The 69,177-nt window shown below is 34.0% G+C and overlaps 9 protein-coding genes across 16 annotated transcripts in view; 5 read left to right on the top strand and 4 right to left on the bottom strand.

Annotated features, from left to right (window-relative positions):
• The window catches only part of LOC18045382 (alpha-galactosidase 3), a 5,268-nt gene extending 2,986 nt beyond the window's left edge, over positions 1-2,282 (bottom strand). The window contains exons 1-6 of the mRNA XM_024186649.1: positions 1,993-2,282; positions 1,629-1,687; positions 904-960; positions 789-823; positions 332-435; positions 124-196 (exon numbers count right to left, since the gene is read on the bottom strand). Coding sequence (XP_024042417.1) covers positions 124-196; positions 332-435; positions 789-823; positions 904-960; positions 1,629-1,687; positions 1,993-2,273 — 609 coding nt within the window. The 5' untranslated portion in view covers positions 2,274-2,282. The remainder of the gene's footprint in view (positions 1-123; positions 197-331; positions 436-788; positions 824-903; positions 961-1,628; positions 1,688-1,992) is intronic.
• Positions 2,283-21,987: 19,705 nt separating this feature from the next.
• Positions 21,988-27,236, top strand: LOC18045605 (potassium transporter 2). 3 transcript variants are annotated; one of them, XM_024185975.1, is made up of 10 exons: positions 21,988-22,240; positions 22,434-22,536; positions 22,633-22,867; positions 22,948-23,190; positions 23,273-23,326; positions 24,399-24,659; positions 24,810-24,862; positions 24,993-25,110; positions 25,280-25,534; positions 25,901-27,236. In XM_024185975.1, the coding sequence occupies exons 2-10, from the start codon at positions 22,498-22,500 to the stop codon at positions 27,022-27,024; spliced, it is 2,382 nt and encodes a 793-aa protein (XP_024041743.1). In that variant the 5' UTR covers positions 21,988-22,240; positions 22,434-22,497; the 3' UTR covers positions 27,025-27,236. The 3 variants fall into 3 exon arrangements, with proteins under 3 accessions (XP_024041743.1, XP_006435885.1, XP_006435884.1); XM_006435822.2 differs by having other exon boundaries at positions 22,429-22,536; XM_006435821.2 differs by having other exon boundaries at positions 21,988-22,320; positions 22,429-22,536.
• Positions 27,237-27,593: 357 nt separating this feature from the next.
• Positions 27,594-28,658, top strand: LOC18045604. The gene is made up of 3 exons (XM_006435820.2): positions 27,594-28,118; positions 28,232-28,295; positions 28,395-28,658. The coding sequence occupies exons 1-3, from the start codon at positions 27,840-27,842 to the stop codon at positions 28,562-28,564; spliced, it is 513 nt and encodes a 170-aa protein (XP_006435883.1). The 5' UTR covers positions 27,594-27,839; the 3' UTR covers positions 28,565-28,658.
• A 981-nt stretch (positions 28,659-29,639) lies between these two features.
• On the top strand, positions 29,640-34,114 carry LOC18045603 (mini-chromosome maintenance complex-binding protein). Its single transcript, XM_006435819.2, has 14 exons — positions 29,640-29,849; positions 30,114-30,227; positions 30,316-30,423; positions 30,538-30,654; positions 31,022-31,066; positions 31,442-31,558; positions 31,687-31,845; positions 32,173-32,247; positions 32,401-32,514; positions 32,694-32,896; positions 32,998-33,133; positions 33,231-33,458; positions 33,553-33,620; positions 33,710-34,114. The coding sequence occupies exons 1-14, from the start codon at positions 29,682-29,684 to the stop codon at positions 33,822-33,824; spliced, it is 1,767 nt and encodes a 588-aa protein (XP_006435882.2). The 5' UTR covers positions 29,640-29,681; the 3' UTR covers positions 33,825-34,114.
• Positions 34,115-34,338: 224 nt separating this feature from the next.
• On the top strand, positions 34,339-38,582 carry LOC18045602. Of its 3 annotated transcripts, none has more exons than XM_024186415.1 (13): positions 34,339-34,676; positions 34,754-34,918; positions 35,181-35,276; positions 35,380-35,514; positions 35,625-35,693; positions 35,762-35,858; positions 35,950-36,052; positions 36,208-36,418; positions 36,524-36,637; positions 37,407-37,538; positions 37,724-37,804; positions 38,069-38,185; positions 38,359-38,582. In XM_024186415.1, the coding sequence occupies exons 1-13, from the start codon at positions 34,560-34,562 to the stop codon at positions 38,443-38,445; spliced, it is 1,524 nt and encodes a 507-aa protein (XP_024042183.1). In that variant the 5' UTR covers positions 34,339-34,559; the 3' UTR covers positions 38,446-38,582. The 3 variants fall into 3 exon arrangements, with proteins under 3 accessions (XP_024042183.1, XP_006435881.1, XP_024042184.1); XM_006435818.2 differs by having other exon boundaries at positions 35,362-35,514; XM_024186416.1 differs by lacking the exon at positions 35,181-35,276 and having other exon boundaries at positions 34,340-34,676; positions 35,362-35,514.
• A 1,020-nt stretch (positions 38,583-39,602) lies between these two features.
• LOC18043256 lies at positions 39,603-43,379 on the top strand. Of its 3 annotated transcripts, none has more exons than XM_024186650.1 (10): positions 39,609-39,815; positions 39,932-40,015; positions 40,128-40,202; positions 40,302-40,397; positions 40,514-40,624; positions 40,736-40,810; positions 40,910-41,005; positions 41,218-41,463; positions 42,099-42,266; positions 42,668-43,303. In XM_024186650.1, exons 1-10 carry the CDS (start codon positions 39,726-39,728, stop codon positions 43,100-43,102), a joined length of 1,476 nt encoding a protein of 491 aa, XP_024042418.1. In that variant the 5' UTR covers positions 39,609-39,725; the 3' UTR covers positions 43,103-43,303. The 3 variants fall into 3 exon arrangements, with proteins under 3 accessions (XP_024042419.1, XP_024042418.1, XP_006435879.1); XM_006435816.2 differs by having other exon boundaries at positions 39,611-39,815; positions 41,239-41,463; XM_024186651.1 differs by lacking the exons at positions 39,932-40,015; positions 40,128-40,202; positions 40,302-40,397 and having other exon boundaries at positions 39,603-39,815; positions 42,668-43,379.
• Positions 43,380-44,971: 1,592 nt separating this feature from the next.
• LOC18043255 lies at positions 44,972-46,369 on the bottom strand. The gene is made up of 5 exons (XM_024185570.1): positions 46,321-46,369; positions 46,083-46,209; positions 45,420-45,534; positions 45,148-45,330; positions 44,972-45,067 (listed from the first exon to the last, which is right to left on the bottom strand). Exons 1-5 carry the CDS (start codon positions 46,367-46,369, stop codon positions 44,972-44,974), a joined length of 570 nt encoding a protein of 189 aa, XP_024041338.1.
• A 6,992-nt stretch (positions 46,370-53,361) lies between these two features.
• Positions 53,362-55,787, bottom strand: LOC18043254 (phosphoglucan phosphatase LSF2, chloroplastic). 2 transcript variants are annotated; one of them, XM_024186414.1, is made up of 5 exons: positions 55,456-55,787; positions 54,463-54,668; positions 54,129-54,299; positions 53,754-53,965; positions 53,362-53,465 (listed from the first exon to the last, which is right to left on the bottom strand). In XM_024186414.1, exons 1-4 carry the CDS (start codon positions 55,745-55,747, stop codon positions 53,762-53,764), a joined length of 873 nt encoding a protein of 290 aa, XP_024042182.1. In that variant the 5' UTR covers positions 55,748-55,787; the 3' UTR covers positions 53,362-53,465; positions 53,754-53,761. The 2 variants fall into 2 exon arrangements, with proteins under 2 accessions (XP_024042182.1, XP_006435877.1); XM_006435814.2 differs by having other exon boundaries at positions 53,362-53,965.
• Positions 55,788-59,953: 4,166 nt separating this feature from the next.
• Positions 59,954-62,177, bottom strand: LOC18043253 (adenine/guanine permease AZG1). The gene has a single exon (XM_006435813.2). It carries the CDS (start codon positions 61,759-61,761, stop codon positions 60,016-60,018), a length of 1,746 nt encoding a protein of 581 aa, XP_006435876.1. The 5' UTR covers positions 61,762-62,177; the 3' UTR covers positions 59,954-60,015.
• Between the last annotated feature and the right edge of the window lie 7,000 nt (positions 62,178-69,177).

Raw genomic sequence — 69,177 nt, 5'->3', positions numbered from 1 at the left:
TATATTCCAAATCTTGGCTTGAAACGAATTCCATTCTCAATTTTTGGATAAAATGATATGAAGCACAAATAAAAGTAATTTCAACATTTTCAACAATAAACAGCATGAGATACAGAAACTAACCCAAGAAGCAAACAATGGTGCATCATCTTTTTCGTGGAAAAGAGATCCTGGTCGAACTTGACATGTAAACACCCTAAAAGATCCAATTGTGTGTGTCAATAAGAGTGAGGAGGAGATTGAAAAGCTAGGGATTGTTAAATGAGAAATGGTAGTCTCATCATTTTACAACGTGAAAGGCTTTGACTAGCAGTGCAAAATCTTGTCCTACCCAGCATCTGAATAGATACCAAGCTTGAGGCCCTTCCCATGAACATAATCAGCAAGAGCTTTAATTCCTGATGGGAAAGTTTTAGTATCGGGGACCAACTGACCCTGCACCAGCAAAGAACCAATGATTTAGAAATGGTTTCCACTTTTTTCCACAAACAATTTCATAAAGAAAGCATAGTGTGTGTATAAATGTGTTTATGTCTCAGAATGCTTTGCTAGCAAAATGAAGTCGTTTGAAACTGAAACAACTATTGTATCCACGGACACACCCACACACAAACACACAAAAAGGTCCTAGGAAATAATTAGATAGTACAACACAAGAGATTACAGGCATTGAACATAGAATAAACTTAGATGTCCCAGTGATAGAAACAACAAGATCTACTATTGCTAATACAAATCATAAAGGTTGCGATAACTGTTACGCGGTAAAGTTGTAAGAACCAACTTACCTTAAAATCTCGTAGTGGAGAAGACCAGCAGTCATCTACATTCAATTTTCATAAATAAGTAGAAAGCATAACCAAAATAGAAGTACAACACACTTGAAACATGCTAGAAGTATACCTATATTCACATGGTCATAGCCTAATTCAGCCAAGCCAGTTGAAACAAGTGCATCGGCTGTCAACAATGAGATCAAAAGTCAGTACTGATGGACGTCGTCCAAGGAAGAAAAGAAATATTAGTAGTTATACAACAGTCACAAAAATGTCAACTACTAACTCTGTCATGACAAAACCCGAGCTTGGGGAAAAATTGAAAAATCAGAACTTTTTTCACGTCATTTAAAACTGGGATTGAATATGGTAAACGCAATCCCGGTCTCTCAATGTGCACAGATAAATGATCATGCTGTGGACAAAAATGCAGTTAAATAGAGTATGCACATGCAAGCATCGTCTGAAATGGGAAGGCATATTTGTGAAGTATTGAAAATATTTAATGAAGTATTCATCATCCCCAAATCATGTATAAAATTCACATATATTTCAATGCACTAGTAGGACCAAGCTGTTTGGTCAAGCCTATTTGACAGAAGCCAATCTTTCTATCCCCTGCCGACTCGATTTCAACTTTCAGCTATTTATCGGCCACTGCACTATTTTTCAGAATCATCATCCCTCATTCACCCAAATTCTCTACAACCCAAGTGAATTAATCTGCTTATCTTTTATTCTTGATAACTAGATTTTCCAAATTGTCATTGCCAACATGTTAACAAAGTTCATAACTACTCCCTAGCATGGTATAATAAAACAAAGGAATCATATGAGTTAGCAAACAGATACCAGTTTCTTTGATGATGGTTTCACTGATATTGCAGGCAAAAAAATTCCAGCTATTCCACCTGCAAGACACAAACAGAAAACCAAAAAGAAAAAAAAAAAATCAAACAAGTCAACATTTTCTCCTAGACATGCACAAAAATGGAAATTTTGTGACACACGGTACGCGTGCGTTAGCAAAAGTGCCTCCCAAAAAGTACACCAAAACTCCAGAATAAACCAAAATCGCAGTAATACCAAAATCATTATACCACCAAGGTCACATGATATTCAAGTTTATCCTTTTGTAGCTATTAAGTAAAATCCTTGAAAATTGGAGCATGACAATTTTTTTTTTAAAAAAAAAAAAAAGTGGAAGAACCCATACCCCATTTGAGGAGTAGAAGCCAAGCCGTTATTGAGTTGAAGAATCCCATAATTAGAAGTATCAAAAATCTTGCCAAAGTTTCTGCTGAAACCACGACTGTAACTTGCTTTCTCATAACTCTGCAACAAAGGCACCACCACTCTCCCCGCAAACCCCACATCGATAATAAGAGACAGAACCAAAGCAAAAACGAAACGTTTCTTCTTCATTGACGACATTGCCACTCCCACTCTCATTTTCTCTCTTACACCACTTTTCTTTTCTTGTTCCTTGAAACCCATAGACAACCGAAGCTCGGAAATATAATCTTGCTGTGTTGTTGACTTTCTGTCTCGATTTTAATGTGACAGGTCAGCATTAATTTTTTTTTTTTTTAACTGGCTTGATTAATGGGTTGGTTAGGATTTTGTAAATCCAATTACGACCGTGGATAGGATAATGTTTTATTAATTAATTCCGCGAGTTCTTATATGTATCCGTTAAGACAGTATCATTATTATTTTAGTTTTATTTTGTCAAAATGATTTTTTTCGAAATCTTTCCAATTTTCTAAATTTGTGCTGATTATTGTTTTTCTTTTAATTTCTTTTTTTTTAGTAACATGTAACTTTTGGTGGAGAATAATGGACAAAACATTGATCACAATCTATAATTTTTGTTACAGAATATCATTAATTTAGATTATCGCGAGAAATTCAGCGTTTATTTTTTTTGTTAGATTATTTAAAAGAAAACACAAAATAGAAAAAAAAATTAATTATAAGTGAACATAAATGATAATTAAAAGCAAATGCTTGAATTTCGGTTTTACCTTTTGCTTGTGATAGTGTCCCAATCCAACCTTTAAAGTTGTAATAGTGAGATTTGTTATCAATAACATCAACCAGTTTTGACAGGTAAAGGCAACATGAACTGAAATCATGTTGCCCCATCCACTTGTGTCATTAGCAGATCAGCAATGTCGACTTTTGAAACGGCTGAAAGTGACGGCCGTCCAAACACAAGCCCGGTTGTGTGACCCATATTAATAAATATTATTACCACTCGTACCGCGTGATCATAATATTTGAGTTATAATTTTAGATTTAATTATTGTGGATTATTTCTTTATTAAATAGTAAATTTTATAATTTATGAATTTATTTATTTATCATCTAATTAATGAGTTACTCTATTTTAATAGTAAACATAATAACAATTCTAGTTACAACATCAATTGTTAATTACAATTAAGAATGTAATTATTATTATTATTAGTATTATAGTAGTAAAATAACAAGATAAGAAACTTCAACCATATAAATATATTACCATAAGATTGCAGACTTGAAATTCACGAGCTTCATTATTATTATTATTATTATTATTATTATTTTCCAGATTTGTTGTATATGAAATTCTTCAAGAATACTCAAGATTTAAGAGGAAACTAAGTCATATGATATATTCTTTCTAAAAAATATTATAAAAAATAGGATTATCAATAAACTGGGGTAAGTTTTGGGCACGAAATGAAAAAAATATATATCAAGTCTCTTTTAGAACCAAATACTAATATGTATATAGCATTAGGGCTGCCAGAAAATACTCCCAATGGTATGTTTACTGTTATCTATGAATAGTATGAACTATTACAAGTTATTAAAAGTCCACAGTATCAGCATCATCATCATTATTATCATCTATTCTAATAGCAACAATTACAATGACAATAATAACAACAATAAGAGTAATGTTAGTTATAAAAATAATAATAACCTCAATTACAATAATTATAATAATAATAAAATATTAAAAATATTTTAATCGGCACACAGGGAGGTGTACATGATCCGTCGTTTATTGTTGTGTCAATACACGACATGTCATCCACGGGGCAGGTGACGAAACAACACGTCAGTTATGTTATACACGCAACTGACATAGTGAATAGTATGTGTCGGCGCATACTACATGCGAGTCGTCGTTTTTTTAGGGAAGGGATCGGATGCATTGTTATTTTTATTAATGAATATCAACGACGGGGTGTCTTGTCTTTTTTTTTTTTTTTTGGACAAATGACAAATCATCTATATGTCGAATTTCAAATGATTTTAGTAAAAGTAAATAATGGTTGTTTTTTAATAGTTAAGTTAAACACTAACTGTTACAATGGTAATTGTAAGAAATAAAACACAAAAATATGAGTGATCACAACATTTAAGTTCTAATTTTAATCCCAACTACTGTGGGTCACTCAATTTTAATAATAATCATAATAACAATTCTAATTACAATTACAACTATTAATTATAATTAAAACTATAAATCTTATCACAGTAAAATAAAAAGATAATAAACTTCGGCTTTATAAATAAACCATTGTACCATTATATTGTGGACATGAAATGCACAAGCTTTGTTATTATTATTATATTTTTTCTCACATTTGTTGCATCTGAAATTCTTCAAGAATAATCAAGATCTAAGAGAAACCTGAGTCATGTCAAGTACTCTTTCTGAAATTTATTACAAAAAACATGCTTATCAATTAATTGGGTATAGTGTTGGTCGCGAAATAAAAAGAGAGAGAAAAAAAGAAGTGTGAAATCCCTTTGGGAGCCAAATACTTAAAAAAAAAAAAAGGATACGATTAACATCAGGACTGGGCATAAAAATATTCCTAATGGTGTGTTACTTTGTCTATAAATCACAATGGATTATTACAAGTTTCCGAAATGTCGTCAATTAATTATTATCCTTATTATTATTATTATTATTACTACTACTACTACCATTATTATTATTATTATGATCTATTGTAATAGTAACAATAATAATGACAATTATAACAATAATAAGAGTAACGTTGTACTAAAACTAATAATAATGACAATTACAATAGTTATCATAATAATAATAATAAAATAAGATAAATATTTTAATCAGCACATGGGTTATAGATGATACGCCATTTATTACTGTGTTAATAAACGACTTGTCATCAATGGGGAAGGCATAGAAATGACAAGTCGTTTATTTTCATACAACTAGTCGTTTCTTTTTTAAATAATCCAATGCGTCATGATCTTATTATTATAGGAGTTCTGATATTTGCCCCGGGTCAAACACCGAAACTAAACAAAACGACGTTGTTTTGTTTAGTTTTTTTTTTCTCTTTTGCTTCTCCAAAACGTTGCCGTTTCTAAACTAGTTTAAGATTTTTTGATACAAAACAAAATTTGTCTCCTGGTCGAACTTTTGATTGGCGATTTGGGTACAATGCAATGACATGAAGATATGAAGATCTCCTGAGTGTCGAAGTGGCTGATCCTTGTCGGGTAGCAAGGTGTGCACTTCAAAATGCAGTCTCCATTGCTGCGGTAGTCTTGACAACTGAAGCTGTATTGGCAAATAAAATAAAGCAGCCGAAGCCAGCTGTTCCTCAAGTTCCAGGGATAAATACTTGAGGAAAGAAGAATATAAAATGAATTAGAAAATCTGTCAATAGCCAGAACAGACACAATGAAGTCGAGTGGGCTGTGGTTTTTTTTCCAGTAAGTGAGCTTCTGAACTCAATTTGCTTTTGCCTGGAACTACGATGAAGTGGAAGAAGCTTTACAAGTTCAAAGTCGTGGAGAAGCTAATCACTAATTCAGTTTCCTCTTCGATTCTTCGAGTATGAAACGTCATATTGGATGGAGTTTGCCTTGTTTCTCTTCCCCATGTCTTTAACTTGGTGAAAAAATTTACCTTATAGTTTTGCGAATGGCTGTTCTATCTGTCTCAGGTGAAACGAAGAAACGAAGAGGAAGAGTGAGTGAAATAGTCCATCAGAAACGGCAACGTTTTGGAGAAGAAAAAAAAAACTAAACAAAACGACGCCGTTTTGTTTAGTTTTGGGGTTTAACCCGGGGCAAACATCATTTTCCTTATTATAGTATAGATGACGAGGCATCTTTTATTTTTCTTGACAAATGACGAGTCATATGAATGGTTGAATTCCAAATTATTTTAACAAAAGTAAGAGATTAGTTGTTTTTTAACTGCTACATGAAATACTAATCATTACAGTGGTAATTATAAGAAAGAAAATACACATAACTAAAAAATGATTACAACATATAAGTTTCAATATTAGTCATGAAAACACACATAACTATTATGAGCAACTCATCTATTAGATGATAAATTTGATAATTTATAAAATTACTTATTTACCATCTAACAATGGCGACTTGAAAGAACTATATTTTTATTTTTCTGATAAAATTTTTATAGGAGGAATACGGTTAATTAATACGTGGATTCGTATTTTATCATTTAAACTGAGGGTGTGTTAGGAAGTGACGTCCAAGAGGGGTGTTATAACGATTTTGGAGGAGTGTTAAAAGATGTAATGCAGTAAGAAAAGAGAAAAGCCCAACTCATTGCCACTCTCAAGGGCCCAATTTATTTTCTTGCTCTTTCCGGCCGAACCGGGCCTTGACTAAAGAAATAGTGATTTTCACATTTGTAAGAAGGAATTCGAAATCCTAGTTTGGGAAAAGAAATGGAGGACTTTTTTTCTTTCCCCATATTATATTAGATTAGGCCCTTACTCAGGAGAAATTCTAGAATACATATAATGTATCATATCAATCATACAATAAATAAATAATGTCATGACATGTATGTATTTATTTTATAAATCATCATGTAAGTGGTGGTTGTATTAAATTCAACTATACATGTCATGCATGCATCAATTGGTTATAACACATCTGAGGTATGCTAAAATTTCTCCTTATCCAGCTGCTTTATACGAGGGTGTGAAGTCTTGATTGATTAATTTTTACCGCAAAATCAGCATACCCGTAAAATCTTATATTCAAAAAAATTGACAATCTTAACATATGTCAGCTCAATCCAAAAGCAATGATACACGTCAAAGCTCTTTATTAAATGATTACGAAAAATACGGGACTAAAAAAAAAAATCGATTCATAAGCGCAAAGCTGTGTTCTCTAGAACTTAATTTAATTAGGACTTATTTACAAAAGTAATGGAGAACATACAAAAACTCTTAAACTTCGAGGATGTATCCTTTAATTAAATTAAGCTCCATTAATTTTTGCATCAAAACTTTCTGGGAGCCATAAAATTTTTCAAGCCGTAAGAGGCTCGAGTTCACGAGCAATTCATGCTGCCTTTTGAAAAGGCTAATTAATTGGGTTCAATAATATTGACCGCTTCACCAAGGATCTCTCTCTCTCTCTCTCTCTCTCCGTTTACTAGCTTTGTAATTTTTTGAACCCGGTCTTCTACAAAGTCCAAAAATCAACTGCCTTTGAATAGACCAAAAATTGGTCTAAACTTGTAGATACATGGTCTAAATAAAACACCTATAAAGGTTGTTAATTAAGTTATGCATTTATTTCGCTGGTTTCATTTCACACTCTTGCCCTTTTCCCCTTTGTCAATATCATTTTGTGGAAATATTTGTAATTAAGATTTTAACGTTTCACTTAAGCAATGTACATTATGTTCGCATATATAGTCTCAAGTTGACTTTCAAATGGGGTTTATTTTATTTTATTCCAAATTCCCAAAAAAAAATAAAAATTAAAAAAGGTTATATTACAAGTTTAATATGTTTTACGTTACGATTCAACATTCTTTTAACACCAATTTTAATAATTCTCTCATGATTCCAACTTAATTAATTACTCTTCATGAGGTAGCTTCTGTGAAAAATTCAGCATCATTTCTTTCTCTTTTTCTTTTTCATAGCGAGTATGAAGCTTAGCATTAAAATAGAATAAAATAGGAAGTTTGAAAACTGTATAATTAATATATATATATATATATATGTTAATTACTAACTTCACGGAAATTAATGACAAGCACTTAAAAAGATTGTGGATTGTGATAGCTATTACTATCATAATAATGTTACACTCGCAAGCATACAAAAGAAAATAGAGATCGATAATATGAGATGCAGTCATGTGCCAATCACAAATAGAATTTATTACGTCAGTTTTGGACAAATAAAATTTATAGAAATTTAAGCACCGAATAAAATCAAAGAAAAACCTTTGTAACTACATATAATTGTGTAATGATTATTTACACGTCATGACCACCGACCAAATATTGAAACTAAATTACCAATAGAAAATTGGAAAAAGAATAACAAATTGATAGAATCATATAGACAGACACAAGTTGTGGGAAATTAATGATATATATGATATGATCCAAGCTAGCCTGAAGCTTCTAGTTGTTGACATCATTGATTCCCTTGCTCGGCCCCGACGGCGGCGTCGTCCCTTTGGGAAGCACATTCAGAACCAACGGCCGGTGTAATTTTGCGGCAAGTTTCGGTGGCGACGACGTGTCGTGACATGGATGGTGCTCATTACCATCTTCAGCTGTATTCTTCAAGGCCTCAACGTTGTCACTAGGAAGTGCTATGCTGAAGGCTGCTTCGGGTTCGGTTATTGCTAACCTTTGCGGGATATAGTCATCACGTAAAACCCTAGCTGATGATAGAGAAGAGAGGGATGATATTATCAAAAAGAAGAGGATTATTGATGCTCCGAGCTGATGGGGTTTCTGTGTCTTTGCCATTGGAAGATTTGATGAAATTTGTGAAAGAAGAAACTTGTGTCTTGTGTGTTGGGGGTGACGGGGCGAGCTTTTCCTTTATATGGGAAGTTACTAGATAGAGAAGGAAGAAATGAAACTAAGGGGTTTCGAGTTTGACAAAGTCGTGGGTTTGATTGTCAAAGGGGGCATGATGGGGATGACCCACGCGCAGGCCTCACCATGGAACTGGAAGCAATGAAATCTTGTAGAAAATTTATGAGATTTCAATTATTAACCACTTTTTAGATGGATTTGGGAGTTGATGCTAAGATAAGGCAATTTGGTTACTGCATTAATTGTAGGTATTAATTTAATGGAATTTAAAGAAAAACGTTAGACATTAGATTAGCTTAAGAGTTAGGTCCACCGTCCACTGCAATATGAATAATTGAGCCTAGAATAACTGTAAATTATTTCTAGACTATTATGTACGCAGAGATTCAACTTTAATATCGGTGAAAACGGAAGTATATTACCACCCAATTAACAAAAATTCTCTAATTTATTTGAGATTCAATGAAAAATATAGCGAGAAAATATTTTGGATTACAGACACAGCAATAATTTTAGTACTATTCATATTGAATAGCTAAGATTTTAATATTTACTTAAAATAAACGAGGGACAATAACATCTGAATCCTTAAGTTTATATATTTTCACAAAAAAGGACTTGTTTAACATCTTGTATCAAAACAGCCAACAATACTATTTAGTATTAATTTTTGTATACTTTTATATTCGTTGTGACGTGAAAATATGAAGCCACCATTTCCATTTGTATTTTGTATATTAAATATTAGAATAAGAGAAATTATTTTTAGATTTTCAAGTGCCAAATTCTAAATAGTCCTTACATGTTATAAATAGCACAATAATTATATTTTCACAAAAAGGACGTGCGTAACATTTTGTATCAAAACGGCCAACAATATTATTTAGTATTAATTTTCGTATGCTTTTATATTTGTTGTGACGTGGAAATATGAAGCCACCATTTCCATTTGTATTTTGTATATTAAATATTAGAATACGAGAAATTATTTTTAGATTTTCAAGTGCCAAATTCTAAACAGTCCTTACATATTATAAATAGCACAATAATTATAATTTTGAGATACACAAAAAAGAAAAAAAAAAGAATCTAAAGTTCCTTGATGATATCATTGATATAATTTCCCTATCCACATGTGCTTTACTTAATTATTATTATTATTATTATTAGTTTAGTTTCTAGATAATATCGTTAGGGGGCCTATTTGAATCAAACGCGAAAAATATGTTCCAAATGGAAATATATTTAGAAATACAGGGATCTGGAATCTGGACAGTATTTAATTAAGAAAATATAACGGTTAGTCGGAGAAGTGGGAAGTACGCGGAGAAATGGAGCGTGGGGAATAAGGGTCCACAATAAACGTCAGCGTTTTGACTGCTGTGTATTCCAGTGGAAACAACTTCGCAAATGCAATGCCAGGCGGTAGCCAAACACGCGGTGCGCGATCGTGTCTTTGTAATAAACGAATTACACATGGAAATGAAGAAGAAGAAGAAGGCGTACGCGATACACAAGCTGGCCACTTGCATGCCAATCGGCTGATTCTTGGAACCCACCGACAAAAATTAAATCAAAATTATTCAGTAATTACAACAAGGGGATTGTAACTAATTAAGGGCATTTAATTAGTTTCTCTATGTTTACAATTTTTTTAATCTTTCAAAATTACTATTGTCTATTTCTCCTTTCACTCTTCTTTTTCTAGCTAAAGTTAGATGGTTGTTGGGCCTCCAACATGCAGATATAATTCTAATGGTATTACATAACATCTGCTGGAATCTGTGTTAGGGTGCGTTTGGGATTGAAGTGCTGTAGCTTTTAAGCTACAGCTGCTGTGAAAAAAAGCTGTAATTATGAAACAAAAGTTAATAATATATAGTAAATATAAATTTTAAATAATAATTTTGATAAAATTATTAAAGATATAATAAATTTTATATTATACAAGTGAAAAATCATATCAACATAGCTTAAAAGCTACAGCAGTTAGTGTTTACCAAATACTTTAGTACTGTAGCTTTTAAGCTACAGCTGCCCAACCTCAATCCCAAACGCACCCTTAATAAGGTTCATCTGAAAGTTTAGTCTAAGAACTTACTTGCAGGAGTACTAGGCTTACTTTACAATCACCTAAGAAGATCTAATTTTTAGGCAGCGTTTTTTTTTTTTGAAATTTAAATAAATTTGAACTAGTATGAATTCTGAATAGAGATGAATGTATGAATTTAAATGATTTTTTTTTGTTTGAATCGCTAAAAATAAATATTAAGTTTTTTTTAATTTAAGAATTTGAAAACTAAAATTTTTACATTTATACCCTTACGAATTATAAATGTTAAACAAATAATAATTAAAATCTTAAAGAATATAAATAAGATAATATATTATCATAACATAAATCATATTAAGTTGAATACAAATATTTAATATTCTATAATATATATGTTAATCAATTTTATTATAGTTTATGACGTTATTGTATGAAAAGTATTCATAAAAGATTATGAAGATAAATAATGCTAATTTGAAGAGAATAAAAAGATAAAAATAATAATAGTCTATCACTATATATTATCACAAGTTATATAGAGATGAGTAATAATGCTAATTATTAAATTTTATTTAGGTAAGGATGAAAATTAATTAATTAGATAGAGATATTTTGGAGAATATTTTTTTTATTGATATCATTCAAATTTTTTAGATTAAAGAAAAAAATTTTAAAAATAGTTTAATAATTTAATGACTTAATTGATTAAAATTAAGTCAATTAAGACATTAAGTTAAAAATAAAAAATAAAAAATGGCCCCTTAATATGAAGAGTGAAGCGAGAAAATATTAATCTCTAGATCAGTGAGTAATTGAAGTCCATATCAGTATATTAAATATTTCATCTATAGGTGTCGAAGTAATTTTCTCCGGCCTCCAGAGTGGAGGTGTCAAAGTAGAAAAATATTTTCTTCTTTTTCCTCTCCCAACCCCTCAACCCCCCCTTCTTCTATGATCAGTTATTAAAGCATTATCTTCTACCCCCTATGGACGTGATAGGGCCGGCAGGACTTTTTCATTTTCTAAGGTAAACTTCTCACTTGGTGATTTTATTTTTATTATTTATCTATAATTAGTTTAATTAATTATAAATAAATTGTCCCCTCGTGTTTACTGTTTGTTTGATTGCCCTCGTAAATTCCCGCCAAGAAAGTGGAAACCAGCAACGCCCACCGCGTCATCTGATATTTTTTGCCCTGTTAAAAAAATTAAGTGTATCTTAAAAAATAAGTAAATCTTGATGCACAAGAATATACGTCACTGATCAAATCACTAATAATAATAATAATAAAGGATGAATTGAAGAAGAGGTGAGCTCGCTGGTCACCAACCACAATAAATGGTGCATTGGACCATTTGTTGACACGACCGAAGACAGAAACCAAAACGCGTTGATCGATGATACCAACTCAATAGCTTCTTGTTCGTCAAGTAAATTGACAAATAGTTTATATCGCTATTTATGCTTCTTCTTTTTTTTTTAATTTTTATAAATATCCAATAACATGTTTGTTCGGGGGGGGGGGGGGGGGGGGGAAACCTTCTTTCTAACATCACATGTAACGTTGGTGGAATCTAAAGAGCAGGAAAAGGAAAAAGAAAAGAAAAGAAAAATCAAATCCATCATCAAGCCGGTCCAATTAATTGCAGAAGAATTGGATTTGCTTTATTTTATCTTATTATTATTATTATATTTTTATGTATATTTGATTTGATATATGCATGGTGTTGCTGCAAAAAGTGCCATATTCTAAATGTCATAATGTAGCCACAGATGTGACAAACGAGCTACGTGTAGTATGTACTAATTAATCCTCGAAATTATGATAATATTTTGTGCGACCAGTTAATAGTTTTATCTGTATAGAAAATTTGGTGCTATTAATTTTGAGGTCGTTTCATAACATCTTAATTAATTAATCGAGACGATATTGATAATACGGTGACATCGTTCGTTTTGATTCATTATATTTTAAATATTCATAAAAAGTCTATGTATAAATTAACCAACTGTATAACTAATCCTATATGATGTCCTTTGATATTTTTTTTTTTCGTTTGTCTCGATTTTAAATGTTTCTATCTCAGAAGTTTTCATTGCAATATCCGCTCTTAAAATATTGGATTTGAGACCAGACAATATTATTTGACAACAAATATTAAATAATAATTAACAAAACCATTTAATTGTAAACCTTATGTTTTAAAACATGTAAGCATAGTTGAAGACCGTCCATAGCTTAGGACTTTAGGAGAGTTTTAAATATCGGTAGTAAAAAGTTAGTAGTAAAAAGCTACTTTAGATGAGTGGGTGTGTGACCATATTGGTCAAGCACTTGATTTTTTTTTTTCTTTTTCCAATTATTGCTATTAATCAAACCATAAAAATGAATAAAAGCAATTCATTTGCCACTTGTCAGCTGCCTCAAACATTTTTCCGGAAAGTTCTTGACATAACCCTTAAATTTGACTGGAAAATTCGCAAAATGCCAACCGAGTTTCAAATCTTCCTGATGTTAACATGACAAAGCATGACAAAATTAAAAGTTTGTAGCTTTTTCAACATTTTTAATCCCCACTAAACCCTAATTAATTTATCAGCTGAACCTTAATTCTTTCCTTTTTTTTCCATCTTTTTTTCCCCTCTCATTTTTCTGACCGAAAGCGCATTACTGCATTAGCATGGGATTACGAGTATTATTATTATTATGGTGATGAAACTTGAAAAGCTCCTTTTAGACGAGGAAATTAAATATAACTAATTAAAAAGGAGACCAGACATGAACATGGTGACCCAATTCATCAATCCCTTCACTAATTTCCTCGAATGTTTCTCCAGTCTTTATCCATTTTACGGGAAACTAGACATATTTGATTTCTTGTCGGTAGAGACACTACCCATTTTTCTTCTCTCGACTTGCTTGTTATGTGTGAATTGTGATTGCTTGATGCTTTCTTTATATGCACAAAACATTTAAAATTCATTGTTATTGGTTTATTTCGTCTAGCTATTTAAATTTTTTTGATATTATACATACTGATATTCAGAAACCGACCACCATTATTATTATTATCAGCTGTCAAAGAGGGTCCACTTGGCCTAAAGGAACTTGCATCAGTGTTTTAGAATAAACATGTACTTTAGGAGTAGTTATCAACATTGTATAGTATAATTTAGTACTAAATACAGTGACAAATAGTAATGTATAACGTTGGATTAGAATTTAATAACCCATTTCAGTAATTAATTTTATTCTATAGTTGTAAATTTCTCGTCCCTTAATCAACTTGATCCCCATGTACCATGAAATTTATCAAGTGAGAGAACAGTTATACTTCGTTGGGAATAGGTGCCACTAATTGAACACACTAATGAACTACAGCCCCTCTTCACTGGATGCAACATTTTAATAAGGCTAAAGAATTGCACTTTTAATTTCCTTTCATCAATGGTGGATTTGTTTTGGGTTTTCAAGTCTAGTGAGGTCAAAGAAAGTAACTAAAAGTCATAAAAGAGATTTTCTTTCACATTGAATATGAATAAGTAACAGTTTTTATTGCTCATTACCAAACTAAAAAAGCAGATTAGTTTAAGTTCATGCTAATGTTATCATCATATATATTTTGTCAATTCAATATTGTATGGCCCTCCATTTATAAAGCTAATGATACTGTTTTATCTTGTCAAAAAAATGATGCCACCAATGCCACACTTAAAGAGTTATTATGCCCTATAAATAATGCAAAATGGGTGTGCCTTTATCTCCTTCAAAACTTTGTTGTTTCTTTTCATCCCATGAAATGGCTAGAAAGAACTTGAAACAAAACCTTTTGATAATTGCATTTGTTCTTTTCTCTTTGATGTTCCAATGCAAAGCGGCTACCAGATTCCCTGCGGCTTATTACCATTTGGGAGAAGCTGCCAGAACCCAAAAGCTTCTCGACGTGGCCGGAAACGATGACTACAATTTCGGTGATCAAGCTCTGCCTCCTCCAAATGATTATGACTTCTACAGAAGGCAAGGAGATGTTCCAAGCCCTGGAGTCGGGCACTGATCATGAAGTCATCTGAAGGTGGTTGTTTTATATACATATATGTGTAATAACAATGTTAATATATATTGCATATTTCTCTTAATTCCTTCTTATATATGCATAAAGTCCTTCGTTGGTAATCTTCATGCATCTGTTTAATTTCTTTTTCGGCTCGTTAATGCTCATATGTTTTGTTTAGTCTGTATAATGAAATTCCATTTGTAATTAAATAAATAAATGCTTGTATGATGTAAATGACAGAAAGTGATATACACATGTGGTTTTGAAAACATAATGAGGCAGCATCAATAGTGGGCAATTGGGTAATATGGTGTGTGTGTGTGTGTGTGTGTGTGTATATTTATCAAAAAGTGGCATCATATACGAGTATAATTTACGCTCATATCTATTTTTCTTATCGACAAAGAAATTACAGCTACACTTCTTATCTATAGCTCGTCTTTACAGCACACGCTTAATGATATTGGGATGCTTTTAATTTATTCATGCTTGATGTAATTATTATTATATTTTTCCCCCCAAAATTCCAAGTAAAGATCAAGCCATATCGCAGAAGAAACATACATACTATCAGTATTTACATTCGGATTAATTTACGAACTAGAATAATCGTTTGATCTAAGCTTTTAAGTTTATTAAATGCACAAGTTTGATTGCTATATAATAAAATAATTAATAAGTAAAAAGTATTATACATGCAGTAAAAATGCTCATGTGGGAGATTTTTTTAAGGTTAAATTTATTTTCAAATAAAAAAATCAAGTACTTCGTTCAAATCAGGAGATGATTGACATTCTTAAATTACATGTGACTTACATGAGAAAACATATTGTTTGGTGAGATTTGACTCATAAGATAAAAGTTTCCTATAAACTTTATTTTGTGGGTCTAAATTATAAAAACTAATTATTATTTTGATAACTACAACTTTTCGAGATAGTGAATTGTTCTGGTTAATTTATATGGTAGAGAAAATGCATGCAATCTTTAATTCCTCACATAGTTATTTTTATGAGATAGACGATTTAGAAGGGATAATATGCACATAATTTTGAGATATTTACTTTATATCACAATTCACATGGCGTATAATGAGTAATTTCACATGGCTTATGACGCATTACTCATTGATAGAGTTATAAGATTAACACGTTAATAATGAATAATGAAATTATTAATATCTTACATATGAAAATTAGTAACAAGTGACAAATTGCAAGAGGTAAAAATTATATTTTATAGCTATATATATGAATGTGGTATTTTTAAAAAACTAAATATGAGTGCATATTGTGTAATATCCTAATTAATAGAGTGGTGATATTTGACTCCCTCAATTTCTCTCATCAACCCCCACTTTTCAACTAATCTAATTTATTTTTGATATTACCCTTATTAAAAAATATATAATAATAAAAAATAAAATAATTCAAAAAACCATAACCACCTTTCACTGCTATTGTCACCGTGTCAAGGCACCCCACCACCACCACTAGCTCTTCGTGGCTGATTGACCCCAACCAGCAAATTCCCCAGCAGCCGCCAAACCCCCCATTTGCTGCTGTAATCGTCCGCACAAATTAAGCAAATTACTTCTACTGGTTATAATTTTGGTGGGTTTCATTTTCATTTCTTATCGAGACGATGAGCATATATGCTAAAGATGCTTGTTTAGAGAAGGAGGGAGACTGCAATTATCTTCTGTGCTTGCGTTAGCAGCTATTGTGATGCCATAATTTGACAATGTGTAAGTACATAGTAGGTTGATTACATTTTTTCATCATCCTAAAAACATTCTTTACGTCCATTTTCTAGAATTCATGTCTTTTATGTACTGCAATTCCAACAAAATTGCTCGTTTATTTGATTTGATTTGATTTTAATTCGATAGAGTTTTTAGAAGAGGGTTTGCTGGGAAATTCGTGGTCAATTGGCAATGAAGGACTAGTGGCAGTCTGGTAGCTTAAGACAACGAGAATGGTAGTGGAAGATGGCTAGGTTTATGGAATTATTTTTGTTTTAATTATATTTTTATTTTTAATAAGGATAATTTCAAAAATAAATGAGATTAACTGAATAGTGAAAATGGCGAGAGAAATTGAAGCCATCAAATATCACCACTTTTATTAATGTCACATATTATGGTCCACCTCTGATCAATTGAATGAACTTAATAGGCTAATGGTTTGTGCTGTTGGGCTCAGATTTGCAACTCGTAGCTATCCGTTATCAATCTCATAAAGTTGGAGAAGATAGGGTGCTAGTTCGTGTAATGTGTTAGTGTCAAATTTAAATAAATATGAATACGGCTTATTTATTAATCGTGTCGAAACATCAAAATATAGATACGACTCATTTATGAATTATGTTAGTTATGTTGACCTATTTAATATATTTTTAAAAACCAACATGTCAACATTATTCTTAAAATAGTCATAAATAAGTTAACATGATATAAATATGACATGAGCAAGTTTACAATACAATATGAATATGACATGAATAACTAATTTAGTGTTCAGTACATGTATTAGTTAATTTTTTTAAAAAAATATTACCATATATTTCGTGCTATAAATGTGTAATCATATTGAGATGGCTCAACACGATTTGACACAGTTATATATGGTGTCAAGCCATATCAATCAATTTATTAATCGTGTTAATATTTGTGCCATGCAATCAAGTTGTAACTTATTTTGCCACCTCCTCTAGATGTTTTGGGATTGCTTTAGATTGTCAAGTAATTACTTTTTTATAATCTAACACTCAAAACATTTTTGGCAAACACTTTCTAAGATTGTTTAAAATTTGATTCTCATACAATCTATTTTTGTACTAAACATTAAAAGTCATGGTGGGAGCAGCATTTGGAAGTCATTTTTTTTTAGAATCTGAATATCGTACTAAGATACATTTCCAAATATACTCTAACAAAAAAAAAAAAAGTTAGTTTATTTCTATTTAAAATTTTTAACTAAAATCAATAAGCCATCGTCATTGGCTTATGGCGAAATGCTATAAATGTGACAACACTCATATGTTCAGATTCAAAATACTCTTATCCAATGATACCTATTTTTACAAACTTACATCAATAATTACCATCAACGGTCGATGATAACGATGATAATGCCGATGGCAGAAATTTACTTTTTTTAATTATTCAATAATAATACTTATTTAACAAATATATTATTTTTGATTAAACAAGTTCTAAATTTGTAATAAAATTTTTTAGTTATTATTTAAATTTTGAATAAAAACTTGAATTGTTTTTTTAAAAAAGAAAATGTGGACATTTTAGTTATTGTACATAGACACCATATATTCAGGATCAATTTACCAAACATGTATACTAAATTTATTGAAAAGTAATTATTTCATAATCTAGGTTGACTAAACATGTTATGAATTTATTTGGAAAGGCAATTATTATGAAATCTAATTTAGAATTGATTCACTGAGAGGGTAGACAATCACAAACACAATCAGAAGTCATAAATATGGCTTCGTTCCTCTGTGCATTTGGGCCGAGTCTAGGGGCTTTGCTTCGTTCACAAACAAATGGCTAACGTTGGGTTAATTTGATTGAAGAAATCATTTTTGGCTCGCAAAATTTTGACACATAGACTTCATTCATTGAGCCTTCGTATTGGAGCCCATCAGACTTTTTATAGCATAGTGATAAAACATAGAGTGCTGCTATTTACCCCAAATTCTAGTCCTGAATTTGCGCTCTGAAAGTTAAAATGCGCCGTTTGGTTTGGTAAGGGAAAATGGAAAGCAAATGAAACAAAACCAAACGGTGCGTTTTGGCTTTCGGGGCGTAAATTCAGGGCCAGAATTCGAGATAAATAGCTTTTTCCTAAAACATATATGGACTATATACAAGGTAACAAATTTTTACCTACACTTGTTATTTGACATAACAATGTAAGATACATAATTATCTTACAACCGTTTGATAAAAATCTAACGGCTGTAGAAATATAAGATATCAAAATCCTATTTTTTTCACAGTCGTTAGATTTTCATCAAACTGTTGTGAGACAGTTATGTATCTTACGTTATTAATTAAGGTAATAAGAGTCTTTGTTTTACCTACTAAAGTTATCAATCCCTAAACTTACTATTTATTTAAGGATATTGCATTTTTTTTAATTGTTATAATCTACAGATATATTGAAAATAAAACTTCAACAGAATAGATAACTCGAAAATCTACATAACTGGTGGGGAAATCTCTAATCTTACAAAAGTTTTGAGGAGATATCTTCAATTATTCTACATTCTTTGTGGAGAAAAGATAACAAAATGTTGAGAACTCTAACCCACCATTGGGCTACCAGCCAACTGGCTTAATAAGACTATTGTACTACTTGCAGTCACTATTGAGTTTCCTTTATTGCATTATTCAAATACAGACTAGTGAAAATACAAATAATAAGGACAAAGAGGCAGGCGGGGTGGACTTGAGACTTGAGAGCTGTCAATTACGGGCAGGGATGGGCCCTTCTTGCTCATGAAAATATAGCTCCAATTCTCCAGTTGGATTTACACCCTACTTTATTTATGGGATTTTGTTATGTCTCCCACTCAGAAGCAACTCCATCACTAATAATTTGATTGGAAGATCACAGTTCTATTGCCCTTACGCATTAGTAGCCCCCCAATCAAACAGCATATATAGGTTCTCTTTTGATCTAAACTTTTGCTCGAGTGTAGATACAAATTTTGATCGCTTGTTAATTAACTAAAACACGATTGAATAAAAAATTCAGTCGGCAGGACGAAGCCTGCATTAGATACTTCAAAGTGATATCTTTATTTGTTTTATAGGGCATCTTTTGAGAATTCTTATCTCAATGACAATATCAAACAGGTTTATATCAAACAGCTTTATATCTTTATTTGCTGCACGAGAATGCGTACTTTTGATAAACATTTTTTTAATGGTTCGTGTTTATCCATCTATCTATATAATTAATACAGGACAAGTAATCTCCCTCTTCAAGAAAAACATCCTTTTGAAATTGGTAATGGTGTCCAACACTAAAACAATAAAATTAAAGGACTCATACCCATTTGACTTGCCTTTTCAGAAAAAGCAGATGCGTGCAACGAGCACCTAAATCAGTTAATTAACATCTTTAATCACCTTTAATGCAACTCTTCTAGCTAGGAATTGCAGAACATTTTTTTTTTCATTTTTTTTTATTTCTAAAGAAACAAACTTTCTGTGATCTACTTGGACCTACCAACATTGCTATAACCCAACCCTATTGAATTTGAACCACATGGCTGCTGGCGCCGGTAAACTTGGTGAACAAATCGATATTGCTTTGTTTTCTGATACATGTCCCATGCAAATGCAGCATGGCCAATGGCTATGCAACATCAAATAAATAATATATAGATAGGAAGTAGTGATTTAGTTGGCCGGTCAGGTTCACTATAAATAAGCCAAAAAAAAATGGGAAAACAAAACATGTAATTAATTAATTCAAAAAAGCATTACTGGGTGGTGCAGTACAGTTCAGACGGCCTAGTGTAACCCGCCAGAAGCTGCATATTCTCTGCAATTTGCCGAATCTGTTTATTCTTGTTTGTTTGTTTTTTTTTTGTTTTTTTTTGGGGGGATGGGGGGATTATGCATAAAGATTTGGGTGCATGCATTTCTCTACACTTATCAATTTTTATACAAATGAAACCACATAACACATGTTAACATCACATGCAACTTCACTTTCTCAAAGATTTAATCCAACAATAAAATAATGTAGTATAAAAAATAAAAATCATGCAAGCAAGTGCAAAGATGATTGTTGATTGATAATTAGATGATAAATGAATACAATGGTAATAAAACATTCCATATGACGAATAAAAATGTTAATTTGCTAAACATTTTTCTTTGATCTCTTTAGTTTAGTTTTTTTTATTAATTTGTAATTAATAGTTACTGAGCAACATTCGCCACCGTTGTCGGTTGCTGTAATAACCCGAACATCTTGTTCATTTAATTTAACCTTCAAAACCAGACAAAATTTGCCATTCTTCGCTGTCTTTGCAATATCTTTGCACGTGGAGTTAAGTTTCCGATTTCCATTTAACTATTTTTAACTCAAAACTATATCCCAAGTGTTGATTTGCTACTTCATAGCTCACTAAGGCGGTGCGTATATTTAAACGAGGGCACTTACATTACAATAAAGTTAAAAGATTAGATCAAGAAGATAACAGAAGCACAAATCTCAATGCTATGGAAAGTTCCAGTTACTCATTTTTGGTTTCAGCCTTAGTTCTGAGTTTGGTGGATGTTTTTACTTTTTATTTTCATTTTTTCGTTAATGGAGGTCACTATCTGTGAAGCTAAAAAAGCATGATAATTGATGGGTAATGATGTAAACCTGAAGACGAATAAAAAACACAAAGTGGGTCACAAAGAGTAGGCCAGTGGCTTTCAGAAAAATGAAAATTTTGATAATGTGGGGTATTGGGGTTTGAGGGGAAAAGTTGGCTGCTTTGTTCATTTTTAGTTCAAGAGCATGTTAAGCTCTCATGGCGTATTTAGCAAGTGACTAATTGTAATATTTTGATTGGAAGTTTCGATTTTGTTTTGAGTTTCTTGAGTAGTTGAGTTACTCAGCAAAAGTGCAAACCCGATGGAGCCCTTCACCATTTTTTTACTTCCAAAAGCGCTTTCAATGTTTTCCACGATGCAAAAAGAGGGTGAAAGGGTGGCTTCAGGTAGGTGGGAATTTGGAAAACCAAGAAGTGACTAGTTAAAGTGAATGTAATCTTGGCGATGCGTGTGTGAGATAAGAGAGAGAGTGGGTTATTTTATAAAAACGAAAAAAGAGTCCTGAAATTCAGCTTTAAATGAGTGGGCAGCAGTTTTTGAAGATGGTGGGCTGCTGGAGGTGGTGGCGGTGATAATACGTGTGTGTGTGTGTGTGTCATTTATATGGCTTTAAGAAAGGTAACAGTTTTTAAGAAATGTTAACTGTCGTTGAATTCACGTGATTCTGCCTTTTGGCTGCTATCACGCAAAGATTCTCGTTCTCCTATTTCGTTTCGTATTTCCCCTCTGAAAAAGATGTGACCCCTTTTTCATTTTTGGACTTGCATTACATTACGTATGCACAGTGCAGTGCTCTTTTTTTGTAGTATTTGCTTTTGTCTTTTCTAGGTGAATTTTGTGCCCATGAGTTTACTGTTTGTCTGATTCTAGTGTAAGAAAAGGGTGAAAATGAGACTACTGTAGATGAAAAATGAGGGACCCTTTTCATTTATGAGCTTTAACCGGAAGATTCTAGAGTGGTTGAGCCTCAATGCTTGTGGGATTGAATTGAAATTTGAAGTTTTTGAGTGTTCTTCTTTACCTAAATAAATTTCACAAAAGGGATTTTTTTCTTAGATGTTATAATGAGTTTGGTGGGGATGTGATTGGAATTTAGACTTTTAGAGGTATGGATGATGGCATGTGGGTGTCTTGAAAAGTTGGGGAATGTGACTTGCTTTTATGAATGTATCTTCTCTATTTGCGGGTGTAGTGATGGGCTTCGCTTTGAAATTCCTTAATGCTCTTATCAGTTATTTTAAAAAATTCTCGCTTCTTTTTAGTTACTTTATCAACGCTTCTTCTACTTTTTCAGTGCAGATCTGCTCATAAGTGAGTTAAAAACCAGAAACTTATTGTTAGAGATTGAGGAGTACTGGTAACCATGGATCTTGAACATGGCAAGTGTTGGGATTCTTCAAAGGTATGAGCTAACTGCAGTTTTCTTTTTTCTTTCTTTCCCCCTTCTATTTGGTTCAGCATAATTAGTTATGGTCGTTATGTGTAATTGCATTTTCAGAAGGATTCTTGGAAGACAATATTGATTCTAGCTTACCAAAGCCTTGGGGTTGTATATGGTGACCTGGGCATTTCCCCACTGTATGTTTACAAGAGTACATTTGCAGAAGACATTCAACATTCAAACACGAATGAAGAAATTTTTGGAGCTTTATCTTTTGTCTTCTGGACTCTGACTTTAGTTCCCTTGTTCAAGTATGTCTTTATAGTCCTTCGAGCTGATGACAATGGAGAGGGTAAGTACCCAAATTATTGAGCATGGCAGATTTCGGCTAAGCTTGATGCTGAATCGAAACCTTTTGTGCATATTTTTCAGGTGGTACTTTCGCCCTGTACTCATCAATATGCCGGCATGCTAAGGTAAGCCTTTTGCCCAATAGGCAGGCTGCTGATGAAGCGCTCTCTACTTATAAACTGGAGCAGCCCCCGGAGAAGAACAGTTCAAGAGTCAAAATGTATCTTGAGAAGCACAAGTTCTTGCATACTGCTTTGCTTATCTTGGTTCTACTTGGCACTTGTATGGTAATTGGAGATGGACTTCTTACTCCGGCCATTTCCGGTAAAGACCTTCCCAGTAACACTTCAATTGGCAACTGTTTTCTCTCTGTTCGCTAACTAACAAATTTTGTTCTAAAATGTAGTTTTCTCGGCAGTGTCTGGTCTTGAGTTTTTCATGTCTAAGGAGCATCACCAGTGTAAGCTTCTTAGCTTTTAGTCTTTAATATCTTAAAAGTATTAATTAAATCATATTCAAGACAGTAAATGAGATAAAATGCTTTCTCTATTGAGCTCTAAGAATTGGGCATAAGCACAACAGGAAAGCTGAAGCTTAGAATTAGTTACCTGACTATTTCCTAGTGAAATTTAAGATTGAACAGGATCTATATTTATTTTGATCATTCAGGAGAACCGAGAAGACAGTGACCGCGTCTCTATTCGGCATGTACAGATTGTTCCAGTAGTAGATTTACTTCACTTTGTCATAGGTGAAGTGGCAAACTTTAAAAATTGATATAGATTTTAAAGGAGTAAGGTGGAGTCTCTTTCTGGTCATTCAGGATAGATGCTCCATCTTGTCATCGATCTTGTCATTGACTGAAGCAGGGACCACTCAAGTTGCTTAAGTTGTGGTCTGGAGTCAAAGTTGATCCTATCTACTACATTGTTCTAGGAAATATTATGAGTTGACTATTACATAGTAAACAATACAACACTGTGGCAATAAAAAGTGATGTATATTTGTGATATAATTTGCTAGTCAGAAAATATAGTCTGGTTGAAAATGAATAGTGTAGCTATCTAGTATTTGATTAAGCACCATCATATAGTTGAGATCTATTAAATTTGTGGAAACATATGCTAGTTTTGTGCTACAATACATTGACCACTACACAGTTTCTGCTGTTGTCCGTATTTGCTGACCAGTAATGTAGCAGAAAATAGATGAAACTAATTAGCTACCAGAATAAGTTGCTAAGTTCCACACATACAGAGAAAATACATTTTTCATGGAACAATTATATGGTAGTTATGGACAAGTTGTGGACATCAATGTACCAGTAATTGTAAAACATTTTGATGCCACTTGTGGGAATTTGGCTTTACCAAACTTATTATAAATTTATTGAAGCCTCCATAAAAGAAAATCGGGTAAAAGTTTTCTTTTCAGCAAGGGTTATTTAAACTGCTGAAGCTTTAAGTTAATTTTTAGTTTTGTTGTGATAATTCATTATGTTCTTCACCTATACTTTCTGCCTTTATTTGCAGACGCGGTGATTCCAATTACTTGCTTCATCATAGTGTGTCTTTTTGCACTCCAACACTATGGCACCCATCGGGTTGGGTTTTTGTTTGCACCAGTTGTTTTGATATGGCTACTCTGCATAAGTGCCCTTGGCCTATACAATATAATCCACTGGAACTCTCATGTCTATCAAGCCCTTTCTCCATATTACATGTTCAAGTTCCTGAAGAAGACAAGGAAGCGGGGGTGGATGTCTTTGGGTGGTATATTGTTGTGCATAACAGGTCAGTTTGGAATATATGCACATACGATAAACATATCAGTCAAAGAGTTAAACACTGATACAAAACTGAAATCTGTGTATTCTTCATTGTTATGTTATGTAAATATAATTCAATGAACAAGGAATGACAATGGAATGTTGCTCTATGCAGGGTCGGAGGCAATGTTTGCTGATCTTGGCCACTTCTCTTATGCTGCAATTCAGGTACATTTGAAAAATGTTTTCTATTAGAACTTTTGGTATATAAATTTTGTTTTCTATCTGTGTGTTGTCTGGTTGAGTCTAAGCTGCCTAGTAAAAAGAATTCTAATTCTTTATGCTTTACCTGAGACAGATTGCTTTTACCTTTCTGGTTTATCCGGCACTTATATTGGCTTATATGGGGCAAGCTGCTTACTTATCGAAGCATCACGAAACCAATTACCAGATCAGTTTTTTTGTCTCAGTTCCAGGTATTCATTTGTCAGTTTTATTTTTCCTTTTAATTTTAATAAAAGCAAAAGTGACCCTTGATGTGCAAGTAACTAGTACACAGCTGCATGTCAACTGATGCTTGTTCAATTTACTAGGATATTTGCATCTTTTGGAATGAAAATAATTGCTTCAAGTTTTTGGGTGCAGAAAGTGTGAGGTGGCCAGTGCTTGTAGTCGCGATTCTTGCTTCTATTGTGGGAAGCCAAGCAATTATAAGTGGAACATTCTCTATTATTAACCAGAGCCAATCTCTTGGCTGCTTCCCAAGAGTCAAGGTTGTTCACACCTCTGACAAGATTCATGGGCAGATATATATTCCTGAGATTAATTGGGTTCTCATGATTCTCTGCATTGCTGTGACCATTGGATTTAGAGACACTAAGCACATAGGGAATGCATCTGGTAAGTTACAACTTTCGAATTGATTATCTATTTTCAGATACTAGATCTCTCTATTTAAACCTCTATCTTCATTTATTAATTGATAGTTTTTTATCCTTATTTCATTGAGTGAAATATTTGAAAATTGTTCTTCTGTCTGCTTTGATAAATTTTTGCCTATATATCCATGGATGCCTATCTCCATTTCCCCGACAATGATAATTATCTTTTCAAAAGAATAATTGGCTTGCCCTTTGCTTATCTGAATAAAAATTGATGAGACTCCATCCCCCACCCCACAAAAAAAAATTAATGATATTAAGGAGAGAGTAATTGAAGTGAATTCATGAAGTTGAAACATTATGACATTGCTGTAATTTGTTGCAGGGTTAGCTGTAATGACTGTAATGCTTGTGACCACGTGCCTCACTGCCCTGGTTATCATTCTCTGCTGGCACAAACCGCCAATTCTAGCTCTTTGTTTTTTGCTATTTTTTGGCTCCATTGAATTGCTTTACTTCTCAGCTTCACTGACCAAATTCCGAGAAGGTGCATGGCTTCCTATCCTACTTGCTCTTTTCCTAACCACCATCATGTTTGTTTGGCACTATGCCACCATTAAGAAGTATGAATTTGACCTGCACAACAAAGTATCGCTAGAATGGCTTCTAGCTTTGGGTCCAAGCTTGGGAATTGCTCGAGTTCCTGGCATTGGCTTAGTTTTTACTGATCTCACTTCCGGCATCCCTGCTAACTTCTCCCGCTTTGTCACCAACCTCCCTGCTTTCCACCGCATCCTTGTCTTTGTATGTGTAAAATCAGTACCTGTTCCCCATGTGCCCCCTGCTGAGCGGTATCTTGTAGGCCGTGTGGGTCCTGCAGCTCATCGATCCTACAGGTGCATTGTCCGCTATGGATACCGCGACGTTCATCAGGATGTTGACTCTTTTGAATCTGAACTAGTCGATAGACTGGCAGATTTCATCTGCTATGATTGGTACAAAACTGATAGGACTAATTTGTATACTGATGATGCCGTAACATCCCGATCTAATGAATCAACAAGTGATGGCAGATTGGCTGTGATTGGAACAGTGTCGCTATCCGGTGCTCCAGCTTATGAGATTGAGGAGACATTACAGCCAGCTAATGTATCAGGTGGGTTTACCTCAGTAGAGAGTGTCACAGATGTCATCGAAATGGAACCCGTCAGGGCAGTCCAGAGAAGGGTGAGATTTGCCATCGATGACCAGTCCGATACTGATGCGCAGTCTGAGATTAATCTACAATCACAACAAGAACTAGAAGACTTATTTGCGGCTCAACAGGCTGGTACTGCATTTATACTTGGACACTCTCATGTCCGAGCAAAACAAGGATCATCTCTCCTCAAGAGATTGGCCATTAACTTTGGATATAATTTCTTGCGAAGGAACTGCCGGGGGCCAGATGTAGCACTCAAGGTGCCACCGGTGTCTCTCCTAGAAGTCGGCATGGTCTATGTTGTGTAGATTTATTATGTAAGAGTAGTTTTGTCGTCTCATCTATAGAGAACTGCTTAAGTGAGCGTGGTAATGAAGTTCCTTAGATTAACAGGGTTTTGTAGAAAAGAAAATAGCAACTTCTTCCCATAATGATGTACTTGTAATCATCCATTAATGGTAAAAGAAATGTGAAAATCCTACATGAAACCAATGGCTTTCTCGAATCTTGAGATGTAAAATCTGGTTTTTCGTTGGCATCGCATCTTATGTGTACTAAAAATTCCTTCACCTCTTCCCTCTGATCTGCAGAAAATGTGGCAATGTTTTCTGAGAATCTCGAGTTTGTTGCTAACCAAGAATTTATGAAGATATTCCAGTTTATGAATGGGAAAAAGACCCATGCACGACAAGTAGACCCCGTCACTTTTTAAGTAATTATCTAATTTCATTTATTTATTTGAATAAAATTAAGAGTATTACTAATTTACTAAAATATCCTTATATCTGTGAATATAGACGAAATTTCCCTTTTTAAAGTTAGTCATTCCCGAAACAATGAGGGTCGAACTGTTTATTGGAGCAAACCACAGGTTCTGGTGTTCTTTCCCCCTTACGAATTTAGAAGCAGTCGCAAAATCAAAATGTTCTCTCAAATACGATAGTCCTTCAAAAGGCCACGTAGTCTTACACTAACCACCAGGTTTTATGAGTGGCAACGATTCTTTAAGCTGTGATTTTGTGGTCCAAATAGGCACAAGACATACACACATGCACGTTAATATAAATACCTGGAACTTTCAATAGCTGCCTTCTCGTGCGAAGGGAGGGAACAGCGAATTACAATGGGATTTGGGGCTCTTCATTTGTCACCTTCACCTAGTGGTTTCGCCTCAAATGTGGGATTTGCTCAGAACTTGTCTAGTTACAGGCTCAACAGAGTCTCCACGCTCAGAGTTCATGCCAAGAAGGAAGAGCAAGACCCCAAGAAGAGCACGCAATCCTTATTCAGCAACATAACCGAAGCTCTCGATTTCTCTCAAGTAAGGTCTAGAGAAGATGCTCAGCTTCTTGAGGACGCTAGAAAAGCCACCAGGTCGGGTAGCCAAATGAGCAGAGAGCAGGTAATTAATAATATATGGCAACAAGAAAAAAAAAAAAAAACAAATCTTCTTTTTTGTTTATTGCTCTGCGCACGGTCATAAAAAATCTCAACTGGGTTACTGAATATGCGCAGTATGGGGCTCTTAGAAGAAAGATTGGAGGGACGTACAAGGACTTCTTCAAATCCTATATAGATGGTAATTAAATTACTTTGAGCTTGAGTCGCAAGTGAAAACAATCACTAGTCGTTTTTGAAAATCATTGATTTGTTTTCTTGTTTCTGATGCTGGAAATAGTGGATGGAGGGTACGTTGAAGAAGGGTGGGTGGACAAGACATGCAAGGTTTGCAAGAAAGATACCAGAGGCGAACCAAGGCAAGTCGACAAGTTGGGAAGATATGTTCATGTTGCTTGTTTGGAGAAGGCCAATTCTGGAAACTTTTTCACCAGGCTTTTTTCTAGATGAATTGGATGGAAATGGATGGCTGCTGTTGCTTTTGTTGTCTCGATTGACTTGCTTCTTAGCTATTGATGTATGTGTTATATAGATAGGGTGCGTTTGAGATTAATGTTGGATAATTAAGCTTAAAAATTATAGTTGCCGAAATTTAGAAGTTTTATTGATATAATTTTTTATTTTATATAATAAAAAATTTATTATATTTTTAATAATTTTGTTAAAATTTTTATTTAAAATTTATATTTATAATATATTATTAATTTATATTTTATAATTACAATTTTTTTTACAACAGCTGTAATTTTTAAATTACAACACCTTAATTTTAAATAGAATCATAAAATATTGTGTTGTACAAACCTAAGAATCTGTGCGATAATGTTATTTTCTAATTTATACGACTCACCGTTCTTGTTAGTAAGTTATGCAGAAGTGATATTTCTTTCTGCTTTCACGTTTGTTTGTAATACTTGTGGATTAGCATTTTTTTTCTTTTTAATGTTCGAGGACAAAGTATAAAAAAAACTTAAAAATTAAGGTTAATATACAAAAGTAGCTCATTTACCGTTTTTGTTTCCTTAATTTTTAATAGTTAAAAATGAGCATTTCAAACATAAATCACTTGTCGATCGTTGACTTAGGAGCATTTATGTTGCGAATATCTATTTTTGTAAATTTACCTTAATTTGAGCTAATTTAAATAATTTCTCTCTAATTTTATTTCTTTATAATTAATAGAGTCCAACCCTATCGTACTAAGGAATATATAGATTACAATTTGTAACATCACAAGAGATTTTAATGGTTGGAGGAATGAGTAGTCTAGATAATTAAGGATTTTTTTTTAAAATTTTGATATAAAACAATATTAGTTTAAAGATTTTTGTTTTGTGTCCAATTTACGAATCGAATCCAAAAACATGGAAAAATTTAAATTTGTCAATAAATGGGCCGTTAAGCCCAAAAAAGGAGACAATAGTTAACAATCCCGACCAATCAAAGGGCGGGAGCCCAAAGGCCCACTATGATTTGGCGGGAAAATCTCCTCTTACATATTAAACTTGCCGCCACAGCTTCTGCTTCTCTCAATTCGCAGTCAGAGAGAAAAGAGCGAGAATCAGAAATGGTTGGTCCGAAGTACGATTGTCTAGCGAACCCACTTGGCGCCGTTCGATTAACTTTCGAGAAGGCGATTGCGTCGGGCGCCGATCCGGCGTCGTTTGATGGCAAGGACTGGGGAGCTGTCGATCTCTTCCGTCAATTTCTATTCGAAGATGGCGCCCTCTCTCATGTACTTAACACTTGCTCATTGAAAAACCCTAGATCTATTTTTAATCAATTTCTTTTCGCTTTACTGAATTTAATTGCCCATTAAATTAAGAGTTTCAGGAAAATAACATTTTAAATTGCCAAAATTTTGAAAAAAAATGAATTAGTTATTTCATTCTCCTGGTAAATCTTGAATTTTTGCTGGTTAAGTAGATGGGGTTGTTATTATTTGGGAAAAATAAGTAGATGGGTTGTTAAATCTAATGAAACTGATTCGTTAATGTAGGTTCCCATTCTTAATCCGACGACTATCAAATGGGTACAACCCAACACACTTGTTCGATTTCGGGGAATGATACAGGATATGTTGGGAAATGAATTCTATGCCGGTGCTTATAAGGTATAAGCGTTTTTCTGCCTTTTGTGTATCATTGTAACCATTTTGTTCTGTTTTGTGGCATTGAAATTTTATCGTTTTTATTTTAAAGGATGGGTCGGTATGGAGGACAAACAAGTTTATGGATGTCTGTCAGTATCCGATGGGCTCTTCGCCTGATATGCGAATCTGGGAGCGTCGTTTGTTATATTGCGTTCCTGTGAGTTTTAGTTTTCAGGCAATTCTAAATGGAATCTATTCTGAAACAGGATAAATGTGGCTTGCTTTGATGATGGGATTGTACTTGGCTTATTGAGTTTTGTCTTGCATTCAGGTGCCAGGGCAGAATTCCTGGACTGAATCCTTGTCTGAAGTAGCAATGAATAAGACATCCCAGCAAAGAGAGAAGCGACAGAGGATGGAGGATGATGCTTCCAACCACATGGATTTGGTGAGACTTTTTGCTCTCTAACATGTTTGCTTTGATTTTTCATTCTTTCATTATTTAGTTTGCTTTGACTTTTCATTCTTTCATTATTTAGGTAAATACAAAGATGTTTGTTGCAGCAATGAGTTGGTTCTTATCTGAGGAAAATTTTCAGCTAGCTAACTTTCTGATGTGGTTGTATGATAAGAAGCATAAGAGCTTTTAGATTGGTTGCATATAAATCAGACCATTGCTTTGGAAAATACATGGATTGCTAATAGAACCCTAATGTTAATGATTGATTCCTGCTTGTTGAAAGTGAATGGCACTATTTGTTTGTTACTTGTATGATTCTTGTTTTATGCTGACCGGCTTGATTGTTGAATGACAGGTTTTGGTTGATGAGTTTGAAAGTTCTCCTAGTGTCAAGAAGATGGTAAGAAGCGACTTTCTGTCAATAGCTTCCTTTCTTTTCTGCGCTAGCTGGATTAAGAGGAAAAAATTGATTTGATGAGTTCTTAAGTTAATTGGGGGAAAATAAATGATGTTCATAGGTAATGGTCCATTGTCTTTCCTACCCGTGCCAAGTTCAATTACAAACTTTAATGAGAAACAGAAGTGGGATGCCATTAGCTTTAGCTCATGAAACTCTTGGAAATAACTAAAATTAATCTCAAGGATATTTCAGATCTGGCCATTAAGTATTGGAATAGGAAATTGATAGAAAAATTTAACGCAAAATATATTTCTACTTCTTTAGATTATTAGTGCAGACTTGTTCTAATGCTAGTTACACCTTTTCTGTTGCTAGAGAGAGAATGGACATGCTTCTCCATCTTCGCAGTCCAAGGATTCTGTAATTGAGGGCACTTCTAATACGAATTTTGTGACTAATGCTGAAAGAAATTCTCTTCCATGTCTTGTAAAGGTAAATGATTTACCTTTTCTTTTTTTCCTTGTTGTTCTAAGCACGTATATTCCTAGAAACGCAAACTATGGTTACTGCATCTGGTGCGTTTTCTCTAGAACTGACGAAAGTTCTAATCTATTATGCAGATTTATGACTGTCCTGAGTCTGAGTTGAAGCTTAATGAAGTTTTCGAGTTTGTTGGGGTCCTCACTTTGGATTCTGATGTTATGGCTGATAAAAATGATCAAGATGAGTCCTCATATGGTTTCATTGAAGATGAGTTGGTCCATTTGCCTCCTGAAAAGGTAGCAGTTCCATTTGAAGCTGCAAGGTGTTGTCTCTATATATCTTTCTTAAATTTCTTTTAGCAGTCACCAAAGCACAAAATACCAGCTTATAGAAGTTTTTTTTTTTGCCCTGTAATTTTGTCACAATAAATTCTAGTGACAACTGATGCATAGGATGTGCACTACTTACATTTTCTATCACGTGCGTTTGGCGTTCTTGAAAGGTTTCAAATTGTATGTCATGAGGATGCCATATGAACTCATAAAATGCCGTTTTTAATAAATTGCACATTTGTCTTCTTGATTTCTGGTGTTACATAGCCTGTTCTTTTCTTTTTGGTGCAGGTACCACGTCTCCATTGTCTTATTCACAGGAAGCTAGATGTTAATGACTTCTTGCATAGTTCCCCTATGATGGAGGTGATTTGTGTACCTGATTTAGTTTTGTTATCCATTTGATTAATCGATTGTTAATCTGCATTGTTCTTACAGCATTCTAGGATCCATAAGTTCATATTCTCCTTTGCTTTCTAGCCTTGTTTTTGGGACTTTATCTAATCTTTGATCCTGCAGCCGAAGCCCCAGCTGGTAAAAGAGACAAGGGAGTCCCTGTTGAGGCATCTCACATCCATTCTTGGCAATGATGGGATAGCAGCTCATCTTATGTTGTTGCATCTTCTTTCAAGGGTATATTTTTCATTCATGATCTTGGTTTTACTTCTAGGTCATGCCAATTAATCCAATTTGTCATGGCTGCCGGTCTATGTTTTTTCAACATGTTTTATCTCAATTTTTAATGTTTCTTTACCATTTCCTTCTCTGTAGCACCTATCTATGGTTGTAATGCAATGGTTTTTGTTAAGCAGGTACATGCTAGAATCGACAATGTTGCTGTGGGGAAGCTTTCGCTAAATCTCACCTGTTTAAGCAAAGAAAGTGTGTCTGTGTTTGGCAATCAAATTAGACTTTCTGTGCAGAATCTCCTACCATTTACACAATGCATACCCCTTACAGTGAATTACCTTAACACTGCCTCACTTGCCCCAAAAAAGGATTATCAAACAAATAGGTATCAGATTAGGAAATACTTGCCTTCAGTCAGTAACTTCAAATTTACAACAAAAGATGTTTTTATATTTTCTTGGTCACTTAACATGGTTATTGGTCCAGATTGATACCTGGAGTTCTACAGCTAGCTGATGGCTCACACTTGATCATTGATGAAACCCAATTGGAAACAGGAACCCTCAACTCCACTGGGGTTGAAAATGCAAGGTTGCTGAAGAATCTAATGGAGTTCCAGAAGGTGATTTGCTCCTTGTACTGCTGATGCATGCAGATTCTTTTGGATTTTTTTAGCCCTGCAATTGAAATGACTTATAATATGAATTTCTTTGCCTCAGGTCGAGTACAACTTTGAGTACTATAAGATGGAAATGATTGCTGATGTCCAGATGCTTATACTTTCGGAGGGGAAATCAAATATTGTCCCAGCTGACCTAGTTATACCTTTCCAGCCTTCTTCAGCGGCTTCCTTTGAAGTTGTGCCTGCCGAAACTTTAGAAGCTTGGAGATGGTACTTGGCTAGTGTTAGATCATTGCCACATTCTATTGAGTCAGACATGCAGAAGGTATGTGAAGTACAATTTGGGAATTAGTACTTGTGTTCAAAATAGTCGGGAGATATTTTCTGAAAATTCACGCATGGCCGGTGATACTTAACAGGTGGTAGAAAGTGATCTGGTTGCAGCAAGACAAGCGGATAGGAGCTTAGGTGGCCAAGATCTTAGCAGGTCAGAAACTTATGAGCTGCTATCTGATGTTATCACTATGGTCTATAACGTTGTGTTTTGTTAAACATCTGGAATTGTTCTGTGAACAGATTGTTGACGATGGGGCGCCTGATGTCTGCAAGCTTTGGCGAAACCAGCTTGTCATTGGAACACTGGCAGATGGTAAAGGAATTGGAAAGGCTGAGAAGGGAGAGGCTCAAGTGAACCAAGCAATCACCTAATTCCCGCAATGAACAGGGAATGTCTCAACGTGATTTTTCAAACCATTGTTTTATGGTCTCTGTAATTTAAAAATTATTACTGATGTACAAAGAAAGTTCATCTTCTTTTGTGTTCGATTTGGACAATTAGTAGCAACGGAATTGAGTTCTTGCACTCCACCGTATCAAATCTAAAGTTCACTTGTATTTGTTGTTTCATTGATCTGTTTTCAGTTTTTTATTTAATGAAAAGAGAGCAACGTTGACTTCCCTTGTATGGTGCACCGGTTTATGTCTTCCTGGATGAAACTGTATTGAGAAATTTACATAAATGGCTCAAAATTCGTCTTAGTCTCAATATATAAAAGTTGGTTTCTTAATCATTTTTTTCGAGCATTTATACCTGAAGCATCGATTTTTCAACCGCCTTTCCTACGGAGGAATTTATCATAGGGGTATATTCGCATTTTCGTTTCGTTTAATGATAGATTTCAAAACAATATTCTACGCGTTGCTTTTCGTTGGCTTTATTGGAAGTGGGTTCTTCTTCCAAAGGTCCAAAGTCCGAACAACTCATTTTCTTTTTGCTGTAGTAATTGTCGGTTGACCTTGGTCCCGGCGGCGACGACGACGAGAACGTGGGAGCTTGGTTTCTCCGATCATCATCAATCAATTTCCTCAATCCATCAATGAATTGAAATTAAACTTAAAAAATTTCCATTAAACAAAAACGAAGACAATGACGATGCAGCGCATAATAAGCAAGTCGCGCTTAGATGCGTTCGCCTCCGTGTTCGTTACCCTGCACCCCCACGAAACCTCTGCTCTTCTCCACTCCTCCTCGTGCTTCTTCTTCGTGAGTTTCCGATTTTCACTCGTTCTTTCAATTAATTTATATGATTATTTATTTGTTTATATGTTCTTGATGCGTAGATTTTGAGTGCGTATTTCGTTGTGCTTCCTTTACGCGACGAAGGAGCAATCTCGCTTGGTTTATCAAAACTGCCTGGTCTATTTGTCGGATCATTAATTCTAACTTTGATTGCTGCGCCTGTTTCCACTCTGATATTTTCTTTGCCTAATCTCTCCAAAGCCAAGGTGACTCTTTAATTTCTCTTTTCTCATTTTGTTATGCTTGAGCTGATTGCTGAATTATTTTTCAAAGCTTTGTAATTATGTTATGTATACAGATTTTGTATGATGTAGCATATGAAGTAGACACGCATTAATAGATACAATACAATTATCATGTTAATAAAATAATTGATGCGATGCTACATCAGTTGAGATAGAAACTTTGTTTGTGAAAGTGTTACACTACATATTGTTTTGTAATAGGTGGTGCTTTTTGAAATTCCAGGCTTTGGTTTTGATACACAGGTTTTTTAGTGTATCGCTGCTTGTATTCTTCCTTCTATGGCAGTCTTCGTCAATAGGATATTTATCGAAATTGGAGGTAAGATAAGGATTGTGTGAACATCATAGTGTGCTGTTCTCTTTCAAATTAGTAATTTGAGTCTTTTCTCTTGTATACTTACTAGAGTGTTTCACACTTGGAGAGTTTGGATGCGGTGTCATCTAATGCAAAGGAGGATCCAAAGGCTGCTGTTGACCAAGGCAGTACAGCTAATTCTGCCGATTGGGGTGACCACGGCTGGTTTTATGTTTCAGTGAGAATGGGATTCTTCCTCTGGGTAATGACAATGGTTGAGCTATTTGTACTTTGGTTGGGGCAATTAACTCTCTGTTGAGTATTTTCATTTTTATGCTTTAGTTTATCACGGTGATATTTGCTATTTTGCAGGTGGCTCTGCTTAATTTGATTACTATTTCTTCAACTTGGGCTAGAGTGATTGATGTGATGGACAGCGAGGTTTGTATGTTTCGGCATTGATTGAAATTTTTGGTTCTTGAGCACAATTAACTTTACTTTGTATTCAGTCAGGCTCAAGATTGTTTGGGTTCATTGGTGCTGGTGCTACACTTGGCCAGCTATTTGGTTCTTTGTTTGCCGCTGGGATGGCTTTTTTGGGTCCATGTATGTTTTCCTATTCAGTTATCAAGTTTTGTAAATTTTAACCGTTCTTTAACTTGGTTTTAAACCATGGACATGGACTGGTTCTATGTAGATCTTCTCCTCTTTGCGGCTTGTTTGATGGAACTTGCTGCACAATCGTCGAAAGGGATCTACAAAGAGATACCTCGTCGTCCTGAAGAGTTACCTCCATTAAGGTCTGCTATAAATTTACATTTCATTGCATCACTTATAATCTTTTTGGTTTCATGAGTTGCATGATATACGTGCTGATGTGCCTTACAACTTTGATACTGGCTTGTGAATTGGTCGTGAGTACTGACTCTCTGAACTTGGTTACTTTTGCCCTTAGAAAAGCTGATTCTGATCCACGAAGTGGGGCTGATGGGCAGACTGCACCTGCAGCCAAAGTACCTTCTCCTAGGTCATCTACTTCAATAGTGAAGCCTCACCTATGGGCTATCCTAGACGGACTTCGGCTTATATTCTCCTCAAATTATCTGTTGTCCGTGTCTTTATTCCTTTGGCTGAGTGCAGTTGTCTCGTCATTTTTTTATTTTCAGGTAAAGCAGCCTCTATCCCTTAACATGTTTTACCAACCTCTTGCATGTATTGATTTTATACTATATTTAAAACTTACTGGAGCGCACCCCTTTCCTCAATTGCAGAAAGTCACTGTTATTGCCATGACTGTTTCAAGCTCTCTTGGAAGAAGAAGATTGCTTGCTGAGATAAATTGCTTTATTGCTGTTTTTATTCTCGCTGGACAACTCACTTTAACAGTATGCTGCCTGTAGATTAGGTTTTGCAATGTTTTTTTATTTGATGTTTTACTTGCTTGTTACTATGACTTTCCTCTTGAATACCTGGTTTAGCTTTATTGCTGTTTTTATTCTCGCTGGACAACTCACTTTAACGTTATGCTGCCTGTAGATTAGGTTTTGCAATGTTTTTTTATTTGATGTTTTACTTGCTTGTTACTATGACTTTCCTCTTGAATACCTGGTTTTCTGGGTTTTTAGTGTTAAGTTTTTCAATGTAGAGTCTATGAATTAAATAAGTGTCACATTTCTCTCCCTATTAACGTGCAGTTGGGAGTAAACACTAGTGTGGAATGCTGCTTGATTAGGTTGTTTCTAAGTCTGTGAATAGACAATGATGGTCAAACTGTACATATTTAGTAGAATCATATGTATTATAATGATCATGCCATAGAAAAAGGTATAATCATGAGAATATTTCAGAGGGAAAACTCCCAACACCCACATTAGATGCCATTAGTAACTGTGCAAGTTTTTGATAACTTGCTGTATTCCTATTTTGGCTCTGGAGATGTGTTATTTAAATTATCTGAACTGGATCTCTGGTTCCGCTCCTTGTTTCCTCTCCATGTAACCCGTAACCTCTTGAAGTTGTACTGGATCATTCAAATTGAATTTCCTGCACTTGAGCTTCTGTGAACTATGTCATAGGTTTTCTTAGAATTATCATGATATGGTGATCCTAGCCTTTTTCTTTGTTTTCCATTTTCGCTTATCTAATTATGTACAGGGGCACATCCTTTCTGTTGCTGGGATTACTGTAGCCATATGCTCTGCTCCGTTTATTGCCTTCTCAAATATGATTGCTATTGCAATTTGGCCAACTTGGGTGACTGTAGCTATTTCAGAGACCATACGAAAGGTTTGTCACGAGCTACTATTTTTTATTTTCTTTTTGTTACCCTCCAATACTGTTGGACTCGTCTATTAGTTATAAACTCAATTTCCAGTATTACAGAGCTATATTCAGTGTGCTTATGAAGTAAGTTATTCTAAAATTCTAAAGTTGAGTAAACCTCACAGTTGGGAGACTTCCATTCCTTGCAGGTGGTTACTTATGTTGTAACCAGGCCTGGAAGAGAACTACTATTTACTGTTGTTTCCCAAGAGGAAAAATACAAAGCTAAGGTATGCTAATTTTCTCTATTACTGAATTTTATTCTTAGAAACGGGGCAATGTGATATTCATTTGGTACTTTATGTACAGAAGCACATGGTCATCTCGTATGTTGATCATTTGACCATTTTTTTGACCTCATAGGATATTCACAATTAAGATTTATTTCATATTTCCTTGGGTTCTTGTGCTTCGCTACATCTGTTATGTGCACTAGTAGTTAAAATGTCAATAAGCATCAAAACATAGGTTTCTCTAAAGATATGCTGCTGCAGGTGTGCATAGATGTAATTGTCCAGCGACTTGGAGATGCATCCGCAGCTGGACTGTACAAACTACTTTTCAGCACTCTTCATGGGAGAACATCAACTGTGTCCCTGTATGCCCTTCCTGTACGTATAAACCAACTCCTTGGTGATTTATGTTATAGAACCTCTCGAATTGTTACTACTTCAAGCTTTTTTGGTTCCTGAACTCATTGAATTTCATAATGCAATTCTTTTTCTTTGGTTTAATTTTTTTCAACCGGTGTAATCAAAGTCTGCATTTTCTCTTTTGGTTTCAGGTCTGTTTATTATGGATAGCTACAGCGTTTCATTTAGGACGCCGCCAGGCGCAACTGGCAAAGCTTTCGATCAACCCCACTTCTTGAAAATAAAAATTCAGAGGATTAATTTTTGTTTTGTTTTGCTTTGTTTTTTGTTTTGAGTACATTAGCTGTGAAATGTAGGCTGCAAAATGTATATTTTCCAGTTCAACAGCAGTAATAATTTGTTTTTTTTCCATGTATCTACCATGACTTGAATTAGTCCCCCAGACACCCAAAATTAGGTGGAATCCTCATTTGGTTCTATTTCCATAACAAAAAGACTAATTAGGCTTTAATACAGAATAATACCAAAACAAGTATTGTATATACTATCCCTAGACAAGTACTCCAGAAGCCTTTTTTTTTTTTTTTCCCCTCCCCTTCCAATGGAATATAAACAAAAGCTTATCTGTATATGCGAAATCTTTGAAAAACTCAAGGATGACATGTGGTATGTATTCTCAAACTGGTATGTGTTTCACGGATATAAGCAATTGAAACTGATTGCATCGAAATGTAGCTCCAAATTGCAACTACTTCATTGATGGTACTAGAGTCTTCATAGTTATAGGTCTCTGTGCTTTGAGAGAGAGCAATTTGAATGGTTTACTCAGCTTCTACCTACTTGGACGAGTCATGTTAATTGGTTTAGACTTCGTTAAAGTTCTAGAGAATACTTTTTTTATTTATCATTATTTTTTTCCTCACTCAATAAAAAATAAATAATAATTGTAGTGAGAGCCTACACGATATAAGTTTTTTCTTTCTTTGAAAAAAAAAAAAAAAACTTGTGCAGTATACGTGTACTCGAACTCTCAAACTGAAGATGAGATACATTTTCCAACGAATGCTTGGGGCGCAGCAATAGTTTGAAATAATAAAATATGTATATGCAATTTGTGTTAAAGTTTGCAGCAAAATTGATGATAGTATCGTGATGACTCGAATCCTTGCAACTTGCTCTGCTACACAAATTTGAAATCTAAACATATAGCAATGAAACAATAATAACACTACAAATTACTAGAAATAAGATGGGGAAAAAAAAGGCTTCAGAGAAAAAAAAAAAAAAAAAAAACAGTGTAAAGATTTGAAAAACCGTAAATATAACCAATTGACAAAAATTTCAGTCAAGCGGTGACCATCGACGAACCCAACAGCGTAACAAGCGACGGGGCTAAACGTGATAAAACCAAACTTTCTGGGTTAAAAGGGATTACAAAAAATGTGCGGGGTTGAAAAAAAATCAAAAAATGTATGAAAGACAACTGAAGTGAAATCTGCGAAACCTATAAATTCCCCGATTCTCAAATCAAATACACCAACGCCGCTACGCCCAAACCATGGCCGACAGCCCTGATTCGCCGCCATCCAACGCCCAAACCATGGACGACAGCCCTGATTCGCCGGCATCCAAGTTGAAGGAGATACAGGTGTAATTTTCTGATCTACTTTGTTAATTCTAACTTCACGGCAGAATTCTTTTTTTCTGCTTTTGAATTGGTAATATTATTTATTTGCTTCCTCGTCAATTAATTGCCTCCAACAGATGCCGCCAAGTTCACCTGAGGACTACGTCTTCGATCCAACTCGCTGCTCGGGTCCCAAACCCCCCATAGATGAGGAGTTAGAGGTATTATTTTCTAATATATTTCGTTAATTCAAATTTCACGACCGACGTCCTTTGAGTTTTTTTTTTCTGAATATATTTATTTGCCTCCTTGTTAATTAATTGCCTGCAACAGCATGTGCCATATCCAGGTTTTCTCGAGGGCTTTGACTCCGTTGCAGTGAATGAACTTCATTGGCCTCTAAACGAGGTATTATTTTCTAATTTAATTTGTTTATTCAAATTTCATTATTATTTTCAAATCAACTTATGTATAAAAGACAATAAAAGTGAAATCCATAAAACCTAGATTTTCCCATTCTCAAATCAAATACACCAACGCCGCTGCGCTCAAACCATGGACGACAGCCCTGATTCGCCGCCATCCAAGTTGAAGGAGATACAGGTGTAATTTTCTGACCTATTTTGTTAATTCTAACTTCTCGGCAGAATTCTTTTTTTCTGCTTTTGAATTGGTAATATTATTTATTTGCTTCCTCGTTAATTAATTGCCTGCAACAGATGCCGCCAAGTTATCCTGAGGACTACGTCTTCGATCCAACTCTCTGCTCATGTCCCAAACCCCTCCCCATCAATTACTGCCCCGATCCCTTATTGGTTGATAAGTTAGAGGTATTATTTTCTAATATATTTCGTTAATTCAAATTTCACGACAGACGTCCTTTGAGTTTTTTTTTCTGAATATATTTATTTGTCTCCTTGTTAATTAATTGCCTGCAACAGCATGTGCCATATCCAGGTTTTCCCAAGGGCTTTGACTCCATTGCAGTGAATGAACTTCATTGGCCTCTAAACGAGGTATTATTTTCTAATTTAATTTGTTTATTCAAATTTCATTATTATTTTCAAATCAACTTATGTATAAAAGAAAATAAAAGTGAAATCCATAAAACCTAGATTTTCCCATTCTCAAATCAAATACACCAACGCGGCTGCGGTCAAACCATGGACGACAGCCCTGATTCGCCGCCATCCAAGTTGAAGGAGATACAGGTGTAATTTTCTGATCTATTTTGTTAATTCTAATTTCACGGCAGAATTTTTTTTTTCTGCTTTTGAATTGGTAATATTATTTATTAATTTGTTTATTCAAATTTCATTATTATTTTTAAATTTCACGGTATATTTATTTCACGACAGATGTTGGTTTTCTTTTTTATTTTTGTTTGTTTCTCAATTAGTAATATTATTTATTTGCTTCCTAGTTAATTAATTGCCTGCAACAGCTTGCACCAGAACCAGATGCACATGATAACTGTTCTAAATATATGAGGACTGCGACTTCCCGGAAGGCCACCAAAATCACGCACACCCCAACCCATACATCTGCCGACTCGCCGCAGCTCTTTTGCTGGGTCCACTGTAAGCCAAAAGGTCCAGGCCTACCACCATTCCCCAAATCGCCACCACCATCCCCCGATGCGTCTCCTCTTATAGATTCAATTTTGGAGGTATTATTTTCTAATCAATCTAGTTGATTTGTTAATTCATATTATTATTTTCAAGTTTCACGGTATATTCTGAGCCTGGACTCTTTCAATTGTTGGTTTTGCATGCCATTAGTCTTGTCACTGTTAGGATATTATTGGACTTTTATAGAATTTACAAAGCTTTGAAAATGAGTAACCTTGGGGTATATATTTCATTAGTTCAATATCTGTACGCTGATAAGGTGATCTGCTACCTCATGTTTTTCTGCACTACATTACAAGAGTTGGGTTGTTCATACAGAGGCTGACATAAGATGTCCTTGAGTTGTTTTTTTCTTTTTTTTTTTTCTTTTTTCAATTGGTATTTGGTAATATTATTTATTTGCTTCCTAGTTAATTTAGTTGCCTGCAATAGATTGAGCCATAAACAAATGAACATGATACCGGCTATAAATTTGAGGACTACAACGATCCTAAATTACGCATTGTTTGAGATATTTTTCTTCTGTAACTTCTGTTTTATATATATTGCTTGAACATGATTATAATACTACAATTTCACTATCATAAGACAATGAAAATCATAATTGATTTTTACACTGATTTACAGTTCAAATTAAAGCCGAGATATTGATACTTGTTTATTCTTTTGTCAGCGTGCACCAACAGAATGGGGGAGTGGTATGAAAAGCCAAGAAGATTTGGAGCGTATGAAAACTGCATTCCTCAGATATGATGCTTCGTTCAGAGAACAAACTCCCCCTGACATACAACTCAAACCTCGCAATGACGAGACTCTCATGCCTGCACACAAAAGCGTACTTGTAATTATTTCTCTTCTTCTCTTATTCTGTTTAATATTTCTCATTTATGTATTCGTAGCTACTTGGCAACTTCGGTCACTATATGATGAGCAATTGAGCTTGTAGCTCAATTTTCTAACTAATGTTGAAGTTATGGAATACGTCTAATCACATTTTCTAACCGAACCCGACTAGTCAACGCCACTTGGCAGTATCACTCATCATAAAGTGAATTGCATTGTCCTTGTCTGTGTTGATCTAGACTCTGGAGTCATGAACTCTAGTGCATATGCATATTAGCAAATTTTTGCATATTGTTTGAGATTCTATAGATTGCAGACGCCTGCAGGAGAGAATGACGCAAACTTTTTTTTAATAATAAATATGTATTTGCTAAATGATATTTTTGTTGTGTTATGTAGGCTGCAAGATCAAAAATCTTGGGCATGCCAAATTTAGATGGATCGTATGGACGTGGTGGGATAGTCGAATTGCCTGAGAGTCGTGAAGAGCTTGAGCCTCTTCTAGAGTTTCTTTATGTTGGGAGCTTGCCTGAGGAAAAGATGCAGAAACATATTATGACATTATCTAAGGCAGCCTACAAGTATGATATCCAGTACTTGGGGGAGTTGTGCGCGCGCCATAGCCTTTCGTCTTTGATCTCATCAAATGATCTTGAGGTTTTATATTTAGCATATTGTTGTAGACACCAAGCATTGTTGGAGGCTGCATTGAAGTTAATTGTTGAAGAGGGGGAGGAGCGGATATGCTGTGTGAAATTTATAAACTTTGCAAACAAGTATCCGCTTATGCTTAAGCTGGTTAGAATGGCAATGGTTATGTGTCGCGAAACCTGAAGAGTTTCCAGAGTCTGATCAATTGGGAGAATGTAAGATTTTGGGTTATTACCTGATCGATGAAGTTATCTTTTATTTTTGATTTGGTCATATTTAACAAATATTTATGTTTCAGACTGTTATGTTATGTTTCCATCCATCTCTTGACTCGGAATGGTCGTTTTTCCTTCTTTAGTTGTGGGGATAGTTGTTCCGTTGAAATCTTAATTTGTGGTGGTTGTATAGATCAATAGTTGTTCCGTTTTTCATTCTCGTGTTAATAAATACTTTTGTTTCAGACTGTTGTTGCAAAGTTTAAGAATGTATAGATCAATAGTTGCACTAGATCTGTTCGGCACTAGTAAGAAAGACGAAGACGTAGTTCGTTTTTAGGGATTTTTTCATGATGCTATATATGTGCTTTTTACAGTATTAATAGTGGAGTGTAGACCTTTGAATTTAAGAGTTCGAATTGGAATCATTCATTTAATATCATAGATAATTAAATAATTAATTAAAATATAGCAGGTAATTGGTAAATATTAATTTTAAATTTTAAATTAATATTAATTGGGGGAATAGCTGCCCATGCCTTTAAATTTTCTTAAATTCTTTTAGTTTTATTAATGGTCACTTGAACCCTTTAATTTTATAAATGACTATTATATTTTTTTATTAAAATAACTTCAACAAATATAAATATAGTAGTAGGATAAAATTAATAAATAACTATCATTAAACACATTAGTTAATAAACAAATCAATCAATAAGTAGTTTATTACTATTAACATTAAAAGGTTATTTTAGTGGGCATAAATATTGCCTTTTAATCTATTGTGACAACGTCCCATGCATGTTCCTTGGAATTGCTTCCCAACTTCAGTAATTATAAAAGTTCAGCTCATAATCTTCATATTATTTTATCTTCTGATAGATTTAAATCAAAGAGAAAACAAAAGTTAATTTTGTCATACCGTTCATATGTCGACCCTATATTCATAATTGAAGTTGAGATTAATCAGCTGTACGTAAGATAAATGATAAAGAAGACTTGGCTCGAGAAAACAAAAAAAAAAAAAATGAACTATTTAAGTTACAACTGCATTCATTGGGGCACCAGAAATATTCTTTTCACGTTTCATTTCATACATATTTTTTTTTTTTCACATGACTCTCTGTCTCTCATATGACATAGGAGCACCAAATTTGCTGAAGGAGAGATACTTCGAAATCGAAAAATGATATATCACGGCACCAATCAACCCCATCTCACCCCCTCCAAGCTAAATTTTATAGGTAAGTTTGTAACTAATTTAAAATTTGAAGTAAGTTTATAATTAGTTTAGCTTTTATTTACTCTTATTCGGTGTTGAAATGGGCTCTCTACAATTACTCTTTTTAATCTCAATAATCAAGCATGATCTTGACTTTCATTAATTAGTTAACCTATAACCCCAAATGGACCTTAATAATACTACAACTACTACAAAATTAGTTAACCATGTATATGGATTTAGAATTAATTTCAAATAGTTTGGACAGTCATAATTAAATTGTTTGTCGCTCGAAGAAGTGACAATGATATATGACATTATATAGTAAGTGTATATCTTATGATTCATATTCATGCATGGAAGCAAATATGGATCACAAGCGTACCTTATGATTTTTCACCCCTCCATCCTTTTCTTGGGCAAACATAGGAGTTGTTATAAGTACTTTCTGAAACTTACATTTGATTTGGATATCAGAAATTCAACCCACTTTTTTAATTAACGTAAGAGCAATTCCTTTTGGTAATTAACAATATTGCCAACCTCTACAAGGTACAATGTAAACCAAAAGAAATTATTAAGCGGCAAACTATATTTATAACAGAAGGAATTTGATTACACTTGTTCATTACTCTCGCTCCAGTTCCTAATAACCTGCAACAAAGCTTGTTTCACCACATGTGCATCAATGGTCTCACCTTGTTCTTCATTCTGAAAAATGCAAAAAGTTTTAAATTATTCAATGAAAGATAAAACATCAAATATGTCATCACCGATATGCACTCTCTTACTTTTCCTCCAATTGCTTGTAAACTGAATGTGTCCGTACAAGAAACCCTAGCTTCCAGCACATTAAGCGCCAGCTCCTCAAAGGCGCTTCCAAGTATTGATACAAGCAGGCCCGGACAACTTTTCTTTGAAAATACGTTTATCATAAAGCCCTTTTGTAGGGTTTTTACGGTCACTTGCGGTAAAAATATCGACAAAATCACTTTCGTTAACACAACTTTTGCCAAATAAAATTTGCAATCTGAGAAAAATTAAGAATTGAGCTCACGATGGGCAATGCATTTTGGTCACTCGAAGTTTGAGCATTTTCCATGTCTCGATTCAATCTTTCTACTTTCTGTTTTAGCTCTTCAATGTAATTTGAAGCGTCCACTATGATTGATGTTTTGCTCAGCCGCCAGTAGAACAAATTGAATAAGTAACATAATCAAATTCAATATTAATCAAGTTCGATATTATTTAGAACCCAAAAATTGTACCTTTACAGTCTCTCTCTGTTTATCTAACCAGTGTTGTTGACATTTATTTATTTATAGTAATAAAACAAACATTCAACAAGCAAAAAGAACTGATAATATTTTTTTCTTTTTTAAGTCAATAAAGTACCGAAGTGATAATAGAAAATTTTCTCTCAACAAAAAGGACTTGTCTATCTCTAAATTCTATGAGCACTTTTTGTATTAAGTAGTACTGCTTGTCAAATTCAATCTCATCTTGAAGAATTCAACAATAAAATCAGCGAAGAACAAATTGGAAAAAGAACGGCCAGTAATTGACTAAGGATTTGCAATCGTGACACAAAAATGGCCAGCGAAGAAATAAGAAAGAGAAGAAGAAAAATTGTATTCGATTGAGTACGTGTATATATAAAGATTCTATAGGGTAATGAATACTAAGAAGAGACTAAGCCAATAAAGTAAAGGCTTCAGAGAAGGACAGGGAATTTACAGCATGAGAGTTAGTAATTGAACGAAGAAGTTGCAGCTTCTCATGCAGTGCTGCTGCTTTCTTGTGCTCCCTAGAAACCACGGTGGTTAGTTTATGTGTATGTGTACGTACGTAATCTGCTCAGCTTTCTCTCTACCTCTATCAACACAGCAAGCTCGGATGAGGCTGTTGTTTATAGAAGGGATATGAACTCTCAAATCTATATGATCCTCCGGTTTGCTTCGCACCTGACTGCCTCAGTTTCTCCACAACGAATAAATAATAAACATTATTCATATCTCAACTTACAAGATTACCCTTCAGGTTTATTTCTCTATTAAATTGCATGGAATTTGGTGGCAGTAATTAATAATAACAGCACGAGAAAATGACTAACACCCTCCCTCTTGTTTGGCGCAAGATTATCCATTTTTCCTCACATGTTTTAAAACTCACCAGATGTTAAAATACTAACTGTAAATTTTTTTCTTCAAAATTTAGTACCAAAGACTATTATTTTTTAATTAATTTGTACGTTACAGAATGACTAAATTGTTCTTCATAGAGCATATGAAACAATTTATTAACATTACATTGTTAAAATGAGTACTTTCAGTGTCAAATAAAAAATTTTCTTGGACATTCTCCGAATAACCCTTGTCACTTAGATTAAAACAACAATAATAACTTTGCTCAAATATATTTTAAACTGAGCATTTTTGAAGAGGCATATTTTAAACTGAGCATGTTTGGATTAGGAGTCATAGCAATCATTAAAGTTGATTGTTGAAGAGGCACAAGAGCGGATATGCTATAAGGAATTTATAGACTTTGCAAACAAGTATCTGCTTATGCTTAAGCTAATTAGAATGACTTTGTGATCACCTAGGAATAATGAAATGCTATTTGATTTAAACATTCTCTTAGGGTGAGAGTAAAACCACATTTGTTTAGATAATTTCTTTTACTTACAACCTAAGCACTAAACTCTATATAGACATATTACTAACAGCCCTTCCACAAACTAAGGACACTACTAACAATATCATAATAGTGTTCTTAAATAGAGGAGCATTAACAACAAACAAAACAAAATAATATTGTCCAGCAGCTAGCTTGACTTATTCTTCAAGCAAAAATGCAAAGCTGATTACGTGCCCATTGTTGGGTATAAATACAAATGCTATTAGTGTCAATATGCAAGTGTACACAATAAGTAATAAAGTGATGAGTATTCAAGATCATCTTCACATGAATTGATGTTATTAGACTTGCTACAGCAATATTAACAGTGTAGATTTTATTCTAAATTAAAATAAAATAATTAATGAAACTAATATACTAATTAAAAAAAACAATAAATAAAATGCAGCAAAGTAAATTATCATGTCAAACTTAAGGATAAAACCAATGGGAATATAGAGTAGTTGAGTGAATAAACTCTCTTAATGGTTTTGACTATTTTTTTAATATTTGGCTCAATTGCTGCAGCATCTGTTACAGCACTAGGTAGAATCCTTATGTATCCTCAGTCGTCGCATGTTGGATATCTTATATCTATATGCAACCTAACAGTGATCAATTGTTATGCCAACATAAGATATATCATTACATGCTTAGGTTCTATTTACCCTACAAGGTAAATCTCTATGTTTAGTTCATCAATAATTTTAGATTAAGCATGACCCTTTTGGGATAAGTTAAACTCAATCTAGGAAACCCAATCTAAAACCAAGTATTTGTCTGATATGTTCCACTAAAATAGACTCTTTTGCGGCTCTCTCCTAACTTGTATCATTAAATGGGTGATCAGCCGAAATAATGAATAAAAATAAATGTTATCAAAACAAAATGCTACAGTAAACGTGCAGCAACACATATTTTCAGTCAATAAACCATCAAGATTGTTTATCACTCAACTACAAATAAATTTAGTTCGTGATTTGCAAAAGAAAAATAAATAATAAAGTTTTGGCCATGAAACACATCCCCATGAATAAATAGAAAACACAAAAACAAGAGAAGGATAAGAAGGATTGAGCTCCCAATTGATCTCTACAATTTTTCCTCTTATGCAGCCCTTAATCTCTCTCTTGAATCTTGTTTTTCGTTTGTTTCTTTGTGTTTTTTCTCCTTGGGTGACGGCCCCTTTTATTCCTTATGATGTGTGCTTCATTTATAGCTAAAAATTAGGGTAAACGGAAACCTAGGGCGCGCCTAAATCAGATTAGGAAACTGTAGCTCGCAATTCTGTAAATATCTCGCGCAGAATTTTCTCTGTCATTGTTCCAGGATTGCTACAGCAATGGTTGCTACAGTAACGGCTACAGCAACTGCACTGTTCCAGATTTGTTTCAATTCTTTTGTAGCCAAGTTATTTTTCATCTTTTGCAAGCTTATTGCATCAGCATTCCTTCCTTGAAATTTGATCTTCCGGACACCTATAATTATACATATGATTTAAGCACACAAATTATTAAAACAATGCAATTCATGCAAAATAAAACTAAAATGCAATAAAAATATGTCATTTACTCTCAAAATATTATTGATTTAAGTTTAAAAATATTATGATAACTCTCATTTCATAGAGTTATCACCCATTGACCAAGCCCCTAATGAGAGACTAAGTCAATTCCTTACCAATGATATTTATGCCTTGCATGTAGCATCCCACTCATACTTCACCCATGCACTTGCGATTTCTTCTGCTGACACATGAAGACCTACGTGGGGACTTATCATTACTTCCCCCTTTCAGCGGACACTTGTCTTTAAGGTCCACAAACGGAAACTGATTTTTTAACATCTTAGTGCTCTCCCACATTGCCTCCTCAGATGGTAGATTCTGCCACTTAACCAAAATCTCCTTAATAAATTTTTTTCCATACTTGACCCAACGTGACTCTAATATGGCCTTAGGTTCTAGCATAGTTGCCCCGTCATTTGAAATTATAGGTAATTCGCAGCTGGTGCTAACCGTATCGCCGATCTTCTTCTTGAGAAATGAAACATGAAAAACATGATGTACTTAAGCATCCTCAGGCACAATTGCAATTATTTCATTGATGATACTAGAGTCTTCATATTTATAGGTCTCTGTGAATAAAGAAAGCAATTTGAATGGTTTATTCAGCTTTTACTCACTTGGACGAGTCATGTCATGTCAATTGGTTTAGACTTCATTAAAATGCTAGATAATACTTTTTTATTTATCATTATGTTTTTCCTCACTCAATAAAAAATAATAATAATAGTAGTGAGAGCCTACACGATATAATTTGAAGGTGTTGCTCTAATTATTACCAGTTTACCACTATTTGTAGAATATTTGCTTTAATACATATCTTAACCATCTCTTAATATCATTTTATTTTAACAGCATACATAGAGATGGCTGATGGCCAAGTCGACAAAGTAAGGTCCATGTGTGCTTGTCCCGTGTCGTGCCGTTTTGTGCTTACTATGTGTTTTGTATTGTGTTGCGTTTTGCCTAATTTTTTTTTTCCTTAGGCCTGGTCCAGAACACGTGGCGTGCTTACATGTGTCGTGCCATGGGCCATGGCATACTGTGCCTAAGAAAAAAATCCCAATAAACTTTTTTTCTTTTTTTTTTTAATTTTTTAAGAGTGCATGCAAAGTTATTGGTGTACTTTTTTCAAGTTTATATACTTTTTTTAGGTCTATGCATTTATTCAAATTTTGCGTCAAAATTGATGATAATATTGTGATGACTCTAATGCTCTCACAATAATTGATTATTTAACAATCTAAACCAATTCCAAACATACACTTAGTTCCTATTTGTGATTAACGTTAAAACTCAATAAGTTGCTTATTTTATAACTTTTGACAGAAATAGTATTTGGTAAATTTTATAAAAGTGTCTTATTTCATAGTTTTCTCCATTTTGACAACAGCTTTTAAAAGCAGTTGGGGGTTACTTTTTATAAGCAACTTATTAAATAAGTCACCACACTTTTTTAAAGTTCCTATTATAATCTTAGTATTTTAACCAAAAAAATAATAAATTATTTTTTCATGAACCCTACTATATAAATCATTAGATATCATATTACCGTCATAATCAAATTATTGCATCAATTTAATTCAAACATAATACATATTACTTTTGATTTTATTTGGATTATGTATAAGTATGAATTTTTATCATATTTTCTATAACAGATTATGAAGTTCATTAGATTTTATTTAATTGAGTTTTTATTTTATTTTATGTAATTTTACATATTAAAAAAAAAGGCATGTCTTAAATAATTTATTAAACATACCCTAAAAATAAAGCTAATTTAAACTTATATTTATTTTTATCATTATATAATAAAATAGCACTTCTGTAATAACATTTACTATACGCATATACTCTATTTTTTTGAAATTCCCAGCAACCGTGACAACACATTTTACCAGGTATCAAGCAACATTTTTAATTAGCAGCTTATTTCATCTACACACACTACAATAAAATTGGGTATTTTCCACCATTTATTTCCGAGGGAACTAAAATTCCCTAGGAAAAAAATGTATTTGTGAGAGATGTTAATCGTTTGTAGGTAAAAATAGAAAAATCCACATGATATTACCGAGGGAAAATAATTAGTCGCTAAAGAGTATAAAATCCCTCGGTAGAGTGAATAATTTAGCGCAGGAGTTGAAAGCGCCAAATTTAGAAGCAACGAATCCGTATTCCCTCGGAAATAAGTTTTTGCAAGTATAAATTATATATATATTTAATTACCCAGGGAAACATTTGTTGGAAAAGATAAAAGTATCCCTCGGTAATCAATATTACCAAGAGATTTATACTAATACCAATGGATAATTTCCCTCGGTAATAATCGATTTTCTTATAGTGACAGCATTAGCCACTGTAATCCCAAATTGCCCCTAGTTTACCATTTGTAACTCCAAACAAAATTATTTTACCTCTTTTTCTATTAATTTCAAACACGGACCAAAATTCTAGTGCTTCTGTGAAATTGCCTTTAACATATGTTAGTTTGCCCATATTTCATTGATGATACTCCTTTGGGATTAATATAGGAGTAAGCATGCCGATATAGGTGTCTATAATATTGAGATGGAGCAATTTGAACGGCTATCATCACCATTCACCAATTTGACAACTCCTTTGAATTGGTTTAGAGTCCATTAAAATTAATGCTAAACTATCCGCTTCTTTTTGTTATTAATATTATTATTGTTATCAATTTTACTTTTGACGCAATTTTTTTCTCTTTATAATTAGTTTGTTTATCTTGCACAACACATTGACACAATTAATTAAACTGAAAGACATATGTTAACATTGGGCTTTAACGTTTTTGAGTGTGTCCTGGGTCCTTGGGTAGGCAAATAACCCAACCCGATCCAATCTAAAAAATTTAGGTTTGGATTGGTGTTGGATGAAAGCTCTAACTCGATCGGGTTGGATTTTGGCTAATCCGATTAGATCAAATCCGATCCGAAAATCAGAAAAAATAAAAAACAAAACAAGCATAAATTTTTGATCTAATCTAATCTGAATATATTTGGATCGGATCACATGTTTGGGTTGAATTTGGGTTATATATTTTTCCAACTTGATTAACCTGAAATCCGATCTGGTTGATCTGAATCTAATCCGAACCCAAATTTACCCACCTCTAGACCCCTCGTAATTAGGGGTGGGTGTTCAGCTCGGGTTAACCTAAACCGAACTGAAATATGAATCACCCCTAGACTCCTTGTATACCCATATGTCGATTTATATCGGTGAAAGAGGAACAAGGAAAACAGAATGCTGACTGCAAATGGCATTTTGGAGTTGGATAGACACGAGATAAATTCCAAGGTTCAGGCAACAGGAGATGTGCTGTTAGTACACTATCAAAGAAAGAGAGCTCTTTAGAAGCGTTGGTTTCGTTGTTCTCATTTTGATAATTTGAGGTTTTTTCACATTTAGAGATGTATTAATTGTTTTCATTTTCCTATTAATTTCAAAGTTCTTGTTATCCTACTAAAAATGAAAATTTGTTGATTTTTCTAGCAGTAAATACGATGTACAGACTATGAACACGAAAGTGAAATCGACATCAAGCAAAGTTCTATTAAATCAAGTAAAATCGAAGCTAAAATTCATGGTTTGTTTAAGATTTGACCTAAAAGAGATGATTATTTAATTAATCCAACAGGATATTGATAAAGCGTTGAATGCTAGTTTTCAAATCTATGATTAGTATTATTATATATTGATAAAGCGTATGTTTGTATAATCACATAACGTATCACGTCAATTCAAATACCAATTTTGTATCTTAATATTGTAAGAGTAGCATTTTTTTTTATCTGAAATTTAAATAAGTATGTTTGAATATGTTTGTCCTTCTTTCTTTACATTTTTTTACTTTTAAGAGAAAAAGTAGTTTGAGAAAATGGTCATGTAAACTTCTAAATTTTTACTAAGAAATACCCAGACTCCTTTCAACTATAATACCCTTTCACTTTATTAACTAAAAAAATGACTCCAATGTTTTATAATAAATAAAAATATAATATCAAAATAAATGTAAATAATATATACATTTTAAAATAATTTCAATAGTTAAAAATATATTTTAATACTATACAATCCTATATTATTAAACTAAATTTTGTAGTAAATAGAAACATAATATTAAAATAAATATATAAAAGTTTTAAGTTATTTCAATATCATACACAATAATTTTAATATTATTAATGCATGAGATACATTTTATTAATTATAATTATAAAATCTATTTAACATGAAGATTTATTTAAAATTTTTATAATAAGTACAAATATATTGTTAAAATAAATATAATTATTTATATTTTAAGATAATTCATTAGCCCCAATGTGAAATCTTAAATAACAAATAATAATATTTGTTTTGTGACAAGAATGAGTTGTCTTCTTGATGAAAGTTTTTGACATCAAAAGGGTTACAGAGTATCAGGAGTACTGCTAACTTACACTTCCTCATCTGTCATACAATGTACAAAAAAGAGCTGAAATTACTTGGAGAATACCAATGAGGTGGGAAAAAAAAAAAAAAAAAAGAAGAAACAGCCGTAGAAATTGAAATTGCCAAGAAATTAATTTTAAGAAGATTATGAGAGTTGTATAAACAGCTCAGGTACAGAAGACCACCAGTCAGATTCTTAAAATCCCATTCGAGTACTTACAAAAACATCATGTATTTTATATTCTCTTATATACTTTTATCTACACAGTTGTATTAGTACAACTTTTCAGTTGGGAGGGACTGTAGGGAATCTGATCTCTATCTTTGATCGCTGCCATGGCATTGCTTTGCCCTGGGTTTCACTTTGATGGTCTATCTATTGACTTCATCTTGATGAAATTTCTGTAAATCATGCCTATGGCTTCAAAATGCTAATAAACAAATGAATGCTAGCTATAGAAAGTTGCTTCATTTAACTATGAAACCAGTAGCATAACTGCTAGTATCAACATTACTTCAGAGATAACAAGATCTGAAACACTTCATTTAGTACATGTGTGTTAGCCCCAACAATAGAAGGATTGTTCTGCTAGCATTGAACTCCCCATTGAGGCTATGGTGAGTGGTGACCCACCAGAATTCTTGCTAATGTGAAAATTTTAATTATCAGACTGATCAAAAGAAGCTCACCTAAATGCTCAAGTTCCACGAAGGGAACGGACACGCTCTTGAATCAATTTCCTCTCCCAATCTGCTACATTCCCAAATGCATGTTCTGGAAGATTTTCAAAGGGCTCTTTCCACGGATCATCCTTAGCCAGATCGTAAGTAGCTCCACGGATTGCTGTTTTGTTAGGCCCACAAGGTCTCCTTGAAGTTAGCATATCATATGCTGCATCCAACTGTCCACATAACAATTACCATGGCCAAAGATGAGGGGACAAACAAGAGAAAAATGGAAAGAACAGTTGTAGCCTCACAGGTTTTGAGCGGTAAAACTTAGAGAACTATGGAACAATCATTGTCTAACAATATGCATGATTAGGTAAAGGAGTTAGAACTCACCTTCATCCCACAGAACCAGAACATGTAAGCGATGGCAACAGCAGGAGCTCTTCCCAATCCAGCAGTACAATGCACATACACCTTTCCTTTCCCTTCGGAAATGGCCCATTCCAACAAAGAAACAGCTTTAGGCAATTGACTTCTCAAGGAATCTGGATCAAAATCAGCTGCCTACAAATATAAATCATAGACATGTTAAGACAGATAACCAAAAACACCAAATTGCCCTGATATCCTATATTGCCCTGACATGTTAAAAGAATACACTAGTTGTTGATCCTGAAAGTTACCACTGTTGATCAAAACCATAAAGCATTGAAGAAAATTTGCTTACAGGCCTTCTCATATGACGAATTCCAAGCACTTGACATCTTTCCACAATAGGTTTTAGGTCAATTCCCCAATACTCAATGTCCTTGTCCTGTTGCAAGTTAAGAATGTAGGCCACACTCTCTTCCTGCTTCAGATGATCTATATCTTCGGGTTTCTGAGGTTGGGAGCCCACGATCAAATTATCAGTTATCTGAGTGTAGTTCATTCCTGAAAATATGAAACAATAGATGAGATTACTTAAGCAACCAAAAATCTCACATCTCTAATTTTCCCTCTAGAAAATTATAATGGAAGTACTCTAGCATGAAAAGGTGCCCTGGAGGTACCTGAAGTATATGTAAAATATATGCAAAACCCAGTACCGCTAATATCAAATTCTGGAAGGGTTTAAGCATTTACTATGAGAGAAGAGGATATTTTTATCATATATTTTTTGAATTGTTCCTCAATTTGAAAAGAACAAAATGGCAATGCTTGCTGCTTCTATAAGTATGACTTATGATTTAAAAAAAAGAAAAATGACAGTCATTACCGATAAAGATGGAATCACCAATTACGGTTGCACCTATGTGAGTGGGTTTGAACCCAAGATCTTTTACACCATCACAAGAGGTTTTATTATAAGCTCCCCATGCAGCATTATCACAAAAAAAAGGGGGGACAATAAAGTAGAATCATTTGAAAAGGTTAACTAAAAATATTAATTTAACACCCTTCATCATAAAGTTAAGTAAGTCACATGATGCAATCCAAGGTCAAAAAGTACACTTTACAGATCCAGATTCACAAGTAGTGTGATAACATTTTATCCATCATCTCTAGCTAACCCAACTATCAACTTCCAAAACAAAATCTCATCCAAATGACATATTATATCATAGCTAGTTCGCTAAAGCAATGAATCTAACATGATGCCCATAACATAAATCTGCACAATTATTACAAAAGACCACAATTTCTAGATATCAAAGAAATGAAAGTTAGTGAGACCAACCAAGATCGTGGTGATACTCATAAGGGTTCCTCATCATTCTCTTCATGGCTGTATTGTACTCCTCCATTCTGTTCTTGCTTTTGAATGACACTTTGCTGCTTGTGGGCTTTCCTTCAATTCCATTCTCTGATACCTGGCAATAAATTTTACCCATCTTGAAGGGATTCTTGAAGACCGTGAGATGGCATTTGGATTTCTTTTTCTCCAAAAACGACACTGCTTCATTTTCAAGAGGGAGTCTGAATACTGAAGACGCGCAACTTCTAGCTTCAACTGAAGTCATAGAACTCATTTCCTATCTGACAAAACTGTTCTGTTAATTGTTTACTATAAATAACAATATTTTTTTTGGGAAATTTACACTAATAACCATAAAAATTTTAGTTTTTTTCATCTTAACCCCTCAAACAAATTTCTATCAACATTAGCCATAAAAGAACCGTTGAGACCAAATTACCCTTCTCTCTCATCTCCCTTTCCTCTTCCTCTTGCCTTCTTCTCTCCAGTTCTCTATTAATTTCAACATCCACCTCTTTCTTCTTCTTCTCTCTCCTATAATCCTCGTAATCGTTCGGTCTAGCGGGGTCGTGCTCCTCGATTACGGTCGAAGTCACGTCGACCAATGCCGGTTGCGGCAGCGCTACCACGTCGTCGGGGGAAGGTGCGATTGCAGGTGAGGAATGGGGTCTAGTCGGGAGAGAATTTTGGGTGGTTTTGGGTTTGGATTGGGGCTTGAGGATGGTTTGTGGTGGCGCGAAAATTGACCAGACAGTGGTGGTCGTGTTGGTGGGTTTGTCCTCATCGGAGGGTGGAGGTAGGTATCCGTACAGCCCGCCTAGCATTTCGCAACGTGGCTTTTGATGGAAAATCCCGGGGAATTTGAATTCCGAAATTGGATTTTAGAGAATTAAAAAGCTGATTTTGTTTTGTTGTTTGGGTTGTCGGATGAGATTCGATCTGAGGTAGAAGAAGATATTACATACGAATAAGAAGAGACGAACAAAGACGAAAGGACTGGCGAAAACAAACAAATACTGAGGTAGAAGAAGGCAACCTGTCGCACGAAGCTTGGTGCGACAGGTGCCTGTCGCACCAAGGCATGGTGCGACAGGTGCCTGTCGCACCAAGGCATGGTGCGACAGGTGCCTGTCGCACCAAGGCATGGTGCGACAGGTTGCCTGTCGCACCAAAGTTTGGTGCGACAGGTGCCTGTCGCACCAAGGCATGGTGCGACAGGTGCCTGTCGCACCAAAGCTTAGTGCGACAGGTGCCTGTCGCACCAAGACTTGGGCCTGTCGCACCAAGTTTCTTTTCGTTTGTAAAGAAGGGTAATTTGGGGAGAAAAGCGTGTGTTTGGCTAATGTTGATAGAAAAAAGTTGAGAGGGTTAATTCGAAAAATAGTAAAAATTTTATGGTTATTTTCGTAAATTTCCCATTTTTTTTCCGAAAATTTAAAAAATTTTACGTTATTTGAACTTTTCTGTTCAAATATTATTCGGTCCGCAAACAGTTGGTATCATCGAAACAAGTTTTACTAACCCTGATAAAGCAGCAACTATTTTATTTTATTTTTTTATTTTTTAAACATTGAATTTTTCAATGATTAAAGCAGTACGCTAGAAATAATAATAAAAAAAAAACCAAATGAATAAAAACAATTATTGAATTTGGAAGAAAATATGAAAACACTAAAATGGATAAAAAGTGAAAGGATAATCTCAACCAAACAAGAGCACAGAAGTGATTGAAAATTATAACACCATGTGCACTCCAGAACTGAAATTGACGAGCCAATGTTCAAGACTTCAAGCCTCCAAGGCGTATGTAGTCATCTAATAAACGACAAGTCGTTCGCGATCGTTTACCACGAGAACGAGAACTCGTTATATAAGCATTTATCTCGACGACAAGCCATATTTGTTTCAAATTATGATAAAATGATACCAAAAAAAAAAAATGACGAGAAATATTTCAAACCTGTAGTTCATGAATAATGTGGCCGAAATGTCCTCAAATTTTGAGATTGCTAATGCCACGTGAGTGAGGACACGTGCAGACAAAAATTGTTTTCGGCTTTATACAAAGGGCAGAACCGCAGAAGATGTTTGTGTGGAATCGGAAGAGTTGCTATGGACACCCAACCACATCCTAAGCACACTCTTTTCAAAGATAATTTAAATGAGCGTGGGTCTCTTAGAAAATTAAACGGGCGTCTTTAGAATCAATAACTAAAAGCCGTGGAGTGGCCTGATCTTATAAGAGTGGGCTTTTTCTGTCAACAGTTTGGAATAATTTCAGTCATAAATTTTCTCAGTGCCATCTGTCACATAGAATAATCTTCATACGTGTCTCTGTTACAACGATCAACACTGAGATGGCAACGTTGATGGGTGAAAGCTCCAAATTTGACCTTTTAAGCTGCCACGTTTTCAACGTATATATGTTACTATGTCAGATCAACCGTTGGGCAAAGAATGTGAATATGTAATGGGCAATCAAAAGATTTGTTCTTATCATGTAAAGCAATACCCCATCAATTGGCCACAGAATAATAATGAACAGTCGATTAATCATTTGATTGCCCACAAAATAAATGGAGCATAACTGAGGAATTTGGCAAATCATCTGGCGAAGTTATCCATTCTTACGGGGAATCATTCTGTTTAATGCATGTGTCATTTTCAAGTTTTATGTACTTGAGAGCTGAAACCCCGCGACCAGAACAAAACACCAGGTACAAATTTGTGGTTTGCAGATGATATATGTGTCTTAATTCTCCCACTAGAATTTGCCTGCTGCAACTTTGAATAATGATCATCTGTCCAAAATCTATTGCTCGCGCAGCCTTGAGTTGATAAAAAATCTCAAGTAATCAAGTACTAAAGTTATACTTTTGAATCAATATGCTTTGTGACTCGATAATTTAGCATAATAAAAAAAGAAAAACACTTACTCACATCACGATTGAATCTTATCTCTAAGGATAAGTAAAAAATTATTGTTTCTCTTTTTCTTTTACGGGTTGTTTACGAAAAGAAAACACTCACACCTTCAAGATATTTATAAGTAGAACTCTTAAGTTTTAAGAATAATACACCCTAATTTGAAAAAAAAATGAATACATGTATCATATTTTATGTTTTTTTTTTTTAAAAAAAATTTATTTGATGACACTATGAGACTCTCTATGCCAAGATCTATGTGATGGTGAGAATAGTTTCATAAAAGATGCAATAGTGTAACCGCACACATGACATTGTTTGTAATAACTAAAATTAGAAGAGAGTTTGTGTATCTACTCCTGAAACATAGAATTTAACTGTTTATTAATTAAATCAAAAATTTCAAGATCATAGTGTCGTTTTACATAATTTAATTCTACATGAAACTGGAAGAACCCAAATACTAAATCTAGCCATAAACAATAAAATATTGAAAAAGAAACTATAGGGTAACAATTTATTATTGTATTATTGCTTGTGGACCAAAAATACCTAATAAAAAGACAAAGGGTGGCCCTACATGCATTCCATGGAATGGGATCATTATTTGAATAAGGAAAGCGACGAGCGCTTGATTGAAATAAATCTTAATAGCAACAATATGGTTGGGTACCTTGGGCTTCTCATTTGCTGAATTTTATTTTTCAAAGATAATGGGGGAGTTTTTTTTATGAACATTTATTCAGACCGTTATGTATCACCAGTATCTGTGGAAAGTTGCCTTGTTATCATCTTACTTTTAGATGCCTTATCTCCTCCTTGTGACAAATAGACCGGATTCTAGTTTAATGGAACCTTCAAAAGAATCTTTATCTTCTGTAAAATAATGACCATTCATATCTGTCTTCGATGATTCTTATTGTTTCCAACTCCATCACTATATATAAAGATCCCACTACCTTACAATCAATGTATGGTACGTCCCTCACATAAACAGTGAGTGGATCCCACTCATACACTGTTTATGAGTGATGGATGTACTATACATTAATTATAAGGTAGTGTTTGCCCTATCTATAAATCTGTCACTATTTTCTTTTTTGACTTTTCTGTGATCTGTCTTATCATCTCTATATTTTCTTTTCCTCCAAATTAAATTAAAATGATTGCCAAACACGTCTCTCGATTTTTAGTATGCATGATAGAGTCTAAAAAGAGGTTGTAGATACGTATCCATATTTTTCAACTTAGGTTATAGCTTAAAAAATCAATGAGAAAATGACCTAACAGCATTAATAACTTTCACACTCGAATGAGATAATCCAATTCCAAATCCCATTTTGTTTTGTTAAAAGTTAAAAAATCAATCAAATCAATTGTCACCCATTTGACCGAAATTGGTTTTTTAATTTGTCATATCCTATAGCATTTTTTTGTTCTTGAACAAAACAAGAAAAGGGTAAGATTTGGTAAAATACCATCAGATGCACAATACAATGTCATTAAATAAATATTTTACATCTCTTTATGAATTATGAATATCCATCATATGCTTGAAACTAATAATAATTAATCAAATATTACATATACTTCTGATGAAGTGGTAGCCACACACATCTACACTTCAATTTCGTTTGCCTTTCCATTTCCATCTCCTTCTCTAATTTGCTGAGGAGCTCCACTAACTCCACTACTCTTCTTCTTCACCACACCAATCTTCACCAATGACTTATGTCCCCAGTCCCAAATATGCAGCACAATATAAGTGCAAATGCCGCCAATCAGCCCATAAGCAATAGAATATGTTAGAGGCATCAAAATCAATGTTAAAAACGCTGGGATAGCTTGCCTCATATCATCCCATTCAACCTCCACCACTGATCTCATCATCAACACCCCAACCAAGATCAACGGTGGGCCAACCGCCCACGCCGGTATCGACGCCAACAACGGCGTGAAGAAGAGCGCCAGGAAGAAGTATCCGGCCACAGTCAACGCCGTCAGCCCCGTCCTACCACCCTCCCGGATCCCCGTCGACGACTCGATAAAGGTAGTCACCGGCGATGTCCCGAGAAGTGCCCCCACAACAATCGACATGGCATCCGACATGAAAGCAAAGTATTGGCCCTCAAAATCACCGTTTTGGTCAGTGAAGCCAGCAAATCTGGCCATTGAATATAGCGTACCCGTTGTGTCCAATATGTCCACGTACAAGAACGTGACCACAGCCTCCCAAAAATAGCCTTTGCCCATGCTTTTAAAGCTTAGAGCCCCAGCTGTACTTTCGATTACATGTACGTCAACTACTTTCTTGAAATATTTGTGAGCTGAATTACCCGCGTCAGTATCCGGGAACGCCGTTACTTTAGTGTTACGGAACCAAGAAACCACCGTTACAAAAACTACCCCATAAATCATAGCACCCTTAATATTTTTCACTAAGCAATAAGCAATTATGACAAAGCCAACAACACCCAGCCAAAATGTGGGGCTCTCCATCCTATCCCGGAGGCAAAGGATATCCCCGGAAACCGTACCGCCGGGGATTAAACTAGCTGTGCCGTTAGCTGCCGTTACGACCGGAGCAAGCGCGGCTCTAGCGGATCTGGGGCAGGCTCCGAGAGTCACCAGAGTGGACGAACTATACCCGATTAACCCGATTCCTTGGTTGTTCTGTAACCCGATGAAGGCGAGAAATAACCCGATACCCGCCGACGAGCTGATCCGAACCGGTTTAGGAACAAGTTTAGCTAATTTAGATCTAAAACCAATTGCTGAAATGAATAGAAAGATTAACCCTTCCATAAAAACAGCTGTCAATGCACTTCGGTAAGAAACATTACCCGACCCGTGAAACCCGACGACCGTATATGCAAAGTAAGCATTAGTACCCATGCCCGGAGCCAAAGCCAGGGGCAAATTTGCAAAAGCACCCATTATTACGCAACCAATGAGAGAAGAAGCGACGGTGGCTACTATAAGATCCTTACGTAGCTTCTCTAGACACGATTGGTAGCCCGGGTTGACTGGGTTGAACTTGCATGACTCATCGGGTTGGACGACTCGGTAAGCTGGATCAGAAGTAGTGCAATTGGCAAGAGGGACTGAAGGGTTTGAACAGAGGGCAACACAATCTGAGACGGTGCAAGTGCCGCCGGAGTCGGCGATGATGGAAGCATTGACGGCTAAGATGTAAGCCATGGTGAGGAAGGTGGCCGTGCCGGCACGTAACTCGGTGGTGAATGTTGTGTTCCTCTCTTTGAGCTTGAATCGCTTGCCAACTCTGCTGCTGGCTACAAGAGCATTTAGCCTCGTTAAAGGCTTCGGGTTAGAGTTAGAGTTAGAGTTAGCTTCCACCTCCATGAAAGAAAGAAACAAATTGAAGCTCTAGTTTACGAAACTAGCTAGGTACGTGTATCACAGTATCTGTATATATATGTGCGTGTGTGTGTGTAAACACACACAGAGAGAGTGGGGGAAGTAACGGTGGCAAGATTTGATTTGAGGTTAAAAGAAGAAAGATTCTAGGGTTTTTTTAAGGAAAGGTATCTGGGTTTTTACAAGTAGGATATAATTCCGTCCATTTTCAGACAACTCAAGAGTTTGAGTTTCATCGTTCTGACAAAACTCAACTTCGAGGAGTTATGAAGTGAAATGATAGGAGGAGTGCTTTTATTGATTTTGTGTTTGCAGATATGTTACGGTTAGGTGATGCAATAACTAAATAAATAAATCATACAAATCGGTCAAAGGAAAACGTGAAGAAATTTCAATTACAAGATGACCGGCCGCTTTTTCTGATATTTTTAACAAACATTTTTCTTTTCTTATTCTAGAAACTGGGACTTCTTTGAATTTTGTTAATTCATTATTTTTGGAAAAAGCAGAGTAGTTGATCCCTTGGGCTTGTTTGTTCTAAAGTCTAATATGCACTAGTCCACGTCTGACGTTTTAGGGACCGGAGGCAGGCACGTACCTTTCAAGTTTGGGGCCAAAGTCGATGCTATTATTATATAGATCTCAAAAGCTATAGTATGACAAAGCCTCAAATAGATAAAGGAAGATTCTTGATGTAAAGAAAGATGAGAGAAAAATAAGAGAAATAAAAAAAAAAAAAGAGAAGGGAGAGAGTGGGTGGGTAGAGAGAGAATGTAAATTTCTCTTATTTTTCTCTCGTCTTTCTTTATATCAAACACTACTCATAAATAAAATAGACAAATAAAAAAAATATATGTTGCCGGAATTATTTTTATATTTTACGTTAGAAGAGATTGGTAATCATTTTGTAAGAGTAAAGAAAAAAAAATTTTGAACCATTTTTGAGCCAAATTTTGAGAGTATAAAGTGTGTGTGTATATATTGGAAAACGTATATAGGTGTATGAATTTACATTTGCCACACAAACATACATATAGAGAGAGAGAGAAATGTTTAATTCAAAATTTTAAAGTGCGGAAACATCTGTAAAAACACATAAACCGTACGGTTTAAACGTTTTAAGTTTTAAGCTTTTAAAATTTTACAGTTTTAAAATTTTCTCAAACGTTTTCTATATTTTATGATGCCGGACTAGAAAATTAAATATATATATACGTGTGTGTGTGTGCGCAGGGGTATGATTTTTCTTTTGCCATAACTCGCTTTCGCTACGACTTGTGTGGGTTCCCTTAATCAAGTCACTGCCTATGAGTCGCCGGCTAATATATATTAATTATATAATAAGACAATGAAACATATTCATTAGTTGGCTGCATGCATGACTGGTAGTGGAGGTGGGACAGGCGGCAACTTGCTGCTAGTGGCCAAATGAGAAAACAAAACTGAAATCGACAAATCAGAGTAAATGAGTAATGCCTAGAGTTGACTTCTTAGGACACATTTATATGCGACGACTGCAGATCATTTCCTTGAAAATTCATATTTTATTGCATCTAATCAAAATCTGACTCCCATTTTTCTCAAAACCGCTGGCTTTGGTTTCACAGTCCCGATGTCGATACCACTCTCACTCACGATATTATGATTGACTATAAACATGCACATTTGTACTGTCGTCGCCAACATTATATAAACCATCACTCTATATTACGTTAAACCTAATGTACACACACTCACAACAACAGTAATAAATTTTATTATTAAAATTGTTATTACGAGTGTGTGTATGTTACGTTTAACGTAACATAACACTGATCTTATATAAAAAAAAAGTAGTACTATTTATATTTTGAAAATTATGTTAAATATTTATATTTTAATAAAGTTTTATATTACTATAATATCCATAATTTAATATTATGATTACTAAATAAAAACTTTACTCTTAACACTCATTCACCATTCAACTACTTCCGCCATAAATCTATTTTTTTTTCCTTTTTTCAATCTTAACAGTACTCCTTTAACTCCTCATCGGGTAGTCTCTCTTCTATCTCTCTGTTCTTCCCAATTGATTTTGCAATTTCAATTGCAAAGTGAGTATGTAGGTGAATGCTACGAGGAGAAGTTATATACTATAAAGTCTAGTATAAAAGTTGTGGACTAATCATCCTTCGATTAAGATTGGGTCTTATTTTATATTTTTTACTTGTCACGACATGATTTTGGGTTCTCCATTTTGGTCAAATTGATCATGCTATTGTATTTACTATTTGATTAAAAAAATAACAAATGTGTTAAAATTTTCAAAGAATCAACTATGCAAGGGGTATATAGATAGTGATGTTTTGATGAATATTTTGCTCAAGATGGTATTGGTAAAGTGAGAATTTCGAATCAAAAGATGGAGAGATAGAGGACTAGATTGTCTAGAGAAAGAATCATTTTAGGAATGGACTTGAACAAAATAAGTAAAATAAAAACTAATATTATTTTCGGAAAAAAAAGATAAAAACATGTAATGATGAGGACTTAATTTAAGACTATTTCGAAATTTATGAGTAATTCTCTAATTTAAAGAAATTGTCATGAAGCATCTTAAGTAATAAAGTGTTTAAAGTACTTTTCAAAATACAGATAATCCAACCCTTATATAAATTAAACAGACATTTTGTTTCCATATATAAAGCAAAATCAATGCGATACATAATTGTTTTTTTTTTTTTAAATCTAACTGGCCGGAGAAATAATGTGCATAATAATGATATTCATCTGCATGCATAATCATGCTGGCAATAGCTAACTGGCTAGCCAATTAAAATCCATTAACGAGAGAGAGTTCTTTGCCTTTTCATTTCTAAGTTAGAAAAGCCTGCAACTGGTGAGGCCAAGTATGAATCCCCACATTTTATGGATCTGGCTACAGATTCCTCCAATTTTAGATTTCTATTTATTTTTATTTTGAAAACCGTATTTTGTTTAGTTGATCTACCAATTCTTAAGAGTCAACCATAAATTTGAAATTGATGTCACATTGAGACAACGGTGACATCAATTTCTTTCCTCTTTATTATCTCTGAGAAGTCAAAAAGAGGGGAAAAAATCAACTTTGAAATAATGATACCGGGAGTGATGCTACTCTTTTTATTCTACCTTCCAAGTAATACATCATTGTCGCATGACATTATTTGGTTAATCTTTTTTTTTTTTTTAATTGATTGAGTATCAGGTTATTGTATTAAATAGATATTTACAACAACTATAACAGCAGATCATTACACTAATATTTGTAATTAGATATATATATATATATATAATTAGACATTATTTGGTTAATCTAGAACTTCAGAACTATTCACAAAATATTAAGAAATTACATCAATTATGTATATATGTAATTGCTTGCCATATCATTTAGTGATCCAGCGACGTTATTGGGGTGGCTATTTTATCACTGGGCAGACATTGTACTACTTTTAATATTGAATGCTTCATCTACTTCTATAGACAGGATGGACATGGCGAAGTGACATTGCTGCTGCTATGTTTTCATTGAGTAGTAGCTATCTTTCTGAACCTTATTTAATTTGAATGAACGTTGTTTTTCTTTTAAATGAAAGCAAATCTAGCCACTCACTGAAATCTCATGGCCTGAATAGTGAATACCCGGCCAGAAAAGAGAGTCCACTAAGCAAAGTAAAGAACATAATTTTATTTTGTTCCGGCTAGGCAAGAAAATACCGAACGTGATTTGGCAGGTTAGCACTAACCATAAGCCACTATCATCTTTTCAAATGAAAAATTATAGTAATATTGAACGACATTTGTGAGATTTTATGAGGGTGCATAATTTTCAAATTTTGCTTTGAGTGATTAAGACAGGCACGAAGTAATAAATCCACGGGATTTGGTTATAAAGTAGTGGTTTTAGTAATTTTTAATTGCAATGGTCGGCTAACAACTTCTAAGTATTCACATTCATTCATCATTTTTTTTTTGGAACGGTGCGTCTAAGTATTCACATTCAGTCAACATTTTTGTATAACAATAACGGAACAAGTTAATTGGTGCGTAATTATAAATTCATTTTAAAAATCTTGTATTTTAAAACATGTTACACCGGCCAACCCAAATTAAAGGAATGAGTTTGAATGTCCCATTTTTGTATGAGAGGAGCCTTTTTTTTCAAATTACTAGGAGCATGCTTCGCTAGGTATAAATAAACTTGGTAAAAATTTCAGATGATTTACTAATATGATACGAATTCATATGACAAAAATAATTGTTTGATCGTTAATGAAAACTCATTTGATAAAAAAGTTGGATTTGGGTTGAAGCATCAAAAACCCATTTCACTCTATTCATTAACGCTTAATATTAATAGTTTAATAATTTTAATAACTTAAATTATGTAAATTGATTTTTTTAATATTTTATGCAAAAAAATAATTTGAATTTTAAATCAAATAATATTTTGAAGTTATCATGAACCTTAAAATCACTAAATACTTATGGTAAAATTTGGAGTTGTCATTTACTCATTGTACGATATTTGCTAGTAATACAAATTTCTTTCTATGATATTTTTTATTTCTTAATTAAAATTTTAATCACTGATATTGGTGTTTATATTGAAATTATTCATTATTTATGGGCTATATTATTATATCATGTTAAACACGAAGAATATTGAGAATTTTTTCATTTGATCTTATATTTTCAGAAAGCATATTTTGTAAATTGTTATGTGTTTTAAGCTAAAAATACATAACAATTATTTTCAATAACTATTTTAAATCTATCAAAAAGAGCAGGTTAAATGGGTCGGTTTGAGCTTGTATTTTTTGAACCAAACAAGTTAATAGAGTGATATGTACAATTTAACATGATACGATAAAAACAAAATACGAGACCATTCAAACACAACCCATTATTAGACCTAAGTGCAAATTCTCAAGTTGTAATATAATGCCAAATATGACATGACACATAAAATTTATATCGATAGAATTTGCAGCAGAGCATGTATAATGGTATCAATTTATTAAAAGTTTCAATTCGGTCAATTTTGTTATTGATGGGCATTTGGCCATTTGCTCAATCATATCATTTAATGACACTTGCATCGTTAGCTTTAAATTTGATGATAAAATTCCTTAAACACATTATCAATTTGATTTGCTTTCATCGACTTTTGTTTTTCCCCCTCATAAGCATTATTATTAAGTGGGCAATATTTGGATTCGATTCTTAAAACAAATTCTTATTCCTTAATCATAAGGGTCTCACTGAATCCTGACTAACTTTAGACAAAAAGATAAAGCAAATGCAGTTCAAATGATGACACATTTACATTAAATTATTTTTTAATTGTGAAATTTTGGGTCCACATTCTCATCTTGTAGAATTTCGAATGGACATGAAGCAATGAAGGGAATTTTTTTTTTTTCTTTTGTTTCTGTGCAGTATGTGTTAGGAAAGAAAGCAAAATTCCCTTTCATTAGTGGAAGATGATTTGTGGTGAAAAGTACAAGTTGCTTCTATCTGTCTCTTATTTTCTCATTTGTTTGGTTTCAGCATTAGGGCATCAAAAGATCCAATTCCAATTTCCAACCTTATCTTGTTTTTCTTTCTTTTCTTTTTTTCTTCTTTTTTTCGTGTGCATTTCTTGTGAATTTTACCACTTTTCTTTATAGCTTGACAGGTATCATGTGAATTTTACCTCTCTTTCTAGTCCTCCTTTTCCGTTCTAAAGCCATCTTCAAATGTTGTTTTTTATACAAAAAATGAAAAACCAAATTCAAGTGCTTATCAATGATTAAATATGAAGTAAATTATAAGTTAAGAATTCAGATATTGCAACTTACAATCTTGACTCATGCATAATTAATTATATAATACAACCGTTGTAAGGTGTACGAATCTTCAAGATTTACTAATGAAAATATTGGAGTTAGTGAAAGATTCCCACATAAATTATGAACAACCAGCATGATTCCTGACAATGTAGGAATCTGTATTGCTGTAAAGGCAGCAAATGGATATTATAGCAATAGAATGGAAACTCATTGGTACTCTCAGGGGGGAAAAAAAGGCCCTAAATAGAGGCAATGTCCCACAGGGAGGGTGCAGTTTGCTCTAAGCCAGGTGGCCAACTTTCATGGTAGCTTATTAATTTTGAGCATGTATTGTTGCAGAAAGTGTAAGAAATAAGAGTGGTATATGAGTTTCAGAAATGAAACTTAAAGAATGATGATTGATGAGATACCTTTAGCATAATTATTATTTTCTGACTATGAGAATAGGGCATGTCAATTCTATCATTTTAAAACTTAAGAGTTAAAAAAAAAAATCAAATAAAGAGTTAGAGAGTGCCTTCCATGACAATGAATGATGCTTTACCAAGTGGAACCACTTCTGGGTTGGAGGCCATCCAGGATTAGATCTTTTTTAAAAAAAAAAAATTATGCTGATTCATATTTTATTTGGATATTATTTACAACTTTGTCGTTGCACTGTCAAATATTGTATAAAACATCTCACGGTAATACATAATCCAGTTGTGAATATAACGAAAAAGTTGGTATCAATAATGGATGACGCAGCTGTACAACATACATTAATTACATCCGATGCTACAAAAACTCACCAATTATTATTTTAACATTATTTCGACATGTGGGCTCATCATTGCTTGCAACGTTTCAACCAAAAAATTGATCCCCAGTCGAATCATACTCTGCAAATAATACTAATAACAGCGACAAACAATCAAGATGATAGAATAATGAGACTGAAAATGAAAGAAATCCAAATAGAGATACTGCTAAGATCATCTAATCCACCCCCATTAATGGTCTTGCACCTTTTCACAAAGAAACCACACGCAACTGCTGCTTTCAGATATGACAAGAGAATGGTCTTAAAACAAAGACTTGCTTCACAATGTGTTCCCCTGCGCTTTGACATGTGTAATGTCATTCATGTAGGTGAATTAATCAATATACTCTCATTGGATGCCATGCCAGCTATTTGATAAGAAATATGGAGCCAGTATTGATTTTAAATCACGTACAATCAGTCTTTGGTCAGTGTTATTTAGAAGGGTTTTCAAGTAATCTCAAGGCTCACATCAAGAGCTGAAACCGACGTTAACAGATTAGAATTCACATCATACACGACACTCGCATATATAAATGCAGAAGACAAGTATCCATCGAGGCCCTGAGAGCTGATACCGATTTTGGGATAGGCTCAGACACATTCAACGGATCCTGATAACTTCATGCATATTTATTTCATGACTCTAGTATCACATTACTTTGTTAAGTTCTGACTATGGGCCTTGTTGAAATTGTGTCTCCTATAAATGTATGTAAAACAGCCAGTAAGCTACAAGTA

Source organism: Citrus clementina, unplaced genomic scaffold (genome assembly GCF_000493195.1).
Source record: "Citrus clementina cultivar Clemenules unplaced genomic scaffold, Citrus_clementina_v1.0 scaffold_4, whole genome shotgun sequence".
In the NCBI taxonomy this organism is placed as follows: Eukaryota; Viridiplantae; Streptophyta; class Magnoliopsida; order Sapindales; family Rutaceae; genus Citrus; species Citrus x clementina.
The sequence above is the reverse complement of the archived record's forward strand: the minus strand, read 5'-3'. Positions and strand labels throughout refer to the sequence as shown.

Coding starts and splice junctions, on each gene's coding strand:
- LOC18043253 (XM_006435813.2), bottom strand. CDS start 61,761: ATGGAGGTGGAAGCTAACTCTAACTCTAACTCTAACCCGAAGCCTTTA.
- LOC18045602 (XM_006435818.2), top strand. CDS start 34,560: ATGACGATGCAGCGCATAATAAGCAAGTCGCGCTTAGATGCGTTCGCC. Junction 34,919..35,180: donor CTAATCTCTCCAAAGCCAAG/GTGACTCTTTAA, acceptor TTGAAATTCCAG/GCTTTGGTTTTGATACACAG. Junction 36,638..37,406: donor CTGGACAACTCACTTTAACA/GTATGCTGCCTG, acceptor AATTATGTACAG/GGGCACATCCTTTCTGTTGC.
- LOC18045605 (XM_024185975.1), top strand. CDS start 22,498: ATGGATCTTGAACATGGCAAGTGTTGGGATTCTTCAAAG. Junction 25,111..25,279: donor TTTTTTTGTCTCAGTTCCAG/GTATTCATTTGT, acceptor TTTTGGGTGCAG/AAAGTGTGAGGTGGCCAGTG. Junction 25,535..25,900: donor GCACATAGGGAATGCATCTG/GTAAGTTACAAC, acceptor AATTTGTTGCAG/GGTTAGCTGTAATGACTGTA.
- LOC18043256 (XM_024186650.1), top strand. CDS start 39,726: ATGGCCGACAGCCCTGATTCGCCGCCATCCAACGCCCAAACCATGGAC. Junction 40,203..40,301: donor TTCATTGGCCTCTAAACGAG/GTATTATTTTCT, acceptor CATAAAACCTAG/ATTTTCCCATTCTCAAATCA. Junction 40,625..40,735: donor TATTGGTTGATAAGTTAGAG/GTATTATTTTCT, acceptor TGCCTGCAACAG/CATGTGCCATATCCAGGTTT.
- LOC18043254 (XM_006435814.2), bottom strand. CDS start 55,747: ATGAGTTCTATGACTTCAGTTGAAGCTAGAAGTTGCGCGTCTTCAGTA. Junction 54,669..55,455: donor TGAGTATCACCACGATCTTG/GTTGGTCTCACT, acceptor TCATATTTTCAG/GAATGAACTACACTCAGATA. Junction 53,966..54,128: donor TCTGGTTCTGTGGGATGAAG/GTGAGTTCTAAC, acceptor TTATGTGGACAG/TTGGATGCAGCATATGATAT.
- LOC18045603 (XM_006435819.2), top strand. CDS start 29,682: ATGGTTGGTCCGAAGTACGATTGTCTAGCGAACCCACTTGGCGCCGTT. Junction 31,067..31,441: donor CTCCTAGTGTCAAGAAGATG/GTAAGAAGCGAC, acceptor TTCTGTTGCTAG/AGAGAGAATGGACATGCTTC. Junction 32,248..32,400: donor ATAGTTCCCCTATGATGGAG/GTGATTTGTGTA, acceptor TTGATCCTGCAG/CCGAAGCCCCAGCTGGTAAA.
- LOC18045604 (XM_006435820.2), top strand. CDS start 27,840: ATGGGATTTGGGGCTCTTCATTTGTCACCTTCACCTAGTGGTTTCGCC. Junction 28,119..28,231: donor GCCAAATGAGCAGAGAGCAG/GTAATTAATAAT, acceptor GAATATGCGCAG/TATGGGGCTCTTAGAAGAAA. Junction 28,296..28,394: donor CTTCAAATCCTATATAGATG/GTAATTAAATTA, acceptor TGCTGGAAATAG/TGGATGGAGGGTACGTTGAA.
- LOC18043255 (XM_024185570.1), bottom strand. CDS start 46,369: ATGAATAATGTTTATTATTTATTCGTTGTGGAGAAACTGAGGCAGTCA. Junction 46,210..46,320: donor GGAGAAACTGAGGCAGTCAG/GTGCGAAGCAAA, acceptor AAAGCTGAGCAG/ATTACGTACGTACACATACA. Junction 45,068..45,147: donor TACAAGCAATTGGAGGAAAA/GTAAGAGAGTGC, acceptor TGCATTTTTCAG/AATGAAGAACAAGGTGAGAC.